The sequence below is a fragment of the Oncorhynchus tshawytscha genome, linkage group LG13 (assembly GCF_018296145.1).
Source record: "Oncorhynchus tshawytscha isolate Ot180627B linkage group LG13, Otsh_v2.0, whole genome shotgun sequence".
NCBI classification, from domain to species: domain Eukaryota; kingdom Metazoa; phylum Chordata; class Actinopteri; order Salmoniformes; family Salmonidae; genus Oncorhynchus; species Oncorhynchus tshawytscha.
In genome coordinates, this window is record NC_056441.1 from 16,908,454 (window position 1) to 16,980,031 (window position 71,578).

Consider the following 71,578-nt stretch of genomic DNA (forward strand, 5'->3'; position numbering starts at 1 on the left):
ACTCCTCTAGACACCTGCTGTTTCTCCCACCTAACCTCACCTAGTCCCAATCACTCCCTCTAGACACCTGCTGTTTCTCCCACCTAACCTCACCTAGTCCCAATCACTCCTCTAGACACCTGCTGTTTCTCCCACCTAACCTCACCTAGTCCCAATCACTCCTCTAGACACCTGCTGTTTCTCACACCTAACCTCACCTAGTCCCAATCACTCCTCTAGACACCTGCTGTTTCTCCCACCTAACCTCACCTAGTCCCAATCACTCCTCTAGACACCTGCTGTTTCTCCCACCTAACCTCACCTAGTCCCAATCACTCCTCTAGACACCTGCTGTTTCTCCCACCTAACCTCACCTAGTCCCAATCACTCCTCTAGACACCTGCTGTTTCTCCCACCTAACCTCACCTAGTCCCAATCACTCCTCTAGACACCTGCTGTTTCTCCCACCTAACCTCACCTAGTCCCAATCACTCCTCTAGACACCTGCTGTTTCTCCCACCTAACCTCACCTAGTCCCAATCACTCCTCTAGACACCTGCTGTTTCTCCCACCTAACCTCACCTAGTCCCAATCACTCCTCTAGACACCTGCTGTTTCTCCCACCTAACCTCACCTAGTCCCAATCACTCCTCTAGACACCTGCTGTTTCTCCCACCTAACCTCACCTAGTCCCAATCACTCCTCTAGACACCTGCTGTTTCTCCCACCTAACCTCACCTAGTCCCAATCACTCCTCCAGACACCTGCTGTTTCTCCCACCTAACCTCACCTAGTCCCAATCACTCCTCTAGACACCTGCTGTTTCTCCCACCTAACCTCACCTAGTCCCAATCACTCCTCTAGACACCTGCTGTTTCTCCCACCTAACCTCACCTAGTCCCAATCACTCTAGACACCTGCTGTTTCTCCCCACCTAACCTCACCTAGTCCCAATCACTCCTCTAGACACCTGCTGTTTCTCCCACCTAACCTCACCTAGTCCCAATCACTCCTCTAGACACCTGCTGTTTCTCCCCCCACCTAACCTCACCTAGTCCCAATCACTCCTCTAGACACCTGCTGTTTCTCCCACCTAACCTCACCTAGTCCCAATCACTCCTCTAGACACCTGCTGTTTCTCCCCACCTAACCTCACCTAGTCCCAATCACTCCTCTAGACACCTGCTGTTTCTCCCACCTAACCTCACCTAGTCCCAATCACTCCTCTAGACACCTGCTGTTTCTCCCACCTAACCTCACCTAGTCCCAATCACTCCTCTAGACACCTGCTGTTTCTCCCACCTAACCTCACCTAGTCCCAATCACTCCTCTAGACACCTGCTGTTTCTCCCACCTAACCTCACCTAGTCCCAATCACTCCTCTAGACACCTGCTGTTTCTCCCCACCTAACCTCACCTAGTCCCAATCACTCCTCTAGACACCTGCTGTTTCTCCCCACCTAACCTCACCTAGTCCCAATCACTCCTCTAGACACCTGCTGTTTCTCCCCACCTAACCTCACCTAGTCCCAATCACTCCTCTAGACACCTGCTGTTTCTCCCATCTAACCTCACCTAGTCCCAATCACTCCTCCAGACACCTGCTGTTTCTCCCACCTAACCTCACCTAGTCCCAATCACTCCTCTAGACACCTGCTGTTTCTCCCACCTAACCTCACCTAGTCCCAATCACTCCTCTAGACACCTGCTGTTTCTCCCCACCTAACCTCACCTAGTCCCAATCACTCCTCTAGACACCTGCTGTTTCTCCCACCTAACCTCACCTAGTCCCAATCACTCCTCTAGACACCTGCTGTTTCTCCCACCTAACCTCACCTAGTCCCAATCACTCCTCTAGACACCTGCTGTTTCTCCCACCTAACCTCACCTAGTCCCAATCACTCCTCTAGACACCTGCTGTTTCTCCCCACCTAACCTCACCTAGTCCCAATCACTCCTCTAGACACCTGCTGTTTCTCCCACCTAACCTCACCTAGTCCCAATCACTCCTCTAGACACCTGCTGTTTCTCCCACCTAACCTCACCTAGTCCCAATCACTCCTCTAGACACCTGCTGTTTCTCCCCACCTAACCTCACCTAGTCCCAATCACTCCTCTAGACACCTGCTGTTTCTCCCCACCTAACCTCACCTAGTCCCAATCACTCCTCTAGACACCTGCTGTTTCTCCCACCTAACCTCACCTAGTCCCAATCACTCCTCTAGACATCTGCTGTTTCTCCCACCTAACCTCACCTAGTCCCAATCACTCCTCTAGACACCTGCTGTTTCTCCCACCTAACCTCACCTAGTCCCAATCACTCCTCTAGACACCTGCTGTTTCTCCCACCTAACCTCACCTAGTCCCAATCACTCCTCCAGACACCTGCTGTTTCTCCCCACCTAACCTCACCTAGTCCCAATCACTCCTCCAGACACCTGCTGTTTCTCCCCACCTAACCTCACCTAGTCCCAATCACTCCTCCAGACACCTGCTGTTTCTCCCCACCTAACCTCACCTAGTCCCAATCACTCCTCCAGACACCTGCTGTTTCTCCCCACCTAACCTCACCTAGTCCCAATCACTCCTCCAGACACCTGCTGTTTCTCCCCACCTAACCTCACCTAGTCCAAATCACTCCTCTAGACACCTGCTGTTTCTCCCACCTAACCTCACCTAGTCCCAATCACTCCTCTAGACACCTGCTGTTTCTCCCACCTAACCTCACCTAGTCCCAATCACTCCTCCAGACACCTGCTGTTTCTCCCACCTAACCTCACCTAGTCCCAATCACTCCTCCAGACACCTGCTGTTTCTCCCCACCTAACCTCACCTAGTCCCAATCACTCCTCCAGACACCTGCTGTTTCTCCCACCTAACCTCACCTAGTCCCAATCACTCCTCTAGACACCTGCTGTTTCTCCCACCTAACCTCACCTAGTCCCAATCACTCCTCCAGACACATGCCTGAAAACAACGGTCAGTTTGAGCAGCTAACTTTTGATAATCATCTGTCAGAACTATGTACAGTTGAAGTTGGAAGTTTACATACAATTAGGTTGGCATCATTAAAACTCATTTTTCAACCACTCCACAAATGTATTTTTAAAAACTATAGTTTTGGCAAATCGGTTAGGACATCTACTTTGTGCATGACACAAGTAATTTTTCCAACAATTGTTTACAGATTATTTCACTTATAATTCACAGTATCAAAATTCCAGTGGGTCAGAAGTTTACACACACTAAGTTGACTATGCTTTTAAACAGCTTGGAAAATTCCAGAAAATGATGTCATGGCTTTAGAAGCTTCTGATAGACTAATTGACCTAAGTTGAGTCAATTGGAGGTGTACCTGTGGATGTATTTCAAGGCCTACCTTCAAACTCAGTGCCTCTTTGCTTGACATTATGGGAAAATCAAAAGAAATCAGCCAAGACCTCAGAAAAAAAGTTGTAGACCTCCAAAAGTCTGGTTCATCCTTGGGAGCAATTTTCAAACGCCTGAAGGTACCATGTTCATCTGTACAAACAATAGTACGCATGTATAAACACCATGGGACCGCGCAGCCGTCATACCGCTCAGGAAGGAGACGTGTTCTGTCTCCTAGAGATGAGCGAACTTTGGTGCGAAAAGTGCAAATCAATCACAGAACAACAGTAAAGGACCTTGTGAATGTGCTGGAGGATACAGGTACAAAAGTGTTTATATCCACAGTAAAACGAGTCCTATATCGACATAACCTGAAAGGCCGCTCAGCAAGGAAGAAGCCAAAACCGGCAAAAAAAGTCAGACTATGGTATGCAACTGCACATGGGGACAAAGATCGTACTTTTTGGAGAAATGTCATCTGGTCTGATGAAACGAAAATAGAACTGTTTGGCCATAATGACCATCGTTATGTTTGGAGGGAAAAGGGGGAGCCGAAGCCGAAGAAGCCGAAGAAAACCATCCCAACCATGAAGCACGGGGGTGGCAGCATCATGTTTTGGGGTGCTTTGCTGTAGGAGGAACTGGTGCACTTCACAAAATAGATGGCATCATGAGGTAGGAAAATTACATAGATATATTGAAGCAACATCTCAAGACATCAGTCAGGAAGTTAAAGCTTGGTTGCAAATGGGTCTTCCAAATGGACAATGACCCCAAGCATGCTTCCAAAGTTGTGGCAAAATGGATTAAGGACAGCAAAGTCAAGGTGTTGGAGTGGCCATCACAAAGCCCTGACCTCAATCCTATATAAAAGTTGTGGGCAGAACTGAATAAGCGTGTGAGAGCAAGGAGGCCTACAAACCTGACTCAGTTACACCAGCTCTGTCAGGAGGAATGGGCCAAAATTGCCCCAACTTATTGTAGGAAGCTTGTGGAAGGCTCCCCGAAACGTTTGACCCAAGATAAACAATTTAACGGCGATGCTTCCAAATACTAATTGAGCTTATTTAAACTTCTGACCCACTGGGAATGTGATGAAAGAAATTAAATCTGAAATAAATCATTCTCTCTACTATTATTCTGACATTTCACATTCTTAAAATAATCTGGTGATCCTACCTGACCTAAGACAGGAAATTTTACTAGGATTAAATGTCAGGAATTGTGAAAAACGCCCTACTTCTACTGTAAATACCGCAGCAAACTCAATTCCACACAGATTCCATACTGGGTCAGACAGTTACCATAGCACTGTCATAGGTCATAGCCTAGACCGTGTCAATGAAAGTTAAGGGATATGTCTTATATATAACACACACATGGTGTGGGTGGCAATAAGAAGGTCTCCTCATTGAGAAACCTTCATACATGTTCTCCCTGGAGCACAGGAGACCTGAACCCTCACACCATAGCACTCCACTATACACAATGAGTGGACAAAACATTAGTAACTTTTTCTATGACATAGACTGACCAGGTGAATACAGGTGAAAGCTATGATCCCTTATTGATGTTACTTGTTAAATCCAATTCAATCAGTGTAGATGAAGGGAAGGAGACAGGCTAAATACGTTTTTTAAGCCTTCAGACAATTGAGAAATTAATTGTATGTGTGCCATTCAGAGGGTGAATGGGCAAGACAAAAGATTTAAGTGCCTTTGAACAGGGTATGGTAGTAGGTGCCAGGCACAAATGTTTGAGTATGTCAAGAACTGCAACGCTGCTGGGTTTTTCACTCTCAACTGTTTTTTCCGTGTATCAAGAATGGTCCAACACCCAATGGACATCCAGCCAACTTGACACAACTGTGGGAACCATTGGAGTCAACATGGGCCAGCATCCCTGTGGAACGCTTTCAACACCTTGTTGAGTCCATGCCCCGACAAATTGAGGCTGTTCTGAGGGAAAGGGGGTCCAACTCAATATTAGGAATGTGTTCCTGATATTTTGTATATTCAGTGTACAATTCCCACTGGTCACAGGTGCAGCTCATCACCTGTGATCAGGGATAGAGGGAGGAGAGAGAGGGATGAGACAGAGGGAAGAGGTAGAGGGAGGAGAGAGGGAGGAGACAGAGGGAAGAGAGAGGGAGGAGAGAGGGAGGAGAGAGAGGGAGGATAGAGAGAGATATAGAAAGGAGAGAAAGGGAGGAGATAGAGGAAGGAGAGAGAGGGAGGAGATAGAGAGAGGGAACAAAGAGTGAACTAAATAATAACACAAAATAATGACATCACCTAACTCTCATTCATTCAACTACTTTTTATTTTGTATTTATTTAACCCTTATTTGACCAGGTAAGTTGACTGATTACACATTTTCATTTACAGCAGCGATGTGGTGAATAGTTACAGGGGAGAGGAGGAGGGGTTTTTAAGAAATATGAAATATGGATTATGATACTGATCAGTAGAATAAAGGATAAGCATAAACAATCATACATCCACTCTCTCATACTCAGCCCCCCATTCTAGATAGAGATGGCAGGCACCCCATGAAAGCCTCCCTTCACAAGCACTGCAAGGACTTTATGATGATGTTACAAGGTTGTTGTAGCACTGAGATGATATCACAATGTTTTCACTGACATTTTCAACCTCCCTGTCTGAGTCTGTAATACCAAAATGTTTCAAGCAGACTACCATAGTCGCTGTGCCCAAGAACACTAAGGTAACCTATCTAAATGACTACCGACCCGTAGCACTCAAGTCTGTAGCCATGAAATGCTTTGAAAGGCTGGTCATGGCTCACATCAACACCATTATCCCAGAAACCCTAGACCCACCCTAATTTGCATACCGCACCTGTTCACACTCATGACTGCACGGCAAGGCACGACTCCAACACCATCATTACACAACAGTGGTAGGCCTGAGACAGCCTATAGGGAGGAGGTCAGAGACCTGATCGTGTGGTGCCAGGACAACAACCTCTCCCTCAACGTGATCAAGACAAAGGAGATGATTGTGGACTACAGGAAAAGGAGGACAGAGCACACTAGAGGTCGACCGATTATGATTTTTCAACGCCGATACCAACACTGATTATTGGAGGACCAAAAAAAGTCAATTCCGATTAATCGGATGATTTTTATACATATATTTGTAATAATGACAATTACAACAATACTGAATGTACAATGAACTATTTAATTTTAACTTAATATAATACATCAATAAAATCTAGTTGGTCTCAAATAAATAATGAAACATGTTCAATTTGGTTTAAATAATGCAAAAACACAGTGTTGGAGAAGAAAGTAAAAGTGCAATATGTGCCATGTAAAAAAGCTAACGTTTAAGTTCCTTGCTCAGAACATGAGAACATATGAAAGCTGGTGGTTCCTTTTAACAGGAGTCTTCAATATTCCCAGTTAAGAAGTTTTAGGTTGTAGTTATTTTTGGAAATATAGGACTACTTCTCTCTATACCATTTGTATTTCATATACCTTTGATTATTGGATGTTCTTATAGGCACTTTAGTATTGCCAGCCTAATCTTGGGAGTTGATAGGCTTGAAGTTATAAACAGAGCTGTGCATGAAAGCATTGCTAAGAGCTGCTGGCAAACACAGTAAAGTGCTGTTTGAATGAATGAATGCTTAGAAGCCTGCTGCTGCCTACCACCGCTCAGTCAGACTGCTCTATCAAATATCAAATCATATACTTAATTCTAATATAATAAACACACAGAAATACAAGCCTTCGGTCATTAATATGGTAAAATCCGGAAACTATCATTTCGAAAACAAAATGTTTATTCTTTCAGTGAATTACGGAACCGTTTTATCGAACGGGTGGCAACCCAAAGTCTAAATATTGCTGTTACATTGCACAACCTTCAACGTTATGTCATAATTATGTAAAATTCTGGCAAATTAATTACGGTCTTTGTTAGGAAGAAATAGTCTTCACACAGTTCGCAACGAGCCAGGCGGCCCAAACTGCTGCATATACCCTGACTCTGCTTGCACAGAACGCAAGAGAAGTGACACAATTTCCCCAGTTAATATTGCCTGCTAACATTAATTTCTTTTAACTACATATGCAGGTTTTAAAAAATATACTTGTGCATTGATTGTGCAACGATTGTGCTTTTTTCGTGAATGTGCTTTTGTTAAATGATCACCCGTTTGGCAAAGTTGAAGTGGGCTGTGATTCGATGATAAATTAACAGCCACCGCATTGATTATATGCAATGCAGAACAAGCTAGTTAACCTATGTAATATCATCAACCATGTGTAGTTAACTAGAGATTATGTGAAGATTGATTGTTTTTTATACAATAAGTTTAATGCTAGCTAGCAACTTACCTTGGCTCCTTGCAGCCACAAGGTCCTTTTGATGCTGCACTCGTGTAACAGGTGGTCAGCCTGCCACGCAGTCTACTCATGGATTGCAATGTAATCGGCCATAATCGGCGTCCAAAAAGGCTGATTATCGATTGTTATGAAATCTTGAAATCGGGCCCTAATTAATCATCCATGCCGACCTCTAGATCATGCCCCCATTCCCATTGACGGGGCTGTAGTGGAGCAGGTTAAGAGCTTCAAGTTCCTTGGTGTCCACATCACCAACAAACTAACATGGTCCAAGCACACCAAGACAGTTGTGAAGAGGGCACAACAAAACATATTCCCCCTCAGGAGACTGAAAAGATTTGGCATGGTTCCTCAGATCCTCAAAAGGTTCTACAGCTGCACTATCGAGAGAATCCTGACTGGTTGCATCACTGCCTGGTATGGCAACTGCTCGGCCTCTGACCGCAAGGCACTACAGAGGGTAGTGCTTACCGCCCAGTACATCACCGGGGCCAAGCTTCCAGCCATCCAGGACCTCTATACCAGGCGGTGTCAGAGGAAAGCCGTAAAGACTCCAGCCACCCTAGTCACAGACTGTTCTCTCTGCTACCGCACGGCAAGCAATACCGGAGCTCCAAGTCTAGGTCCAAGAGGCTTCTAAACAGCTTCTTCCCCCAATGTCATGCCTTGACCTTAGAGAGCTTTTATTCTCTATATTGGTTAGGTCAGGGTGTGATTTAAGGGTGGGTTATCTAGGAGAATTATATTTCGATCTATGTTGGCCTAGAATGGTTCCCAATCAGAGGCAGCTGTTTATCGTTGTCTCTGATTGGGGATCATATTTAGGTAGCCATTTTCCCATTGTGCTTTGTGGGATCTTGTCTATGTATAGTTGCCTGTGAGCATTATATTAGCGGCATGTTTCGTTTGTTCGTTTTGTTGTTTTTGTTCTTTAAAGTTTTCTATTCAAAAATAAAGGATGGAAACATACCACGCTGCATCTTGGTCCACTCCTTATAATGATCGTGACACCCAAGCCATAAGACTCCTGAACAGCTAATCAAATGTTTACCCAGACTATTTGCATTGCCCCACCTGTTGTCTACACCTGTCTACACCTGTTGTATTCAGCACATGTGACAAATTAAATTTGATTTGATATGAATGATGTTATAAGTTTGGTGTAGCACTGCTATGATGTCACAATGGTGTTCTAAAGTTGGTGTAGCACTGATATGATGTCACAATGGTGTTATAAGGTTGGTGTAGCACTGATATGATGTCACAATGGTGTTGTAAAGTTGGTGTAGCACTGATATGATGTCACAATGGTGTTGTAAGGTTGGTGTAGCACTGATATGATGTCACAATGGTGTTGTAAAGTTGGTGTAGCACTGATATGATGTCACAATGGTGTTGTAAGGTTGGTGTAGCACTGATATGATGTCACAATGGTGCTGTAAAGTTGGTGTAGCACTGATATGATGTCACAATGGTGTTGTAAGGTTGGTGTAGCCATGGCATGCATATATAATGTAACAATGATGATGTTGTTTTGTCACAATGCTGCTAGAAAAAGGGTCTAGCCATGTATGATGTCACAATTATTTCAAAATGTTGATACTGTAGCTCTGAGATTAGGTTACAGAGCCTCTTTTTATAATCTTAGATTGTTAGTGTTGCTCTATTATGATGTCAGTAAAGCAATGCTTTTGTGATGCAGTGATGTCAGATTGAACATTGTTCTTCCGTATAAAGGCGCAACAGACAGCTCACTTCAACAGAGAAAGGTGTCTGTCTCAAATGGACTCCCTTAAACAAACCGTAATCCCAGATTTTCTGGGTTGTTTCTCTTTAAGTGTTTGCTTTGGGGCTGAATGCTCTCCCTGTGTTATGATTTAACTATCAGAAATTTTGTGCTTGGCTCTCCACATTTTCCACATTAAATGTTGTGTTACGTTTTTTGCCCTTGGGAGGGAGAACAGAGATTACAGCTAATGAATTTCATCTGGTGGGAGGGAGAGCTCCAAACTTGCCTGATCACTGGCTAGACTGTAGAGCAATGCTGTGCTCTGATTTTCCGAGATGGACCTGTCTGGTGTTATGACTTGTCTTCATTGGTGTTGTCTTCCACTAAACAGTGATGGGTGGATGGAGGGATGGATCGACTGAGTGATTGTTTCCACTCTCTGATGTCTGAAACACCATGTCAGAACTCGCTCACGTCAGTCAGTCAACCAGTCAGTCAGTCAGTCAACCAGTCAGTCAGTCAGTCACTCAGTCAGCCAGTCAGCCAGTCAATCAGTCATCAGTCAGTCAGTCATTTAGGCAGGGCCAATCAATCAGTTTGTTTACTCCTCTCCTCTGTTTTTATGATAATCAACATCTCCAGTCAACTGTCATTACAATAATCAGGAGTGGCATTGAGGAGAAGACTGATAGCAGTAAACACAGCTGCGTACCCAAACCCGGACCCATGTGACAGTGAATGTGGTCTCCCACTGTGACAGTGAATGTGGTCTCCCAATGTGACAGTGAATGTGGTCTCCCAATGTGACAGTGAATGTGGTCTCCCAATGTGACAGTGAATGTGGTCTCCCACTGTGACAGTGAATGTCGTCTCCCGCTGTGACAGTGAATGTGGTCTCCCGCTGTGACAGTGAATGTGGTCTCCCAATGTGACAGTGAATGTGGTCTCCCAATGTGACAGTGAATGTGGTCTCCTGCTGTGACAGTGAATGTGGTCTCCCGCTGTGACAGTGAATGTGGTCTCCCGCTGTGACAGTGAATGTTGTCTCCTGCTGTGACAGTGAATGTGGTCTCCCAATGTGACAGTGAATGTGGTCTCCCAATGTGACAGTGAATGTGGTCTCCCAATGTGACAGTGAATGTGGTCTCCTGCTGTGACAGTGAATGTGGTCTCCCGCTGTGACAGTGAATGTGGTCTCCCGCTGTGACAGTGAATGTTGTCTCCTGCTGTGACAGTGAATGTGGTCTCCCAATGTGACAGTGAATGTGGTCTCCCAATGTGACAGTGAATGTGGTCTCCCGCTGTGACAGTGAATGTGGTCTCCTGCTGTGACAGTGAATGTGGTCTCCCGCTGTGACAGTGAATGTGGTCTCCCACTGTGACAGTGAATGTGGCAACCATAACATTTACATGGCCTTTCCGGAAAATTACAGCAATGTCTCCTCTGCAATGAGATGATGTCTAATGGAATGGGTACCGTTGGTTGTGTTGTGAGTTTCTTGTGTAAATGGTGGTTAAGCAATGTCATGAAGATAAGGTATGATCTGTGAAGAGACAGAATCTTGTGAAAGTAGTTACAGCACGTGGAGTCCGTGTTGCCCAATGTGGTGAACATTCATATCCATGCACATTCGATGTCCACACAGCATTGTCTTCTCTCCCTTGCACCACAATGTACCCTAAGTGCAGCATTATCATTGAAAATCTGTGAGGCAGACATCCGACTTGTAGCCCAGAACATGCATCTCTGGTTGCTACACAGCTTTGTGAGCGCTGACTGAGGTCATGGTGAAACTGGCAGGGAAGTGTGTCCCTTACAACACCTTTATTCCTAACCCACCCTAGCATTGAACCACTCTCTTGTCAGTCCTTTCAATGTCTTTGACATTTACTCGGAACTGATTGATGCCAAGCTCCTCCTGCCTCGCCATAGGTGGGTCTGTTTAGGTTCCCTGCTGCCATGCAGAACAAGGAGTGCTTCTCTGTGTGTCAAGATACAATTGCTCCATTTGACTCATTCGGGGGAAAGTAAATGAGATCACGACTTGGTATTTCATTGAAAGTATTATTTCTGGAAGGTTTATTGAGCAGAACACGAGCAGTAAGGAATTACTATTTACGGCACTGGGAGCAGAGAGAGAACGGAACAACGGAACAGGGGAGCAGAGAGAGATGGAGAGTGAGAGGGAGAGAGAGAGAGATGGAGAGTGGGAGGGAGAGAGGGAGAGAGAGAGGGAGAGATAGAGAGAGGAATGGAGAGAAAGAAACAGAGCGATGAGAGAGGGAAAGGGGAGAGAAATGGGCGGGACATGGGGACAAAGAGAGGGAGAAATTAGACCTAACCAAATCCTGAGAAAACAAAAAGATAATTACTTGACAAATTAACAAAAAACAGAGCAAACTACAATGCTATTTGGCCCTAAACAGAGAGTACACAGTGGCATAGTACCTGCATAGTACTCAATTTTGATAAACTCCCATATCTACTGGGTGAAATACCACAGATGTGTGACCTTTTGCCACAATAAAAGGGCAACCAGTGAAGAAGAAACACCATTGTAAATACAACCCATATTTATGTTAGTTTATTTTCCCTTTTGTACTTTAAATATTTGCACATTATTACAACGCTGTATATAGATATAATATGACATTTGAAATGTCTTTATTCTTTTGGAACTTTGAGTGTAACATTTACTGTTAATGTATTGTTTATTTCACTTTTGTTTATTATCTACTTCACTTGCTTTGGCAATGTTACCATATGTTTCCCATGCCAATAAAGCCCTTACATTGAACATTGAGAGAGGGAGAGAGAGACAGAGAGAGAGAGAGAGAGAGAGACAGAGAGAGAGAGAGGGAGGGAGGGAGGGAGGGAGAGAGAGAGAGAGAGAGAGAGAGAGAGAGAGAGAGAGAGAGAGAGAGAGAGAGAGAGAGAGAGAGAGAGAGAGAGAGAGAGAGAGAGAGAGAGAGAGAGAGAGAGAGAGAGAGAGAGAGAGAGAGAGAGAGAGAGAGAGAGAGAGGGGGGGAGAGAATTTGCCAAAGATTTAAATGGTCAAATGTAAGTTTATGGTCCGCCCACATGGCCTGCTTGTGGTTCTTTATCCACTCATTCAGGTGGGATGGAATAAGTAACAAATATTCAACCAAAAACTTGATGAATATCAAATAAGTAAATAACTGAATTACATATTATCTATTGATAGATTTATACTGAGAAACATAACAATCAACTTCATCCCGCCCCTGTAAACTCATTACCTTTCAATATTCACATATCATTATTATTCCAACAGGCAATTACCAATGTCGACTTTTAAATAATCATTGTGGTGCTCTGAAATTATCTGTCAAAGTAGTATTATACTGTAATTGGACCATTGTATATTTTTCTGTCCTTGGTAAATATGTTCAATCAGTTATTTTTATTTTCCCTTCTTCCTGTATACAAACGCATGCATTCAGACACACACCCACAAATATACAGACATTGAAAGAGTATAGAGAGAGAAACATGGCTTTGGTGTCACCTAGTGGAAAAGTAAAGTTTTGCATTTTAGATGATAGGAAATGACGCGTCCCAGTTCCCACCAATCAGCACTCGCAGCGCAGAATTCGAAAGTCAACCAGTAGAGAACGGATTTGTGGCTAGTTATTTGACTATGTTATGAGAATTCCTTGTGAAATATACAGATTCTAATTACATTTCACTGTACTGTTTATAACTGAGGAGGTAAGTCAACATTTAAAACGTCGGTATATGTGATTTTACGCAGTTTATTCCACGTATTAGCAATGGAGACGCTGCTAGCGGAGTAGCTAGCGTAGCAGATCAACAACAACATTCAACCCTGAGGACGGGTGTACCGTAGACATGTCATACTCTCTTGTGTTCTGCCAGTTACGTACAGCCATGGTGAGGGAACGGGGCCAGAAGAAGTCTTTCCAGCAAAGCCTGGGTGACATCAAGGAAAAGATGATTGAGAAGAGGAACAAACGCCTGGCAAGCGCCTCTGCAGGCAACAGGGGACGGTCCAAAAGGATCAACAGAACCAGTGGTAAAATATTCACATAATATGCCAACCAGTATCATGTTGAAGATGGTAATGTAAACTTAAGCATCATGGTAGTTAACAACCTAAAATCTGGTCAATTGGACGTAGCTATACCTACTAGTTATCTAGCTAGCTACTATAGTAATTTCACAACTCATATGGTGGTTAACCTTTGAAGAGGAGTATATCTCAGCTAGCTCCCTCTTCTCTCTACAGCGGGCAACGTGAAGCCAATTATCCTGAAGAACGTGCAGATCAATAACAAAGCCCTGGCTCTGGCCCTGCAGGCAGAGAAGGAGAAGGTGAGGCAGGCCAACGGTATCATCCTACAGATGAAGAGGGAGCAGCAGGCCCTCTTCCTCCACCTCCTCATGCTCAAGAAGAGGCTCAAAGATCAGGAGGCGCAGGCCAGTAATGCACAGGTATGAAGCAGCCTGAATTAGAGGTTGACCGATTAATCGGATTGGCCGATTAATTGGGGCCGATTTCAAGTTTTCATAACAATCGGAAATCGGTATTTTTGGGCGCTGATTTTGTCGATTTGTCGATTTTTTTATATACCTTTATTTAACTAGGCAAGTCAGTTAAGAACACACTTATTTGAAATGACAGCCTAGGAACGGTGGGTTTAACTGCCTCGTTCAGGGGCAGAAAGACAGATTTTCACCATGTTAGCTCGGGGGATTCAATCTTGCAACCTTACAGTTAACTAGTCCAACGCTCTAACCACCTGCCTCTCATTGCACTCCACGAGGAGACTGCCTGTTACGTGAATGCAGTAGAAGCCAAGGTAAGTTGCTAGCTAGCATTAAACTTATCTTATAAAAAACAATCAATCATAATCACTAGTTATAACTACACATGGTTGATGATATTACTAGTTTATCTAGAGTGTCCTGCGTTACATATAATCGATGTAACACTGGGGGATGATTTAACAAAAGCGCATTTGCGAAAAAAGCACAATCGTTGGACGACTGTACCTAACCATAAACACCAATGCCTTTCTTAAAATCAATACGCAGAAGTATATATTTTTAAACCTGCATATTTAGCTAAAAGAAATCCGAGTTAGCAGGCAATATTAACCAGGTGAAATTGTGTCACTTCTCTTGCGTTCATTGCATGCAGAGTCAGGGTATATGCAACAGTTTGGCTAATTTGCCAGAATTTTACGTCATTATGACATAACATTGAAGGTTGTGCAATGTAACAGGAATATTTAGACTTATGGATGCCACCCGTTAGATAAAATACGGAATGGTTCTGTATTTCACTGAAAGAATAAACGTCTTGTTTTCGAGATGATAGTTTCCGGATTCGAACATATTAATGACCTAAGGCTCGTATTTCTGTGTGTTATTATGTTATAATTAAGTCTATGATTTGATAGAGCAGTCTGACTGAGCGATGGTAGGCACTACCATCGTTTTGCCAGCAGCTCTTCGCAATGCTGTTTATGACTTCAAGCCTATCAACTCCCGAGATTAGGCTGGTGTAACCGATTTGAAATGGCTAGCTAGTTAGCGGGGTACGCACTAATAGCGTTTCAAACATCACTCACTCTGCGACTTGGAGTGGTTGTTCCCCTTGCTCTGCAAGGGTAACGCTGCTTCGAGGGTGGCTGTTGACGATGTGTTCCTGGTTCGAGCCCAGGTAGGGGCGAGGAGAGGGACGGAAGCTATACTGTTACACTGGCAATACTAAAGTGCCTATAAGAACATCCAATAGTCAAAGGGATATGAAATACAAATGGTATAGAGAGAAACAGTCCTATAATTCCTATAATAACTACAACCTAAAACTTCTTAAGTGGGAATATTGAAGCCTCATGTTAAAAGGAACCACCAGCTTTCATATGTTCTGAGCAAGGAACTTAAACGTTAGCTTTCTTACATGGCACATATTGCACTTTTACTTTCTTCTCTAACACTTTGTTTTTGCATTATTTAAACCAAATCGAACATGTTTCATTATTTATTTGAGGATAAATTGATTTTATTGATATATTATATTAAGTTAAAATAAGTGTTAATTCAGTATTTTTGTAATTGTCATTAATTACAAATAAATGTAAAAATCGTCCGATTTAATCGGTATCGGCTTTTTGGTCCTCCAATAATCGGTATCGGTGTTGAAAAATCATAATTGGTCGACCTTTAGCCTGAATAACTGATAGGGTCAAACTGAGTAACTGCTATGGGTGCTTTTCATCAAAGTTGTTCACTTCCTTTCCTGTGTGTGTGTGTGTGTGTGTGTGTGTGTGTGTGTGTGTGTGTGTGTGTGTGTGTGTGTGTGTGTGTGTGTGCGCGCGCGCGTGCAGACTGGACCTGCACAGCCCCTTGCTGAACCACCAAATCCAGTGGACACCTCCAGGTGAGCTATTCAAATATCATATCAACTGAATGCATCATATTTCTCACAGTCAAAGAGCCACTGTTTAATGTCCAGTGTGCTTCATCCCATCTCCTGTCACCTTGTGAATGTCATCAATTCCTCCCTGAAATTTCTAACTTTTCCCTTTTTTGTTCCTTTTGTGCAGGAGAATTCAAAGCCAAGCTGCTCTGGATGATCCTGTGAAGGACAAAGCTCCACTCTCACCCGTCAGCTCAGGTATATGAAATGACATTTACCAGACAAAGCATTCTTACAGATTTGAACTGTTAGGGCTTTCATTCCAGAATTGTGACATTACTTTGGATAATTAGACAGAAAATCACAACAACAATGTGCATGTCTGTTAGGATGTCACTTTTAATGAACCATCCATGTTGTTGACAAAGACATTCATTCCCCTCTCTCAGAGCCTCAGTTTCCTAAAGGGGTGGGACAAAGCGAAAGTGACGGGCAAGTGGTGTTGCCAAAGACAGTGGCTGTGAGACGTTGCCGGGTGGAAGGCAGAGGGAGGCGATCTGATCATATGCGGAAAGGGCGCCGTTCCTCGTTCTATGAGCAGAACCACAGCGCCCCTCCAGAATCTCTCATACAGAAAAAGACTGAGGTCGTAGTAGAAAGCCTGGTTCTAAACGCCAGGAGAGGCCAGAACCACATACAGGAAGTGAAGATGGAGAGAGGCAATCCGATTGGCTCAGAGGAGTTCCAGCAGCACTTCACCCCAGAGCCCCCGGCTAAACCAGCATATCAACAGCAGCAACCCCGGAACAAACCAAAACAGGCCCATCCACCGTGGCCTAAGCCCGAACTGGCTGCACGCAAGCAAGAGAGGGGCCTCAAACCGGACCGCCCCCCTCTGAAGAAACCCTGGGAGACCTCTAAACCCAGAGCCCGGTCCAAGAGCCGGGACCGCTCAGCCACACGGTCCAGAACCGGGGTGGCCTCTGCTGCATCTCTCAACACCTCCCTCAACACATCTCAGGGATTCAATGACACTTTTGATTTCGACTGCGAGGACGGCGTACACCTCACCCCCTTCAAGGGTAGCGGACCCAAGGATAACCCCCGAGACACACCCATACAGGGGGTGGAGAGGGGACAGAAACAGAACCCGAAGAGGACTCTGTCGTCATCTGAGTCTAGTTCATCTTCGTCTTCTGAGTCAGAAGACAGCCCCTACGTTCCTCAGAAACGGAAGAGACGGAGCCCCCGGGACCGGGCCAAGCCTGCCCTCGCTCTTAGAGCCAGGGGTCGACCCTGCAAAGCAACTAAAGACAAGGAGAACGGCCCCCCATCCAAACCAGAGTTGTTACATGGTGAGCATTTAACTGTTAACGTAGACTATTAGGGTGACTGTCTTTGCAATTACTAATCAGGTACCTTGATGGTTGCTCTGAAGCATTGCTGTAAATCTTCACCTTGTGTCCAGGTAGCATAAAATTATAGTAGGCACAGATGTAGATATGAGGGCTTTTTCTATAGGTTTCCACATATTCTAATATAGAAGATGATAAGCTGTTGTATCTGTTTAAATAGTTGTTCATCTCCTGTGTCTAGCAACCAGAATGGAGGTCTGTTCCACCCCTGTGGTCCTTGACAAACAACTCAAGGAGGAACCAGAAAGGAGCCAGAGCTCGATTTGGATACAGCCGTTGTCTCTGGTTGCCATGAATGTTGCCTTAGAGGCCAGCTTGTCTGAGTCAGAGGGTAGTCCCTGCGTTCCTAAAAGCTGTGGCGTACGAAGGACACAGGGCCACCCAGAGCAGGCCAAGCCCACCCCCACTCGCAGGGGACGGCCCTATAAAGCAGCCAGAGTCAAGGAGAACGTCCCCCCTCCTAAACGACAGTTGTCACGTGGTGAGCAATGAACAACATACAGATTTATACGTGCAGTTATAGGAAAGGATAGGTCATGTGTTGTATCTGCTGCTTATCACCTGTGTTTATCCAGTCACCAGAGTAGAGGCCAGTCCCACAGCTGGGCCCGCTGAGGTCCCTGAGACAGAAGTCCAACACCCAGAAACACCTGGGAGTGTCTTTGTTGACAGTCCTGGTCCAATGGCAGAGGGTCTTGAGGGCCACCCAGGTAAGTGGACATGCTAGGAATGGTAGATAGTCTATTGCCATGACTGAGGCGTCATCAGAAATGGCACCTTATTCCCTATGTAATGCACTATATGCAGTTGAAGTCGGAAGTTTACATACACTTAGGTTGTAGTCATTAAATCTCATTTTTCAACCACTCCACAAATGTCTTGTTAACAAACTAGTTTTGGCAAATCGATTAGGACATCTACTTTGTGCTTGACACAGGATGTTTTTCCAACAATTGTTTACAGACAGATTATTTCACTTATAATTCACTGTATCACAGTTCCAGTGGGTCAGAAGTTTAAATACACTAAGTTGACTGTGCCTTTAAACAGCTTGGAAAGTTCCAGAAAATTATGTCATGGCTTTAGAAGCTTCTGATAGGCTAATTGACCTAATTTGAGTCAATTGGAGGTGTACCTGTGGATGTATTTCAAGGCCTACCTTCAAACTCAGTGATTCTTTGCTTGACATCATGGGAAAATCAAAAGAAATCAGCCAAGACCTCAGAAAAAAAATGATATACCTCCAAGTGTGGATCATCCTTGGGAGCAATTTCCAAATGCCTGAAGGTACCACGTTCATCTGTACAAACAACAGTACGCAAGTATAAACGCCATGGGACCACGCAGCCGTCATACCGCTCAGGAAGGAGATGCGTTCTGTCTCCTAGAGATTAACGTACTTTGGTGCGAAAAGTGCAAATCAATCCCAGAACAACAGTAAAATACCTTGTGAAGATGCTGGAGGAAACAGGTACAAAAGTATCTAAATCCACATTAAAACGAGTCCTAAATCGACATAACCTGGAAGGCTGCACAGCAAGGAAGAAGCCAAAACCGCCAAAAAAAAAAAAAGCCAGACTACAGTTTGCAACTGCACACGGGGACAAAGATCGTACTTTTTGGAGAAATGTCTTCTGGTCTAATGAAACAAAAATGCGACTGTTTGGCCATAATGAACATTATGTTTGGAGGAAAAAGGGGGAGGCTTGCAAGCCGAAGTACACCATCCCAACCGTGAAGCACGGGTGTGGCAACATCATGTTGTGGGGGTGCTTTGCTGCAGGAGGGACTGCTGCACTTCACAAAATAGATGGCATCATGAGGTAGGAAAATTACATGGATATATTGAAGCAACATCTCAAGACATCAGTCGGGAAGTTAAAGCTTGGTCGCAAATGGGTCTTCCAAATGACCAATGACCCCAAGCATGCTTCCAAAGTTGTGGCAAAATGGCTTAAGGACAACAAAGTCAATCTATTGGAGTGGCCATCACAAATCCCTGACCTCAATCCTATAGAATATTTGTGGGCAGAACAGAACTTAGAACAGAACTGAAAATTGCCCCAACTTATTGTGGAAGGCTATCTGAACCGTTTGACCCAAGTTAAACAATTTATAGGCAATGCTACCAAATACTAATTGAGTGTATGTTAACTTCTGACCCACTGGGAATGTGATAAAAAATAAAAGCTGAAATAAATAATTATCCCTACTATTATTCTGACATTTTCACATTCTTAAAATAAAGTGGTGATCCTAACTGACCTAAAACAGGGAATTTCTACTAGGATTAAATGTCAGGAATTGTGAACTGAGTTTACATGTATTAAGGTGTATGCAAACTTCTGACTTGAACTGTATATAGGGATTAGGGTGCCATTTGGGACACAAGTGAAAAGTTGTAAATGATGATGGTGGTTGTGTTCCAGAGCAACACAGACAAGATAAAGAGGAGGCTCTGCTTCCTGTCACTCCAGGAGTGGAGGAGGAGATGATGAGGATCGGCAATGTCCTGTCTGGTTTCAGGGACTCCCCCCGTGAGTCTCCTGGGATACCGACCAGCAGCACCCCCCAGAACCACATCTCACACATCCCCAAAACAAGCAAGAGGACAGGTACAGCCCGGTTAGCTGCTTAGGGAATGTTAATGAATGATGCTAAATCAGTGTCCTCTTATTCTTTCACACTACACTTACAGTACCAGTTAAAAGTTTGGACACGTCTACTCATTCAAGGGTTTTTCTTTATTTATACTGTTTTCAACATTTATTTAATTTTTTGTTTATTTTGATCTATTTTCTTTTTAGTTTATTGTTATAATATTTTATTTAATCTTTATTAAACTAGGCTCTAACCGCTAGGCTACTTGCCACACATTGTAGAATAATAGTGACGATATCAAAACTAAGACATGAACATGGAAGACTAAACATGGAATCGTGTAGTATCCAAAAAAAGTGTTAAACAAATCCAGATTTATTTTATATTCTTCAAAGTAGCCACCCTTTGCCTTGATAACAGCTTTGCACACTCTCAACCAGCTTCATGAGGAATGCTTTTCCAACAGTCTTAAATGAGTTCCCACATATGCTGAGCACTTGTTGGCTACTTTTCCTTCACTCTGTGCTCCAAACCATCTCAATTGGGTTGAGGTCGGGTGATTGTGGAGGCCAGGTAATCTGATGCAGCACTCCATCACTCCCCTTGGTAAAATAGCCCTGTCACAGAATGGAGGTGTGTATTGGGTCAATGTCCTGTTGAAAAACAAATGATAGTCCCACTAAGTGCAAACCAGATGGAATGGTGTATCGCTGCAGAATGCTGTGGTAGCAATGCTGGTTAAGTGTGCCTTGAATTCTAAATAAATCACTGACAGTGTCACCAGCAAAGCACCTCACACCACACACCTCCATGCATCATGGTGGGAACTACACAGGTGGAGATCATCTGTTCACCTACTCTGCATCTCACAAAGACACGGTGGTTGGAACCAAAAATCTCACATTTGGACTCATCCGACCAAAGGACAGATTTCCACCAGTCTAATGTCCATTGCTCGTTTTTCTTGTCCCAAGCAAGTCTCTTCTTATTGGTGTCCTTTAGTAGAGGTTTCTTTGCAGCAATTTGACCATGAAGGCCTGATTCATGCAGTCTCCTCTGAACAGTTGATGTTGGAATGTGTCTGTTACTTGAACTCTGAAGCATTTATTTGGGCTGCAATTTCTGAGGCTGGTAACTACTGAACTTATCCTCTGCAGCAGAGGTAACTCTGGGTCTTCCTTTCCTGTGACAGTCCTCATGACAGCCAGGTAACTCTAATGAACTTATCCTCTGTAGCAGAGGTAACTCCAATGAACTTATCCTCTGCAGTAGAGGTAACTCTGGGTCTTCCTTTCCTGTGGCGGTCCTCATGACAGCCAGTTTCTTCATAGCGCTTGATGTTTTTTGCGACTGCACTTGAAGAAACATAAGACCTTCATGTCTTAAAGTAATGACGGACTGTCATTTCTCTTTGCTTATTTGAGCTGTTCTTGCCATAATATGAGCTGTCTATTACCAAATAGGGCTATCTTCTGTATACCACCCCTACCTTGTCACAGCACAACTGGGCGGCAGCGTAGCCTAGTGGTTAGAGCGTTGGACTAGTAACCGAAAGGTTGCAAGGTCAAATCCCTGAGCTGACAAGGTACAAATCTGTTGTTCTGCCCCTGAACAGGCAGTTAACCCACTGTTCCTAGGCCGTCATTGAAAATAAGAATTTGTTCTTTACTGACTTGCCTATTTAAAATAAAGGTTTAAAAAAAATTACAAAAAAACTGTTGTGTCCACAAATGAACTTTTAACAAGTCACACCTGTTAATTGAAATGCATTCCAGGTGACTACCTCGTGAAGCTGGTTGAGAGAATACCAAAAGTGTGCAATGCTGTCATCAAGGCAAAGTGTGGCTACTTTGAAGAATCTCAAATATAAAATATATTTTGATTTGTTTAACACTTTGTTTTTGGTTACTACATGATTCCATATGTGTTTTTTCATAGTTTTGATGTCTTTACTATTATTCTACAATGTAGAAAATAGTTGTTGTTTTTTATTTTTAAAAACATGGAAAGAGTACGTGTGTCAACTTTTGACTGGTACTGTATTTGTTAAACATGAGCAGTGTTCTTCTCTGAACAATATTTGGCTGTATCTTAATCTCTTATCTCATTCCTCCACCTCTGTCTGAACCACTGTTCCACTACTGTCAATATCTACCTAAACTTGATACTTTCTTCCCAACCTTTCTGCACTGACAACTCACTTTGTCCTCTCACCACAGGTGGGCTTAGTGTCAGGACTGGGCGGGGCTTCAGTCTGAGTGATGTGACCAATCTTACCCCTGCAGCCTATCGGAAGTTCTCTTTAAAGAGCTCCCGCCCTTCAGACCGATGTTCCACCCCTGTCCCCGGCCGCAAGAGGCGGTCCACGATGACAGTGGACTACAAAGAGCCATCGCTGCACGCGTGAGTATTAAAGTGAAAGGGGAATTCCAAGGGGATTTTTGAAATGTGTGGGATTCTTTCTTGGTTTACTGCTCAAATGCTTTTTGAAAATGACAACACGTAACTCTTACAGAGCGTAACACTCTCCCATTAATTTAAATGAACGAGTGAAAGCAGCAGCAACTAACTTGCTCTGGCAAAAGCAACAGTACACAATGTGGAAACCGATAAATAACCTATTGTTTCTGTAATGCCCCAGTGTTGCTCATGCCAGTCATTTTTTAAGAGAATCTCTCTTTACCACCATCTCTTATCTCGCTCTTATTTGCTGTCCGCCAGGAAACTGAGACGTGGAGACAGGTTCACAGACACCAAGTTCCTCCTCTCTCCCATCTTCAAACAGAAACCCAGGAAGTCCGTGAAGACTCTGCTGTCGTTGGAGAAATACAACGAGTCATTTGTGGGATGTCGCTGACATGTCTTCACATTGAACACACGTTTTACCCATTCAAGTTAGTTTGAGAGGATTTTTTGTTGTGAATACTTACGTCTGTGTCCCATATGTTAATTGTTTTTGTCCAATGAAATGGAGGACAGCATTTTTGTGTCGATTCTTTGTTGTTCATATGCTGAATTTGGCCAAATCATCATGGGCATTGGTGACATTCAATCAAATCACCCAAAAATGTGTTCTCTATCTCGATGACTGTATGGATTGTTGTTAGCCACCCATAGAGGGCAACATTGGATCAATATTCTGGGAAGATGTCACCCACAACATGTACCTTCATCTGGTTGTATTCAGTTCGCTGTTGTAAATGCAGTATGTGTATTTAGCTTGCCCTTTCAAGATCTTTGAATATGTATTCTCTACATAACCCTGTTTTCATGTGTAACATGTTTTGATTTTATAATAAACTTTCAGTCCATAATTCCTATTCAGCTGAGTCGTTATTGTCATGTACACACTCGGGTTATACAACACATTTGACTCAATGGTCGTGATAAGACAGAGCATTTGTCTGCATTAAAATTCTGTCACAAGTCACAACCATAGTGACAAGTGTGTTCTCCAAGTGGAATGTGAACTGTTGTAAGGATGTGGATTTCTACTTTCCAGAGCTGTCGTCTCGTAGGAGAATGGTGGAAGGAGCTATAGGACAGGCTCGTTGTAATGGCTGTAACCGCTAACTAGCTATCCGCACCACATCAGTTACACTCACTCCCCTTTTGACCTCCTTTTCCGCAGCAACCAGTGATCCGGGTCAACAGCATCAATGTAACAGTATAGCTTCCGCCCCTCTCCTCGCCCCAACCTGGGACCCTCTGCACACATCAACCACAGTTACTCACGAAGCATCGTTACCCATCGCGCCACAAAAGCTGCAGCCCTTGCAGAGCAAGGGGAACCACTACTTCAAGGTCTCAAAGCGAGTGACGAGTGGCGTAACCGATTGAAACGCTATTAGCGCGCACCATAACTAGCTAGCCATTTCACATCGGTTACATTAGTGCCATGTAGAAACAGGGCTTTTGCTCTACATAGATTTGCAAAGATCTGAACTTCTCAGTCAGTGTAATTTGCAGCAGCAAAAATAACTCCAATTCATTATTTTCACTTCTATTTTAATCAGTCTATAAAATTGGTTATAACTACGGCATTAAAAGCAATAGTACAAAGGCCATGTAATAACTCTTCCAGACATATCACAAAATCCAGATTTATCCTATAGTTTAAAAAGTACAAACATCTTTATACAAAACAGAAAAACAAGATAGTACTGCACAATCTCTTTTCTTTTATCTTCAAAGTACAAAGGTAGCAATCTCCATTTGCTAGACAGAAATAATTAGGCAAAATAAATTAAGACCTTTTGTTAAGCATTATTCCTTTAAATTATAGTACATAAATAAGGATGAACTATACATAGTTAAATAAGCCATAGCGTGCATTTCCCTAAAAACACAAAACCGCTCGATGGAAAACAAAAATGTTGTTATTCACCATGTGGTGCCGAATAGTTGCTTGAAAAATAAATAAGGGCATTTCCATGGTCACCTTTTGCCTTATGGGACTTTTTACATGGACAAGCAAGACGGGTAACTTATATACAGTACATTGAAAATATACATTAAATAATTCAAGAGGTTTAACCTCTTGAATTACTTAATGTATACATATGGATTTGAAATATAATTTTCCTTTTTTTGGCAGGATGAACTCTAATAACATACATAGAAACTTTGACCTCATACATTCTGAGACACAGACCTCGCATGACGTCATGCGTACACTCACACACGCTTTAGGTAACACACACATACACATTAGAACTAATGACTGATTACTATGGCTCCTGAGGAGAGGTTTCCTCTAGGTACAGATCAAGGATCAGCTTCCCATCCCACAATCATAACGGTTATCATTAGTAGGGAAAATGCTAAACTGACTCTAGGGGCAACTTCACCCTGCACCATTACGACCCAGTAACACCAATCTGGAGACCGACAGACTGAATGGCTGAGTAACTGACTGGCTGATTATCCCTTCCTGTTTCTCCCAGACAGTCCAGTTGTTTACAGATGTGACGTCTACATGTAGTAGGACTGAACAGATGTAGGGTTAGGTTAGCTGTACAGGTGGAGTTTCTGCATGTAGTAGGACTCTGAACAGATGTAGGGTTAGGTTAGCTGTACAGGTGGAGTTTCTGCATGTAGTAGGACTTTGAACAGATGTAGGGTTAGGTTAGCTGTACAGGTGGAGTTTCTGCATGTAGTAGGACTCTGAACAGATGTAGGGTTAGGTTAGCTGTACAGGTGGAGTTTCTGCATGTAGTAGGACTCTGAACAGATGTAGGGTTAGGTTAGCTGTACAGGTGGAGTTTCTACATGACATCTGTTTTCCTGAGTCAACAAAGACAAGGCGGAGCAAGGAGAAGCAGAGACTGATAAAACACAGTAAAAGACAGAGGAGGCAGTATGACAAGGATGGAGAGAAGAGAGTGATAGAACAGCAGACATTGAGTATTCCAATGAACCTAAAACCCTCCTCCCTACACCATATAGCCGGTCCTACTGTTTTTCTGGTTGACAAGAGTAGAAAAATAAAGACTAAGACAATAAAAACCTTTTGAAAATCATTAGAACTAAACCACTCTCCCTTTAAGCCCCTCCCATCTCCCTTGAAGCCCCTCCCATCCCTTCACTTCTCAATGAGGCCCGCCTCCTTGATCTTAGTGTAGAAGACCTTCTCTAGCAGGTTGGCACACTTGTAGTACTGGCTCTCTGGAGGGTTGTACTCTCGACAGTTGGTGAAGATGCGCTGCATGTCGGCCATGAAGAGCTTCCGCGTGGTGTAGTACCTGCTCTTCAGACGCTCAGACATCGTCTTCAGGTCTGGAGATAATCACACAATACAACATTAACATGAATCTTGACTAACCTCTAGTCTAAATGATCAAATGAAACCAAACCAAACTCTGATGTGATTAACCAAAAACACACTATGACCACACTAACCATTACGTGTTGGTCTCTGACTAAGGTAACTATGCTCAATTCAATTACCCATATTTGTTTTCTTACAAATTAAGTACTGCTATATTCCTTCCCCTGAAGAGTTGACCCAGGCACAGATGTGTTCCATATGTAGTGCCATACATACCCATGGGGAAGCGGATGACTTGGTAGTAACCAGGAGCCTCAGTCTTCTTCACTGGTTCCATGAACGGCCAGGCATTCTGGTGACTCTATAACACATAACACATAGTGAGAAACCTGTGTGTGTGCGTGCGCACGTTGGTGCATGCGAGTTATGTGCATGTGTGCGTGCCCCTCACCTTAACGTGTTGTAAGATGGTCTTCAGTGTGCTGTACAGCTGATCTGGATCCTTCAGCTCCTTCCTGGGATCACAACAGGAAGTTATCACCTAATTTCCTGTCAGAGTTACCATAATGATAGCAGTGGTAGCTCACTAGTAAAGCCTTCGGACAAAACCCTCAAATCCTATTTTTTTCTGTTTACTAAAATGGTATGCACAATAGATGAGAATAAGCTATAAGGAACTGAAAGACCCACCCTTTTCCCACCGGTTTCCATCCAGTTTCTCCTGGTGACAAAGAGGAGCTGAGTTAAATTAGAGACACTGTCCACACACTTCCTTCCTACCCTACTACCTCTCTTTAGATTTGCCTTTGAACCTTTGCTGAAGGTAGACTAATTAGGCATATAATGACAGGGGGAGAAACTCAACGTATTCCAGGAATGCTCTCAATGGGAATCTGCCGAACTCCTTCCTTAAAACAGGAAAGTCCTGGGTAGACCTTTCTGATCTGAGCCTGCTTCCTCTCTATCAGTTTCTTTATGATCTGAGAGAGAGAGAGGGAGGAAGACAGAAAGAGAGAGAGAGAAAATAGAGGTAACTCAATTTATTATACAGATAGACACGTTTGTAGGCACACACGCACACACACACCACACACACCTCCTTCTGTTTCTTGATGATGACGGAGAACTCGGTGTAAGGGATGCTGGGGTTGAGCTCACAGCCCATCAGCGTCGCTCCCTCATAATCTTTGATGTAGCCCAGATACTTGGCCTTGGGAACCTTGATGTCTTTAGAGAAGCCCTGATACACAGACAGACAGAGAGACAGAGAGACAGAGAGACAGAGAGACAGAGAGACAGAGAGACAGACAGACAGACAGACAGACAGACAGACAGACAGACAGACAGACAGACAGACAGACAGACAGACAGACAGACAGACAGACAGACAGACAGACAGACAGACAGACAGAGGGAGGGAGAGAGACACAGACAGAGAGAAAGAGAGAGAGAGAGAAAGAGCGACAGACAGAGAGAGACAGAGACAGACAGAGACACAGACAGACAGACAGAGACACAGACAGACAGAGAAACAGAGACAGAGACACAGACACAAAGACACAGAGACAGACACAGAGAGACAGATACAGATAGACAGAGACAGACACATATACCGACACAGAGACAGACAGAGAGAGACACACAGACAGAGAGAGATAGAGAAACAGACAGAAACAGACAGAGATAGAGAAACAGACAGAGACAGACAGAGAGACAGAGACACAGAAAGAGACAGACAGAGACACAGAGAGAGACACATACAGACACAGAGAGACAGACAGACAGACAGACAGACAGACAGACAGACAGAGACACACAGAGCGAGACAGAGCTGTAAGAGAGGTCCATTTCACAAAGACACCCAGTTTATTGATGTTTCCCTATGCTGGATTCTGGGTACTGACTCCTAAACTTGGGATAGGGCTAATTATCAGGTATCCTATTGAAATATTGAGTGCTTAGGTTTAGAGGGTCTACACCAGAGGTTACCTGTAGGAGGAAGTTATATGGTGGGTGCAATTAAGCTTGGAATGTGCTGAGTGTAGGGAAAGCGATCACATTGATAAGAGGAGTGAGTACTTTGGGGTAGAGGTCAGGTCAGATGAAGTGAGGAAGAACAGATATCACTAAGGTTCTGTCTAGCAACAGAGATGCATTGGCTGTTCAGGTGTGTAGGTGGAAAGGTTAAATATCAGTGCTTGTGTTAAATGTTGTTGTCTAATGCAGCTGTATTGACCCTCTGGGAAGAATAAACTTGGTTAAGCTTTCATAGTGTCCATCGAGTTTTATACTCTGAGAATTAGAACCTACATCTAACATAACAAGATAACCAATAGTGCCATTTGCTGATCTTTTTAAGCAGCCAATCATGTACTGACCTGCTTTTTGAAGTAGCCAATGGCGTACTCGTCTGCGTAGGTGAGGAAGTTAAGGATGTCGTGCTTGATGTGATATTCTTTCAGGTGGTTCATCAGGTGAGTGCCATACCCCTGGAAACGATAGGTAGGGATCAGTAAAAACTTATCAATCAAGAAGAATGAGGTACATCCGTAAAGACCAACATAAATTTGACTAGAAGGGGAACCGTAGCCCGTAGTTGTTATTCAGCACTGTCAACACTTTGTTCAATACTTTGATAAGACATCAAATGTGCGTTCTTCCTACTTCCACTCACCTTACAACCAGCGCTGCCGCTGTATGAATGACTATAGCAAAGTGTTCCCATAAGCTTGTGTGGTAATTATTAGCTGCTTGTGTCTTTTTTAATATCGAGGAATATTTCCCTTTCTCTGGTCATAGGAGTATCAACATGAATTGGTGCATGAGGCAGAAATAATGCAGTGTGAATTTCGCCATCAGCTTGAAGACTGAGGGAGTGTCATCACTGTCATTATACACAGGTGAGACCATCAGATTAATTTAACAGTGGAGAGAAGCACTCATATCAATCACATCACATCTTTCAAAGAGAGAGCATCACAAGTTATGGGCTAAATAAGGAAGTGAGTTACAAAAATAATATGATCGCTGTGCAGGGTTGCCAGGTCTAGCTAGAATTTCCAGCCCAATGACCACTCAAAACCCACCCAAAAGGCCTGAAAAGTAGCCCATTTAATAAATAAAAAAATACAGCAAAAGAGAAGTTGCCATATTTATACAATAAACCCTTTTTCCATAACGTTATCAAGGCAATTAAGAAGGAATATCGTAGTAATTTGTAACAACGTTAGAAGCAAAATGAGATTTTCCAGAACTGGTCCCAGAACTGTTTGTTTGTGTATAGTGAAGTCCTATGGTCACTGTCATGTGGAACATTACCATAGGAGTTGGAAAGACGGTAGAAACAGATCTGGGACCGGGCTAAAAGAGCTGCAGTCTCGTACCTTGACCTGCTCATTGGAGGTAACGGCACAGAACACGATCTCTGTGAAACCCTGTGAGGGAAACATCCGAAAACAGATTCCTCCAATCACACGGCCATCTTTGATCAGCGACAGCGTCTTGTGCTTCCTGTTTGGAGAGGAAATAAATAGTTCCCTTTTTCTTATTCACTTCAATGATAATGTCATCGCAACAACTCATACTACGGCCAGGTTCAATGGTTGCCATAACATTGAGGGGTCAAACATACTTGTAATATAACATCGTATACAACGTCTATTTCTGTATCAATTATTATAAACCAAATAATTACATTTTGTTTACAACTGTAGAGCAACTTCATATAAAGCAGTGGTCACTAACCGGTTGATCTCTAAGCCATTCCTAGTTGATCACTACACATTTCTTAATAAACAACAACTATAAAGCCTTGCATTCCTATTTTTTCTATATTCGTTTTGCGCTGTTGTCGGAAGGTGCACTTGATTCATCAGCCCTAGCGCTCAGAAGGGAAAGTGTTCCCATTTTTAACCATTTCATGTCTCTGAAGGTAGAACTCTGCCTGCCCGGCAGAGTGCACTTATAGGCCTACCGCTAGACAATCAGATAGTTTAGATCACCGCGTAGACTGAGCCATAGACTGTAAAAAGAAGCCTCGACTGCACAGCAAAGTTGAAACTGAGATTTCAAAACTTTTAAAACCTGACTTGAGAGAGACTCAACGAACACAGCAAAGAGTAAGTTCATGTTTAAGTTGTTATTCAGCACTGTCAACACTTTGTTCAATACTTTGATAAGACATCAAATGTGCGTTCTTCCTACTTCCACTCACCTTACAACCAGCGCTGCCGCTGTATGAATGACTATAGCAAAGTGTTCCCATAAGCTTGTGTGGTAATTATTAGCTGCTTGTGTCTTTTTTAATATCGAGGAATATTTCCCTTTCTCTGGTCATAGGAGTATCAACATGAATTGGTGCATGAGGCAGAAATAATGCAGTGTGACTTTCGCCATCAGCTTGAAGACTGAGGGAGTGAGAGGGATTCAGGTGAGAGGCAGCCTCACCTCTGCTCCCTCTCTCCCCTCAGACTGACCATAAGATGCAGGCCATCAGGCTAGTAAAGAAAATGAAGCAAATGATTATGCTCACTCAGCTGTGCCTCAAGTAATACAACACATTATCTATTACCAGTGTGATCATACACCTACATGTTCTAAATATCATTTCAAAATGGTCTGAGAACAACCACATTGGCAGGGAAATTCAAGCATAGTCAATATGCAGTGATAATGTATTGGGCCTGTATCCTTCTGCACAAACTTCATTGCTACATAACTGATTTTGATTGGTTAATGTTGCATTGGCATCAGTCATGTTAAAAACATTCTGAGCAGTAGAGCTCAGCTTGCATTTTGAGTCAGAAAGTGATCTCCTCTCAGAAAAGGTTGATGACCCCTGATGTAAATGTTTTGTTTCTGTGCTACAAAGTTGGGACAATTTCTCTCTTTGGGGGCAAGCAGGGTCCATCTCTACCGTAACACTCACGGGTCGAAGACGAGGCGTGTGATGTACTCTTTGGGCATGCGAGGCAGCTGGTGGGAGAAGACGTTCTGGAGGCCCACCAACCACATCAGGATCCTTTTGTTGGGCTTCTGGTTGAGGGAGTTCCCGATGACGTGGAACTCTATCACCCCCCTCCTCTCCTCCAGGCGTGCCGCCTCATCACGGGCTGAGTGGGCCGACAGCAGGCTGGTCTGGGGGGTAGGGGATGACGTCAGCCTTACTCATCATCATCAAGTCCTATTAGAGTACTCATTTTGATTTAACAGTGTTCCATCAGCAGCAGCAGTAGCTTCAACATCATCATCAACCTCTATAATACTGTCTCTAAAACAATGACTTACAGGGGTGGGCAATCATAATCAGATATCCATGAACTAACTGATTTTTAACTGAGATGGAATAGACTGTAACAGGCTGACAACACCGCACGCTACACGAGCGTTGCAAAATCAATGTTGAAATCTATGTTATTCATTTATTGCACCCACACCGCTCGCGAGCGTCTGCATTGCCAAGGGCTGAAATAGAAGTCCTTTCTATTTCTGACGCAGATCGCGCTGCAAGTCAAATCAAATCAAATCAAATTTTATTTGTCACATACACATGGTTAGCAGATGTTAATGCGAGTGTAGCGAAATGCTTGTGCTTCTAGTTCCGACAATGCAGTAATAACGAGCAAGTAATCTAACTAACAATTCCAAAAAAAAAAAAAAAAAAAAAAAAAACTACTGTCATACACAGTGTAAGGGGATAAAGAATATGTACATAAGGATATATGAATGAGTGATGGTACAGAGTCCTGCCTCTCCCATCTCATCATTGGTTATACCCACGTGGGTGACTGAAAGACGAATGAGGTCAGTGGCGGTAATGCACCTAATTTATGACAGTTGCCAATCGCAATATAAAGTCAAGAGAAGAAAAAGCCTGGAAGGAAGAGAGATGACTAGAAACGATTCCGTTGACCGTTTTATGTGTGGTTTAATTGACGGAGTAGAGGACCTTGTGCATTTCAGGTAAAATAACAACTCAATGTTTATATTCCAGGACAAATTAGCTAGCAAGTGCAAGCTAACTAGCTAAATTGCCATACATGTTTAATGCTTTTTGACCTGTCCCCAAATTAATATAATTGGTTCAGAGTTTGTTTTGATATTTTAACCTGCGTGTCATGATCGCATTTGGTGTAGGGGGACAAAATAAATGTATGCACGATGGCGCACACGCGCAGCCGGTTTGGGTTCCGTGTTAAGCTCTGGAATTATTGATGACTATATGTTGGACTGACTGAGCGTTTGATGTTACCTCTGGTCCCAGCATGGAGGTCGGGTCAGTAATGGTTGCCATGACTTCGTTGATGAGTTCCATGGGGATGTCGCCGACGATCCTGAGCTTCTTAGTTTCGTCATGGTGGATGGGATCCGATGGCTTCCGCTTCTGACCACCTACACAAGTAGATCATATGTCAAGTTGCCCCTAGAAACTGATCTAAGGCCAGATTATTTATTTGAATTTTGTTTACCCTTATTTTACCAGGTAAGTTGACTGAGAACACATTCTCATTTACAGCAACAACCTGGGGAATCGTCTCAGGGGAGAGGAGGAGGAATGGATGAGCCTAATGGTTAAGATTATAATTTCCGGTGGGTAAATTGATCCTACATCTGTGTCTAGAGCCTGTTGTGTTTACCTGGGCTGGGTTCCAGAGCAGAGGCTGTCTTCCTGGCAGGACTGACAGTGCCACAGCTAGATGGGTCCACTGATACTGGGCTGGTGCTGTAGTACAGAGGCCTGGCCACCGGGGGCGCACTGATCACTGTCATTATACACAGGTGAGACCATCAGATTAATTTAACAGTGGAGAGAAGCACTCATATCAATCACATCACATATTTCAAAGAGAGAGCATCACAAGTTATGGGCTAAACAAGGAAGTGAGTTACAAAAATAATATGATCGCTGTGCAGAGTTGCCAGGTCTAGCTAGAATTTCCAGCCCAATGACCACTCAAAACCCACCCAAAAGGCCTGAAAACTAGCCCATTTAAAAAATAAAATACAGCAAAAGAGAAGTTGCCATATTTATACAATAAACCCTTTTTCCATAACGTTATCAAGGCAATTAAGAAGGAATATCGTAGTAATTTGTAACAACGTTAGAAGCAAAATGAGATTTTCCTCAAAATAATAATTATTGCGAACTATGACATGACGTACTGAAGGAATTTGAATATTTTGGAAGAGAAAATGTAATTCGCTCTTATTAAATTCGCCTTATCCTTTTTCTTCAATGATGTTGATTTAACTTGTTTAACTGCTATGATTAAGCAATAAGACACAAGGGGGGGGTATATGGCCAATATACAGTACCACGGCTAAGGGCTGTTCTTAAGCATGACGTAACACGGAGTGCCTGGATACGGTTATTAGCCGTGGTATATTAACCATATACAACAAACCCCGGGGTGCCTTTTTGCCATCATAAACTGGTTGCTGGTACAGTAAAAAATGGTATATAGTCTGATATACCACAGCTTTCAGCCAATCAGCATTCAGGGCTTGAACCAGGTTTATAATTGCATATATATCCCCTTTGCACATGTGCATAACTATGCAAGAGAGTTTGAGTGATAAAAGTTGGACATCTCAAAATCTCTGAGCAAGAAACTTTGACGAACATAAAAAACTAATGTCATGCTATTTTCTGGCAATTATGCTGTTATTATGTGCTAGATGTTAAAACTACAAACAGTTAAATGGCCCATTTTCAAGATTGACTTGTCATTTCAATAGGCATAGGCTAGTGACTAAAATCTGGGTTTAGAATTGTACTTAAATTTCACCATGGCTTGCTTAGATAGATGCAGGTAGCCTATAGCCCCTGATAGGCCAACATCTCATTTCAGGATAATCTACTGTAGCCTAGACAAAATGTAGGCAAGATGTAAACTGAACAATTTAGCAGCTTGCTTAGTTCAAATTAACAGACTCATTTATTCAACATGAATAGCTTGGTGATTTCAAGGTAAGAAATGCTTGTGTTTCCCAATAGCCTGCTGGAATAGGCTACTGAGGATGAGATCGTAATTTCATTCACTAAATTGATCACCCCTTTGGCCCTCCCCACCAGAAACAGCCTGCCTTACTGTCAGCAGCAGGTCAGTGAAAGAGAACTTTTTTAAGAGAAATGCCATGGTGGCCGCGGTGCTACTTCGAAATAGCCCTAAAACACGCAAACAATACATTTTCACCCACAACATAGTTTTTAAAGTAGCCTGATTTGTCAGTAAAACCACAAATATGGCAACACTGTTGCTGTGATAGAAATGTATGGATTTTCGCCATTTTTAAAAGTCCAATCCAATACAGCTGTAGCAGGCTTGCACCCTCTCCCGCCTCAATTTCAACCACACCCCTTTCAAGTCCCACTTTGAGGCAAACTGTTTCCACGCCAGGAGCCTGGGGACGCTGTTAATGGGTATTATGCCAAGTTACATGGTCTGTAACCTGATTTGATGTGAGAAATCAGAGTATGAGGGCCGCGTTGTATGTACATGTGCCCAGGAAACAGCAAACTTCCCGGGGTCCAGGGCCAACTCCTTCTTGACATCTTGGTCCAAGGAGATTAGTATTTGTTCAGTTGGTGACCCCCCAAAAAACTGACACATTTTGGGAAAACTAAAAACAGGCATGCCAAACTAAAGACTCAAAACCAAACAAAAGGCGTCATGGCCACCAAACAAACCAGCAGCCTCACAGCTCTGCCAGCTGGGACAGACTAATAAGAATAATAATCACCCTAAACGCCTGCACCTGATGTGCTTATGAAGGCTTCCTAGCAGAGCCCTGGCCTTGACTCGGTTGATGCTGCCACCTGGTGATGGGGTGTGGAAGTGTATCCTGGTAGTGCAGGGTTCTTCAACCTTTTGTTGCATAGGGACCCCCTCCCATGCAAACCGGCGACCCAGGGACACTCATCATATGTTAGCAAAAACAATTTATTCACATGTCTTGTCTTATCATCAGGTGAATGATAATGGCAAGAATAAGTAATAAACATTTTAAAATGAATAGATTTGGTATAGTTTTCTATTTTTTTGACCTCCCCACATTATAATTGGAAGAGGAAGTGTAAAATCTAGCATAACCTATTAGCTAGACATCCAAATACATTTTCGCTAAAGAGAAGCAGTTTAGATGGCTGAACAAAGGTTAGCCATGTATTGGCAAACATGTATTTCCAAGTCAAGAAAACTTACCAGCAGACAGCGGCACTTGTCGCAATGGAAGCCTAATGACCGGTAGTCTACTGACCGGTAGTCTACTGACCGGTAGCCTATTGACCGGTAGTCTACTGACCGGTAGCCTATTGACCGGTAGCCTACTGACCGGTAGTCTACTGACCGGTAGTCTACTGACCGGTAGCCTATTGACCGGTAGTCTACTGACCGGTAGTCTACTGACCGGTAGCCTACTGACTGGTAGCCTATTGACCGGTAGCCTATTGACCGGTAGCCTACTGACCGGTAGCCTATTGACCGGTAGTCTATTGACCGGTAGTCTACTGACCGGTTGCCTATTGACCAGTAGCCTATTGACCGGTAGCCTATTGACCTGTAGCCTACTGACCGGTAGCCTACTGACCGGTAGTCTATTGACCTGTAGCCTACTGACCGGTAGCCTACTGACCGGTAGCCTATTGACCTGTAGCCTACTGACAGTTAGCCTATTGACCTGTAGCCTACTGACCGGTAGCCTACTGACCGGTAGCCTATTGACCTGTAGCCTACTGACCGGTAGCCTATTGACCTGTAGCCTACTGACCGGTAGCCTACTGACCGGTAGTCTATTGACCTGTAGCCTACTGACCGGTAGCCTACTGACCGGTAGCCTATTGACCTGTAGCCTACTGACAGTTAGCCTATTGACCTGTAGCCTACTGACCGGTAGCCTACTGACCGGTAGCCTATTGACCTGTAGCCTACTGACCGGTAGCCTATTGACCTGTAGCCTACTGACCGGTAGTCTACTGACCGGTAGTCTATTGACCTGTAGCCTACTGACCGGTAGCCTATTGACCTGTAGCCTACTGACCGGTAGCCTACTGACCGGTAGCCTATTGACCTGTAGCCTACTGACCTGTAGCCTATTGACCTGTAGCCTACTGACCGGTAGTCTACTGACCGGTAGTCTATTGACCTGTAGCCTACTGACCGGTAGCCTACTGACCGGTAGCCTATTGACCGGTAGCCTATTGACCGGTAGCCTACTGACCGGTAGCCTATTGACCGGTAGTCTACTGACCGGTTGCCTATTGACCGGTAGCCTATTGACCTGTAGCCTACTGACCGGTAGCCTACTGACCGGTAGTCTATTGATCTGTAGCCTACTGTCCGGTAGCCTATTGACCTGTAGCCTACTGACCGGTAGCCTACTGACCGGTAGTCTATTGACATGTAGCCTACTGACCGGTAGCCTATTGACCTGTAGCCTACTGACCGGTAGCCTACTGACCGGTAGTCTATTGACCTGTAGCCTACTGACCGGTAGCCTACTGACCGGTAGCCTATTGACCTGTAGCCTACTGACCGGTAGCCTACTGGCTACTTTGAAGAATATGAAATATATTTTGATTTGTTTAACACTTTTTTGGTTACTTTATGATTCCATATGTGTTATGTCATAGTTTTAATTCATTCACTAGTATTCTACAATGTAGAAAATAGTCAAAATAAAGAAAAACCCTTGAATGACTGTGTCCAAACTTTAAACTGGTACTGTATACTTTCATGGACCCCCTGCAGAGCCCCCGGTTGTAAATACCCCTGTTCTAGTGTGTTGCCTAATTGTGTGTTAACACTAAACTACCCCCCATATCATATCACTGCTACAGTTCAAGGGTCAGGTGTGTTTACCTGTATGGATGGGGATCTGTTCTCCTGTGGATCCAACCAGGAAGTCTTCGCTCCAGATGGGAGAGCTGTGACTGTACACTTCCTCCTCCAACATGGACAGGAATCTACAGCACACAGATGTCTTCATCACATCTACTGTTGACAGAGACTAGGAATCCTCCTCTACCTCGTGTGTGTGTGTGTGTGTGTGCACGATGCGCATGTATGCCCCCAGTGTGTCTCTTACTTGGGGAAGTGTGTAAGGATGAGAGTGCGTTTCTCCGGGGGTAACGTATCCTTCTCCTGCCTGGCCTGCTCTAGCAGCTGTTTCCTCATCACAGTGAAGACTGAGCCCAGCAGAGTCCGACCGAAGATCTGGGTCATTTCGTACCGCGGTAGACTGTCACAGAACTGGGGGACATTGCAGTAGCACAGCCATCTGGGGGGAAAAACACACCACAAAAATATGGGCTTGATTATGGGTTATAATGTTGATACAATTTGAATGAAATGTGTGCATCATCTATTGGTATGAAGAGGTTTTCACCGACTCCAGGAGGACAATGTATCTGTTGGTACCAAGGTTCAAGTTACAGGTGTACTGGGCACTAAACACACCAGAGCTACAGTAATCGATGTTTAAGTGTTTGCGAAATGAAGGTGGGCACATCATCAAAGTGTGCCTGCCAGCAGTTGCAATTGAATCATCAAAAGGCGCCTGCTACCTGGTGTAGTTGACTTTGTACCCGGCAGCATCATCAGCAGGCGCCCGCTGTCGTCTCTGTGAGGGCGTCTCCAGCTGCCAGTAGTTGATCTGGTTGAGGAACATCTTGGCCAGCTCCACAATGGTCTGACGCTCCTTGGAGGGAAGATGGCTGAACTTGTACTGGACAAAGTTATTCACCCCCTGTTGAAGACACAGTTATCATGTAAACAACATATAATGTCTCCATCTTGTGGAAGTCTGATCTAAATGTGTCACTTTTCCTCAGAGTGTGTGTGCACTTGCCTGTTCGATGCTGGGTTTCTCAAAGGGAGGACTTTCCTGCGCCTCCACTACAGGTTTGCCCATCTGTAGGATGCATTTCCTCAACAGCTGAAGGAGAAAGAAGGACATTGTGAAACCGATGCACTGAAAGTAATGTGTTGTAGACATGTTGAGCTGTGGCTAACCTTGAAGAGGGAGAAGTAGACTTGTTTGGTGTCAGCATCCTCTTCTTTGTGAACACATGTGTACAGGTACTCCACATCTAGGACTATACCCAGAAGCCTGTTCATCTCCTCCTCTGAGACGTTCTCTAGGTGGGTTACATGGTCACCTGAGAGGGAGAGAAAGAGTCAGAGAGGGGGAGAGAGAGAGAGAGAGGGCAGACTTTATTTTGTTTCTCTGACTAATGTACCTCTGAAAACCTGCTTTATTACCTGGCTTTTCTAGAACATTACATCTGCCTGTACCATCTACCCCTAGTCTTACCCAGTGTGTGGGAACAACTGCGGCAGGGCTCCAGCAGGTTGACAGTGTTGGGCTGCTGGTCTGTACGGGGCGGAGTGGGAGGGGGATTCTGGCTCTTCCAGCCGTTACACTTACAGGCCCCCTCAGCCTACAGCAAAGGGTCACAAGGATTATAAAGCCATATAAGCACACAGACATGCTATTACATGTTTATAAACCTGTTTAACTTCTCTATGTCATAAGTTGACAAGTGATGGACAGCTTGGTAAACAAGTGGCATAATAGCGCTAACTTTGCTGCTGATATCTACTTGATTGAGGAAAATGTACTTACTATGACTGAGATATGTGGTTGTCTCACCTAGCTATCTTAAAGGGAAAATCTACTCAAAACTATAATTTTGTAGTTTTTTAGTAGTTTTTTTTCCCTTTAAGGTGAATGCACTACCTGTAAGTCGGTGTGGATAAGAGCCTCTGCTAAAGATAAATTACTAAAACGTATATGTAAAACGCATAGCTAAATCCGCGCCTGGTGGGACAGCCCTCTTACTACAAGTGCTACATATCTGTTATTATTTTCAGCTGGAGCTGCGCACAGGAACATGCGCCGATGAACAACAACAAACTCCGCCCCCCAACAGCTGTCACCCTGTCAAAACAAAGACGTCTCTCCTTGCAGATGTTATATAAACGCAATAAATACTTAATAGTTTACAACACCGCGCCACGCTGACAGACAGAAAAAACACTGTCACTTTTCCAGAGGGGTGAATTACACTCCGCACACTCCCCTAGCTTGGAGTCATTCAGGCTATGCACCACCACGCAAAACCTGGTATTTGTCAAAGCGCAAGAGAATGTTTAAATCTACTCTCCCGCCTAGAAAGAAACATTGTAATAGTAAATATGGGAGCGCCAGACTGAACATGTTGCCGTTTTTGGTCCTGATATTATTTTCCAAAAGGACCATTTTGCATAAATAGAGAATGAGGGATATTAAAAAATATATATATTGTGCGGCAATGGCTTCCTTTACTGCGCTTGCATTATAGCAGCACTGCAAACCAACAAGCATTTGAAGCACAATCCATTTGCAAAACATTGAAACATTTATAATAATTTCTAAATAATTTAATAATGGACGACATACTACCTTGCAAGAGGAATACACTCCGAGCTTCTCCAGTTTCTTAGGGCGCGGGGAGGAGCGGAGCTGCGCCTTCTTCGCCGCGATTCGTGCCGATCCTACCGTGGCGCCCGAACCCTCCGTTCCCCCGGCTCCCGGAGCCGCAGGAGCCGATCCCGCCGCACCGATGGCCGGGGAGCCCTGCTGAACACCTGCGCCCTCGGACATCCTCGATACCGAGACCGAACGCGATCCCCGACCCTGGAGCTAAAACGTTAAAATGTCCCGTTCTCTATTACACTACGCTTGAATCAGACATGGCGCTCATCCCTACTTTTTTTATTTGTCATTGTAGGTCCGTTTTTTCTCCACTAGGGGTGACAAAAATTGGTATTCCAGTAGGCTATGAATCAGGGGAGAGGTCACAAAAAATGTAACAATTTGTAGCAAGAATTTCAAGGTCAAATGTAACCGAGCAGTGACAAGTGGTGTCAGAAACCGTCATAGGCATAACAGTAGGCCCAGGCCTGCAGTAGTCTACCGAAATGGGAAGGGCAGACAAAAGCTGCTCCTGATGTCTGCCTTACAAATACCACAATAATGTAACAGGCCTTGTAGTTACACAAGTAGCTAAATGTTATGTTTCCTATTATAGGCCCATTATTACATTTTACAACATAGTTTTGTTATTCTGTCCTGATAATATTCAGTCATCATAACTTATTGTCTGTAAGCTGTCGGGGATGCTTTCTGAGAGCCAGGGTGAGGACAAGTTTGATATTTATTTAACTAGGCAAGTCAGGTAAGAAAAAATATATAATTTACAATGATGGCCTACCCTGGCCAAACACTAACGACGCTGGGCCAATTGTGTGCCTATGGGACTTCCAATCACGGCTAGTTGCAATACAGCCTGGTAACACCTAGTGCCTTAGACCACTGCGCCACTCTGGGGGGGTCAAATCATGACGTTGAAGCTCTATAAAGATGCCCGATTGTCTTTACATGGAATTCCTAGTTGGATGACAGTTCAGAAGATATTTCTCAATCAGCTCATCTTTTTCCCCCCCAGAGTTCCCAGTTGTCTTGAGCACACTGAAGTCTGAGATTTCCCAGTTCCCAGTTGTTTTAAATGCAGCAAATGGTCAGAGAAACATTACATGACTTCACTGGAACCTCAGGCAGAGTGGTAGGGGTTCTTTACCCTACACAGAGTGGTAGGGGTTCTTTACCCTACACAGAGTGGTAGGGGTTCTTTACCCTACACAGAGTAACTGGAACACCTGAAAACAACCGTAAAACAAAATATTATACCTCACACACAATACAACCTCATCCCATGTAAATTCTACATTTTATTTCTGTATTTATTTGGTCATTATTTAACAGTACTGTAAAATGCTTGCCTTTGTTATTTTTTTCCATCTGCAATTAACTGTCCACAGCAACATCAAACAATATACATCTAAGAGTTAATCCATTTATTCATCATCATGATCCACCAGCTAGTACCAACAGTAGAACGGAACAGTCTTTCTTTTTTATTCTACTACTACTACTGTTGTTACATTGTTCCTACAACGCTGTTACATTCTTACTGAGACGTTATAAGACAGGCGGACGGTTAGTTTTGTCAATCTGATCTGTTCCCACGACAGGGATTCTACACCCAGACAGTGTATGGTGTGTGAGTTCAGTTCCAATGGGACAATGAGTATTGGACAGGGATTCTTAGCTTTAGATGGCTAACAAAATTATTAATGAAATGCGAGAGAGAATATTAAAAAACAGAAAACCAAAAAAAATCCAGTTTTTCTTGAAAAAAAAACATAAGACAGACCACTAAAGAAACGCAAGTACATTTTTTTGTTAACAACACTACACACATTTATAAAGACCACCATCAATTAGAATAGATTTTTTTGTGTGTGAAAAAAAACATAACTCCAAACCCATACAAAGTGTATTTTTTACTAACTGTACAGTATTTTGTTATTTAATGATTATCTAGACAACTCCCTAGCAAGCATTAGTCCTGTCAATTACCCTATTTACAGCATATTATTTATAAATATATTTATATCACACTGGCTGTAATTATGACAAGATATATTCATGAGCGTCATTAGTGCAAGGCATGAGGAAGACAGACCTGGAGAAAGGGGTGGGGGGGTGTTTTTAACTGTGTGTGTAACAGGTCCAGAGTTTAAAAATAACACAAAAAAGTGTATGTTGTAGCTTGTGGTTAGGTGTGTGTGTGTTATATTACAGTAATTAGATCTAGCAGGGTTGAGAAAGAAATAAACCTGTGTGTATACACGGGTGTGTGTGTCATGTGTGTTTGTTGTCGTTAAGGATATTTGTATCACCAGACAGCCCAGTCCCCCTGTGTACACACACTGACAGACAGTGTCTAAAGCACTTCCTATAGAACAGGGGATGAAGTGACCGATCTCAGTGTCCGTGACAAAGAGAGTGACGTCCCAAATGGCACCAGAGTCCTGGTCAATAGTGCACTACATAGGGAATAGGGTGCCATTTGAACAGGGCCGGGCCCTAGTGTCAGACAGGGCCCTAGTGTCAGCGGATTCCTAATGACACCTACAGAGGTCACCTCACCATGCTCCCCTTTCTCTCCAGGTGGAAAACAGCTGCCTTCCAACCAGCACCTTGTTTATATCTGGACAGGCATTAGCCCTCAACCATTACCTAATCTCATCCATTACATGTTGAGACATAAAGGACAGCTGACATCATAGCCCATATAAATCAGGATCATCCCCTCCCTCAGACAGAAACCATCAGGACAGGATGGGGAGGGGACTGGAGGCTTGGAATTGGGTGGGTGGGGGGTTACTAGTGAACAAGCCTCAGAGGCCCCGATGCCATACTGTGGTGGTAACTATAGAAGTCACAGAGCAATTACTGTGAACCATTGCACGATGCCACTAGAACAGCTACGCCCAATCCCAAACCTAGCCCCTTCAATAATTGTGTAGATCTGAAAGGACTGAATAGGTCTATTAGGAGCATTACGGTGATAATGCTCCTAATACACCCTCTGATAGGCTAGGTGGAATATTCCCCACATTGTTTACAACCTCAAATCCTCTCAGACCTACAGGAAGTACATAAGGGTTTAGGGCAGGGGTGTTAAACATATGGCCCGTGGCCAGGAGGGGGTCCAATCCAGCACGCGGGTGGTTTGAGTGAAAATAAAAATAAAATATATATATTTTTGAAACTATATAGAAATGATAATGGACCTACATGCATACAGTTTCTTGACTGTCCAGCTGGATAATAATCACTAGACAATGAAAAAGCATCAAAATTCCAAATACGATGGCGGCAAGGAAATAAAACCAATTTTGAGTGCGGCCGTTTGGACCTTGTTGAAGACCAAATGCGGCCACTGGGGCAAAATTAGTTAGACACCCCTGGTTCAGGAGTTAGTTAAGGTTTGAGTTGGGACTGAACGCTAGAAGCAGGCAAGGCCCTGGGATGGGGCCAAGAGAGAAGGGAACAACATTACACTAGTGGTACTAAAAGGTTTAGTTGAGAAAGCATATGAATATGTTACACAAGAGAAAGAGGAGGCCAGACAAACAGAGGGACCATCAGAGAAAGAAACTAGCAGGGATCCAAGTCCCTGCTAAACAGTTTTTTCTTTAGTTTCCTTATGATTTAGCCCTAACAAACCTTTGGAGCCTCTCTTCCCCTCTCATCTCTCCCTCTGTTTTTTCTGTCAGCGTTTTTGGAGACACTCCTCTTTTCACTCTAAGATGTTTTGTGTGCCGCTGAATAAAGTTAAAATAGTTTTTTTTTCCATCATCATGTTAGGCTGTTAGTGATACATGCATCCATAATTCCGATGAATAACTGTGAAAAACAAAACAAAAATCGAACAAAAACAAAAAAAGGACATGAGAGATTGCGTATTAGAAACAGTCTATCTATCCCAGGAGAGGAGACCAAATCACAGGAGCCCCGCCCTTTAGTCCTGCTGCTAGCCAATAGTCTGGAGGAATGGGGTAGGGAAGGCAGCACTAATTTAAGGGGGAAAAAAAGAGGAAGGTGGGAGGAGTCTCAATTAGTAACAGCAGAACCAGTGGGGGAGGGGTGGGGCGTAGTTGAGAAATATAGACGAGGGTGTTGCTTTGCATTAGTTACTGCAGAGAGGAGGAGGAGGGTTCAGATATCAACTTTTTTCGTTGCTGCAGATCAGAGAGTTTTTTTGTGGGGGGGCGTCACATTAGTTTACTGCAGCGAAAGTCGGGCATATTAGTCACTGCAGTAGGTGGGCATCGCATTAGTTACTGCAGCAGGGGGCCTTGGTTGGCTGGGCGGCTTCAGTTAGGTCGACGCCCCTGTTCCGCCCACTGTTAGCTCCAGCGGCTGCAGGCTCGCTCTTGGGCAATCTTTTCGCTAGGAAAAACAAAACAAAAACTTCACAAAATGCCAGCTACTGATGAAGATCGCTAGATCAAAACATCCTGCTAGTTCACATTTTCTTGTTACTTGTCTAAGTATGTATTAGAGCATTTGCTTGTGCAGGGCCCTATTCAATTATAGATCAGTAAAGTGATGCGGATCAAGGAGTGAGAGGTACCTACCAATAGCCATGAATATCTCGTTCACATTCATAGATGTCTTGGCCGACGTCTCCATGAAGAGCAAGCTGTTGTCGTCTGCATAAGACCGGGCATCCTGGGAAAACAACCATGTCAGAGACAGTCACTGTCTGTCAAACTCAGACACGCACAGGTGTGTTCTAAAGTGGCATGAGACAGGTAAGGGTGTTTGGAGGGCTCACCTGGAAGTCGACAGCTCTCTTGCTGGCGAGGTCAGCCTTGTTGCCTGACAGAGCGATGACAATGTTGGGGCTGGCTTGTCTCTGCAGCTCCTTCACCCAGTTCTTGGCCCGGGCAAATGACTCCTGGAGACAAGAAACATGGTACTCACAACTTCCAAAGGTATTTGAATAATCCAGCGTGAAGGGATCACAAGGGACCACCTATGCAAACATGTGAGATCAATTATCATTTTGACGAAGGAAGGTGGCATTGGTTACGTAATCTATCGAGGTCCTGATCATGAGCGGGGAGTGTATTGATTACATCATGACACCACTTGCCTCATTTGTGATGTCGTAGACCACGATGGCGGCCTGCGCCCCTCTGTAGTACATGGGCGCCAGGCTGTGGTAGCGCTCCTGTCCCGCCGTATCCCAGATCTCAAACTTCACCGTCGTGTCGTCTAGACACACCGTCTGGGTCAGGAAGGCCGCTGGGGAGGATAGCAGAGAGATATGTCAAATACATAGTTGACCTGAACTGTAAAAAAACAGGCTTAAGTGCATCATTGAGTGCAGTCGTAAGTCACCTCCTATGGTGCTCTCCTGGAACTCGTGGAACTGGCCCTTGACAAAGCGGAGCACCAGGCTGGACTTGCCCACCGCCGACTCCCCCAGCAGCACTAACTTGAACTGGCAGATCTTGTTCCCAGCATTAGACCCGTTGGGTCTCGTAGCACCTCCCCTGTTGGCCATGGCCTGGTCAGATCCCCCGGTCAGTGTCTGTCCCACACGTCTGACTGCACTTTTAGGGCTTCAGCTGGAGGAGTCGATAGAGGAAAAACAATGAAACGCGTGTCTCTGATGATATTTTTAACTAGGGCTATGTCAGATGTGTTAGAGATAAAGATGTTTTCATAAAGTCGTTATGACGTGTAGTTTAACCCTGGCCTAGATCTACATCCTCTATGATTGAGTCAGGGGTGGACATGCTTCTCGAAAGAGAAAAGGAAGAAACCTTGATATCGGAGTCCAGACGTGCCTCACAACGAGATTAACTTAGTAATGAACTACATAATTGACTGGAAATTCTTCCCCTCCTTCCTCAAGGAAGTAAACAATGGATAGATTCTCCTGTCTCCACTGAAGACAAGAGAGAATAACATGTAGAAAAATAAACATGGTTGGGGCAGCAAGTAGCCTAGTGGTTAAGAGCATTGGGCCAGTAACGGTAAGGTCAGCAAGGTGGAAAGATCTGCTGTTCTCCCCTTGAGCAAAGCTGTTAACCCCCAATAACAACTGCTCCCTGTGAGCCGATGACGTGGACATTGATTAAAGCAGCACCTCTCTGATTCAGAGGGGTTGGGTTAAATGGGTAAAACACATTTCAGTTGATTACATTCAGTTGTGCAACTGACTAGGTATCCCCACCTTTCCTTGCCACACAGCCAGTCAAACCTAGCTAGCTGACCAGTCCGAGTGGTATATCAGAGATGGATCTGATCTGACAGAGCTTTTTTCCCTGTTCAAATGTAACTGACAGAGGTTGTGTGCCTTACATGTAAATCTTTCAAGTTGGCAGTAGTAAAAAGATAGAATGATATGGCTCTGAACTCCCCATATGTGTTTCCAGTCAAAACCATTCACGCCCTGTGGGTACACAAAGTAACATTCTCAGTCTAGGGGCTGAAATTTAGCCCCTCAAGTGACAAAACACACACATTATAAGGAAAACACTACTCAGCAAGGTGACATATTTACAATCGCATACAGGCTGAAGGGCAAGGCGTTGCAGTGATGTTTTAAGAATACCTTCCAATGTAAATAAGTTTGCCAATGCCTAACTAACTAATAGCGACAAGCTAAAAGGTAAACATGCACAATAGGCTGACAGCAACGGGCTGTACTGGCTGTTGCCTTCAAAGTGGGAACTCAACTAGCACTGTTATGAATCAATGCTAGTATGGATAGTTCAAATTTCCAAACTAGCTCGTTACTAGTATAGCTAACGTGAGCTATTATTCGCTTTATTTTTGTAGCTAGCGATAGCTAGAACATTGAGAGGACGACATTCCCAAATAGAAGCTAACGCTTACCCAACTAACGTTAGATATCTTGCTAATTTAGCTAGATAGATTATTAGCTTGGTTGTTTATATAGCTACATCTGCATCCGAAGTAATAACGTATGCTATAACGTTACATACTAGCTACCTGATTGTTGACCGTCTTGCTAAACAGCTAGCTAGCTAACGTTAACTGGCTGGCAAACTAGCAAAACATGTCAGTATGCGATGATGGAGTTGGCTGGCTAGCTTTTTCAAGAAGATAGTTCGCTAGCAAGCAGAAGGGTATGACGAGCCCATATCCGCCACGATCAACAACCAATATATATTATTATGAACACTGTTTAAGTCGGAACTTTGAACTGACAAACCCGTTGTTACCTAACGTTATAGAGTCCTTCCCAATTCGGGGCCGAGGCCTATTTTTGCGTTTCTCATCAGACATGTAATGTTAGCATAGCACGTTAGCTAGCCAGCTGACAACTAACGAGCTGAAATCCACAACTTGTAACACCATTTCGCGTACTATACCTGAAACCTAGGCGTTGTTTATGAACACAGACTACCCCCAAAAGAGTCTATACACTAATTAAAGGGCGCAGTGCGGATACGCATTGTTAAACCTACAATTAATTTCAACAACCCAGATCACGTCTCCACCTTTTTCTTTCTTCTTGCAACTTCCCATTTAGAACCAAAACACAAACATCCCTTCCGCCCCTTCTACACGTCACACAGCAAGTCTGCTCTTGCAGAGAATGTGACCAAAGATAGTTATAACTAACCCAAGATACTTTATCTGTGTCGTTTACAGTGGGAGCAAATGAAGCATAGTGGGCAGAACAAGCTCCACCTCGGGCAAAGCCAACCAAGAGCTAGCGAGATCCTATTGGCACGTTGTAGCACACATGTGCATATTTCCGCTATGGAACGCCTCCTCCGTGAAGTGCGCGTGTGCAGAAACTCAATTCGAACTTGCATTCCTTCTGAACAACATACACTCTAAAAATGAGGGGTTCAACAAGGGTTCTTCTAAGATCCTCAAAGTTCTTCGAAGAACCTTAGCACTGAAAATGGCCACCAAAAGGTTATTCCAAGATCCCCATAGGAGTTAGGGTTCATTGAGGAACCTCCTTAGTTGGTGGGGGTTCCTAAAGGAACCTAACTGCCCAATGAAACATTGGGATTTGAATTTGAAAGGACAGCAGGTGCATGTACTTAACTGAAAAATGTCAAGATCTCCTCAATTTAGGGTAAGGTTTGTCCCTTATATGATCTAAATTTATATTGTTTTGTGATGATACCATCTATCTTTTCATATTTGCGAAAATAGACACAATTCAATGCATATCAATCAACAAAAAGGTAATAATATATAGGCTATAACAATATGTTGAAGGCTAGCTGTATTGGGTGCAGATGACTGAACTGCTCACTTTTGTGTCTGTAGGTATACAGACAAGGAGGCATACGAAGTTTGCGGACGACACTACAGTGGTAGGTTTGATTACCAACAAGGACGAGACGTCCTACAGGGAGGAGGTGAGGGCCCTGGGAGTGTGGTGTCAGGAAAATAACCTCACACTCAACGTCAACAAAACAAAGGAGATGATCGTAGACTTCAGGAAACAGCAGAGGGAGCACCCCCCTATCCACATTGACGGGACAGTAGTGGAGAGGGTAGTAAGTTTTAAGTTCCTCTGCGTACACATCACGGACAAACTGAATTGGTCCACCCACACAGACAGCATGGTGAAGAAGGCGCAGCAGTGCCTCAGGAGGCTGAAGAAATGTGGCTTGTCACCAAAGCACTCACACACTTACAGATGCAATCGAGAGCATCCTGTCGGGCTGTATCACCGCCTGGTACGGCAACTGCTCCGCCCACAACCGTAAGACTCTCCAGAGGGTAGTGAGGTCTGCACATCGCATCACCGGGGGCAAACTGCCTGCCCTCCAGGACACCTACACCACCCGATGTCACAGGAAGGCCATAAAGATCATCAAGGACAACAACCACGCAAGCCACTGCCTGTTCACCCCGCTATCATCCAGAAGGCGAGGTCAGTACAGGTGCAGGTCAATACAGGTGCATCAAAGCAGGGACTGAGAGACTGAAAAACAGCTTCTATCTCAAGGCCATTAAACTATATACTGTACTCTATACCATCTACTGCATCTTGCCATCTTTATGTAATACATGTATACTAGCCACTTTAAATGTTTACATACCCTACATTACTCATCTCATACAGTGGGGAGAACAAGTATTTTATACACTGCAGATTTTGCAGGTTTTCCTACTTACAAAGCATGTAGAGGTCTGTAAATGTTATCTAAAACAGAATCTAAAACAAAAATCCAGAAAATCACATTGTATGATTTTTAAGTAATTCATTTGCATTTTATTGCATGACATAAGTAGTTGATCACCTACCAACTAGTAAGAATTCCGGCTCTCACAGTTTTTCTTTAAGAAGCCCTCCTGCTCTCCACTCATTACCTGTATTAACTGCATCTGTTTGAACTCGTTACCTGTATGAAAGACACCTGTCCACACACTCAATCAAACAGACTCCAACCTCTCCACAATGGCCAAGACCAGACAGCTGTGTAAGGACATCAGGGATAAAATTGTAGACCTGCACAAGGCTGGGATGGGCTACAGGACAATAGGCAAGCAGCTTGGTAAGAAGGCAACAACTGCTGGCGCAATTATTAGAAAATGGAAGAAGTTCAAGATGACGGTCAATCACCCTCGGTCTGGGGCTTCATGCAAGATCTTACCTCGTGGGGCATCAATGATCATGAGGAAGGTGAGGGATCAGCCCAGAACTACACGGCAGGACCTGGTCAATGACCTGAAGAGAGCTGGGACCACAGTCTCAAAGAAAACCATTAGTAACACACTACGCCGTCATGGATTAAAATCCTGCAGCGCACGCAAGGTCCCCCTGCTCAAGCCAGCGCATGTCCAGGCCCATCTGAAGTTTGCCAATGACCATCTGGATGATCCAGAGGAGGAATGGGAGAAGGTCATGTGGTCTAAACTCCACTCACCGTGTTTGGAGGAAGAAGAAGGATGAGTACAACCCCAAGAACACCATCCCAACCGTGAAGCATGGAGGTGGAAACATCATTCTTTGGGGATGCTTTTCTGCAAAGGGGACAGGACGACTGCACCGTATTGAGTGGAGGATGGATGGGGCCATGTATCGCGAGATCTTGGCCAACAACCTCCTTCCTTCCCTCAGTAAGAGCATTAAAGATGGGTCGTGGCTGGGTCTTCCAGCATGACAACGACCCAAAACACACAGCCAGGGCAACTAAGGAGTGGCTCCGTAAGAAGCATCTCAAGGTTCTGGAGTGGCCTAGCCAGTCTCCAGACCTGAACCCAATAGAAAATCTTTGGTGGGAGCTGAAAGTCTGTATTTCCCAGCGACAGCCCCGAAACCTGAAGGATCTGGAGAAGGTCTGTATGGAGTGGGCCAAAATCCTTGCTGCAGTGTGTGCAAACCTGGTCAAGAACTACAGGAAACGTATGATCTCTGTAATTGCAAACAAAGGTTTCTGTACCAAATATTAGGTTCTGCTTTTCTGACCTATCAAATACTTATGTCATGCAATAAAATGCAAATTAATTACTTAAAAATCATACAATGTGATTTTCTGGATTTTTGTTTTCGATTCCGTCTCTCACAGTTGAAGTGTACCTATGATAAACATTACAGACCTCTACATGCTTTGTATTTAGGAAAACCTGCAAAATCGGCAGTGTATCAAATACTTGTTCTCCCCACTGTACTGTACTCTATACCATCTACTGCATCTTGCCTATGTCATTCTGTACCATCACTCATTCATATATCTTTATGTACATATTCTTTATCCCTTTACACCTGTGTGTATAAGGTAGTAGGTGTGGAATTGTTAGGTTAGATTACTCGTTGGTTACTACTGCATTGTCGGAACTAGAAGCGCAAGCATTTCGCTACACTCGCATTAACATCTGCTAACCATGTGTATGTGACAAATACATTTGATTTGACATTTCAATTGGTATGTTATGCAGATCACATTTACCATCCTCCTTCCTAACCTCGTTAATGAATATCCCATAGGCCTCTACATTATGGACAAGGTATGTGTATGAAAACCATTATCAAAACAGTGAATACTGTTCTGTGCATATTTTGTTAATAATCTGAATAATGATGATTTTTTGGGGGGGATTCACAGACTTCACCCACCCTACACCTCTGATGAATATAACAGGAAACCTGTTCGTTCACTATGCACTGCAAAATCATTGTGGCTATGGATACAGAGAACATCAACACATAACATTAAAAATGTACCCGAACAGTTTCTTTGAGGTTCCATTAAAAGGGGTTCTTTGAAGAACCCTTTGAAAGGGTTCCGTCGAATAACTTATAGGGATTCCCCCACAGTTTCAATTTGAAGAACCCATAAAGGAGACTCCAAGAACCTTTTCTTTTTAGAGTGTACTTTTAAAAACTTTGGCAAAGCGTCAACTCCATAAAACTTTATGCACTGTGTTCTTAACAGATTTAGGGAACATAAATTAAGATCAGATGTTTAATTGATGAGAAAATTAGCAGAACGTCGACCCAGTTTCAATTAGTTCCATGCTCTCCCACTATCCACAACTGGACATCCTAAATGAGCAGCACGTCGGCCCAGTTTCACCTAGTTCCATTCTCTCCTGCTATCCGTCTGGAACCGGCTATGGTCCCTCGTGTCTGGGACTGGCCATGTAGTCCCTCGTTAGTCTGGGACTGGCTATGGTCCCTTGTGTGTTTGGGACTGGCCATGCAGTCCCTCGTTAGTCTGGGACTGGCTATGGTCCCTTGTGTGTTTGGGACTGGCCATGCAGTCCCTCGTTAGTCTGGGACTGGCTACGGTCTCTTGTGTGTCTGGGACTGGCTATAGTTTCTTATGTGTCTGGGACCGGCTATGGTCTCTCATGTGTCTGGGACTGGCTATAGTTTCTCTCTCTCTCTCTCGTGTCTGGGACTGGCTATGGTCCTTTGTGTGTCTGGGACTGGCTATTCTCTCTCTCTCTCTCGTCTGGGACTGGCTATGGTCTCTTATGTGTCTGGGACCAGCCATGCTCTCTCTCTCTCTCGTGTCTGGGACTGGCCATGCGGTGCCTTTTGTGTCTGGGACTGGCTATAGTCTCTCGGCAGGGTAGCCTAGTGGTTAGAGCATTGTACTAGTAACGAAAGGTTGCAAGTTCAAATCCCCGAGCTGACAAGGTACAAATCTGTCGTTCTGCCCCTGAACAGGCAGTTAACCCACTGTTCCTAGGCTGTCATTGAAAATAAGAATTTGTTTTAACTGACTTGCCTAGTTAAATAAAGGTAAAGATGTTTTATTTTTTTTTAAATGTGAATGGGACTGGCCATGCAATCGCTCATCTGTCTGGGACTGGCTATGGTCTCTCGGTTGTCTGGGATCAGCAAGCTTTTCCTCCTTTATTAAACCTAACAGTAGAACTGACTAAATTAGTAAGTAAAACATTTCAGGAACCAGTTAGAAAGAATGATCTCGGTCAAGGAGTAAGATGCTGCTGTTATTTGAAACAGAAGAGGGAGCTCAAGGCTTTTAAATGATGCCATCCATTGGTGGAGGTCTAGATTTGTGTGACGTGTGCTTACTATGGTGTCTGTCTCACAGCTGGTCATGATGTCTGGGCTGCCTTGTATGAGTTTTAACGGTTATAAAAGGATACCAGACATATACACAAAAGATAAATAAGATCTCAACAGCACTGTGAACAGCATAGTAATTTTCTTCTCATATAAGGTTACCTTTCCATTTCCATAATGTGTTATTCATCCAAAAAGGTGACAAAAATATTTTGTTTAGCAAGAGTGATTCTGTCAATATCCCCTGTTTCTTTTATCTCGACCTTCTGTAAATCGGTCAATCAATCTGCAAACCAATGGGTTGGCAAAGTAATCAGTCGACCAAAACCAATAAAATAATCCATTTTTATTGTTTTTTATAAAGAGGTAAACCAGTCACAGCCAAAGTCTTATAAAACCTGAGGATTGAATGACAGCAGTGAGTTGGCCCACAGACTCTCTTCAGGAAGCCTCTCCTTGCCTCTGCCATGGTATAGTAACATCGGCTACTCTATTTTGACAGTGGGGCTATTCTTAGTACAGTACACTTAGCCCAGTCCAGTATAGCACCGTTATGGGTCCTACTCGCTATTCAATGAAGCCAATAGGCAGTACGTCTGTCTGGTCGCTTAGAGCCCAAGTCAAGGAGGTTGTACTGGATGCCTGGACAAACAACAAGATGATGATGATTAATTTGCCCTCTCCCACTTTTACAGTACCAGTCAAAAGTTTGGACACAGCTACTCAAGGGTTTTTCTTTATTTTTACTATTTTCTACATTGTAGAATAATAGTGAAGACATCAAAACTATGAATTAACACACATGGAATCATGCATTTACCAAAAAAGTGTTAAACAAATAAAAAATATATATATATATTTGAGATTCTTCAAAGTAGGCACCCTTTGCCTTGATGACAGCTTTACACACTCTTGGCATTCTCTCAACTAGCTTCACCTGGAATGCTTTTCCAACAGTCTTGAAGGAGTTCCCACATATGCTGAGCACTTGTTGGCTGCTTTTACTTCACTCTGCAGTCCAACTCATCCCAAACCATCTCAATTGGAATGATGTTGGACCACTAGGCGGCAGGTAGCCTAGTGTTTAGAGCATTGGACTAGGAACCGAAAGGTTTCAAGATCGAATCCCCGAGCTTACAAGGTAAAAATCTGTCATTCTGCCCCTGAACAAGGCAGTTTTCTTAGGCCTCCATGAAAATAATATTTTTTCCTAACTGACTTGCCTAGTAAAATAAAAATTGGTTTGAGGTCAGGTGATGGTGGAGGCCAGGTCATCTGATGCAGCTCTCCTTCTTTGTCAAATAGCCCATACACAGCCTAGAGGTGTGTTGGGTCATTGTCCTGTTGAAAAACAAATGACCAGATGGGAAGGCATATCGCTGCAAAAAAATTGTCTCACTGCAAAATGCTGTGGTAGCCGTGCTAGTTAAGTGTGCCTCGAATTCTAAATAAATCACAGACAGTATCACTAGCAAAGCACACCTCCATGTTTCATGGTGGGAACCACACATGCGGAGATCATCCGTTCACCTACTCTGAGTCTCACAAATACACGGCGATTGGAACCAAAAATCTAGAATCTTGACTCATCAGAGCAAAGGACATATTTCCACTGGTCTAATGTCCATTGCACGTGTTTCTTGGCCCAAGCAAGTCTCTTCTTATTATTGGTGTCCTTTAGTAGTGTTTTTTTTGCAGCAGCATTTTGACCATGAAGGCCTGATTCACGCAGTCTCCACTGAACAGTTGATGTGGAGATGTGTCTCTTACTTTCTGAGGCTGGTAACTCTAATGAACTTATCCTCTGCAGCAGAGGTAAATCTGGGTCATCCTTTCCTGTGGCGGTCCTCATGAGAACAAATTTCATCATAGCGCTTGAAGAAACTTTATTTTGTATACCACCCCTACCTTGTCACAACACAACTGATTGGTTCGAACACATTAAGAAGGAAAGAAATGCCACGCTCACGTTTTAAAAAGCACACCTGTTAGTTAAAATGCATTCCAGGTGACTACCTAATGAAGCTAGTTGAGAGAATGCCAAGCGTGTGCAAAGCTGTCATTAAGGCAAAGGGTGGCTACTTTGAAGAATCTCAAATATAAAATATATTTTGATTTGTTTAACACTTTTCTGGTTAATATATGATTCTATATGTGTTCTCTCTCATAGTTTTGATGTCTTCACTATTATTTGACAATGTAGAACATAGTAAAAATAAAGAAAAACCCTTAAATGAGTAGGTTTTCCCAAACCTTTGACTGGTACTGTATAACTAATTGTGATTTATTCTGAAGGAATGGAGTGTCCTTTCATATAATGTGAGGTCAGTGCATATGCTGCGTGTTTGGATGGCCAGTCATCACTTTATGCTTAATATCACACGAGAAAGAAAATAATGGCAATATGGCTTTCACACACCCAATCTTCTCCTATCTCCAGAGACTAAGAAAAGGATTAAAGGAATGAGAAATATTAAAGCCACACTTACAGTATGTAACAATTCACATAGGGCTTGGGCCGTGATGGTCATGGAATTCTTGATTACAGTTATTTGTCAGCCAAATCACCACATCTATTGTTATAATTGTTCGTATGGCAAAAACTGCACATCTTATATTTTTAAATCTTCAGTCAGCTCTTAATTTTGTCTCCTCTCATCTCACTTAATATCGGCTGTTAGATGTGAACCAGGCTTAATATTACTGCTTTCGGGTAAATTTAGTCAAATCTTTCTAAAATGAATGTATTAAAACGGTTATTTTATTTCCATAATGATCTTCATCCATAATCGCTGGTTACACGATTATACAATTACTGTGCCAGCCCTACATAAGGCAGTATATTTATTCTATGGATTGAGAATGCCAATGTACTCCAAGAATTGGAGATTGTTTCAGGATGAAAATGGTTCTGATTCTTAGAAAGAGACCTTTCAGGCTGGCTAATCCCGATCAATATGATTATTAAGTTTAGCTGTTTGCGTGTGTGTGTGTGTGTCAGAGAGTTTGAGAGTGAGTGTGTACACATACGTGTGTGTACATGTGTTTGTGCGTTTTGTGTGGGTGTGTGTGTGTATATGGTTTGATTATTAAAGAGAATTGGCCTAGGAAGCATGTAAGACCTGGAGGTCACTGCCATAAACCAGATAATTTGATCTGTGTGTCAGTGGAACAGGCATCGAATCACATTACATCTTTCGGTAACCCATGAGTGGACCATGATACTGTGAAATCCAACATCGCTCTCACATGTTTAAATTACTAATCCAAAACGTGAAGGTAGTTGGCCTCACGCACGCACACACACACACACACACACACAAAAAGGCTTAACCTTACCATCTCTCCGGTCATTTGACTGCTACAGAGAGTGCATCCAAAGATGATTCTCTGAATAAGTCTGACAGCTATCATTGATCTGAATATGACCTCTGCTATGACCTCTGCAGAGTCATCAAATGAGCATAAGGACAATATAGGAATAAGGTGGAATCATATTACACAGGCTCTGACAGCTGCCGCATGTGGCAGGGGCTACAGTCCATTACGGATTACAAATGAAGACCCAACCGTGATCAGCCCAACGATGCCTCTCTACCAGACAAACTCATTGCATTTAATGCACGATTTGACATCAACATCGAGCTGGGTGTGAGGGCCGTCACCAACCCAGAGGACTGGGTGATCTTGCTCTCCGAGGCCAGCATGAGAAGGGTCTTTAATCAGGTCAACACCCGCAAGGCCACAGGCCCCAAAGGTATTTCAGGGTGCATTTTCAGAACATGTGCAGATCAGCCGGCAGGCATATTCACGGTCATGTTCAACCTCTACTTACCCCAGTCGCTAATCGCCACATGTTTTAAGATGACCACAATCATCCCTGTTCTTAAGAACTCTAACTCCAATTTGCATACCACCCCAACAGATCCATTGATGACGCAATCTCAATTGCTCTCCACACTGCCCTCATCCACCTAGATAAGAGGAATACCTACCGTATGTGAGAATGTTGTCCATTGACTACCTCCTTCTGCAACTGGATCCTAGACTTGAGTTTGAGTTTATTTATTTTATTTTTACAGGGACAGTGCACATTAATCAACGTTTCAGTAAAAGTGCCGGTTTTAGCCAGCCGGCTAATTTTCAACCGCAGTCCCTGGGTAGGTTTTTAAAAACAATTACAATAAAGACAATCAATGAGCAGTGAGCACACGCAGAGCAACATAGGACAAGCAAGACATAGCATGCAGACAGAGCAACATAGCACAAAAAGCAACAAGACAAAACCCATAAAAGCAACAAAGTGTTTCCACACCTCACAAGCTACAGACAACAGACAACATGGAAAGCAGCAATACACAGCTAGGGATTATGTTCACAAATCTGATTGACCTTTAGCCATGTCTTCATGCATTTTGTGAAAGTGTGATAGGTGGTGCAGTTATGTTTGTCTGATCGCAGTTGTTGGGGAATAATCAGAATTGGTTGGTAACATAGGTAAGATGTTTTATATTCATCATATGTTTGTAAGTTACTTCTCATCAGAATGTTATTTTTGTATAATACTGTGGCGGGGTTGCAGTATCTGTTCTATGTCAAGACTAAGTTGCTTGGGCCGGAGAGAGGGGAGAGGTCAAGCGTGTATCTCTTGGCTCCACAATGTCTGTGTGCCAGTCAGTGTGTCTCTGTGATCTTGTCAAGATAGGATGGATTTGATATATGCCTGTTGATATGGAGGATTGGTTTATGGTTCGGAGTTTGAGAAAAGAACATAATTTAGGAGACAAAGCTGAACGATGAATTATGTCTATGCTGTCTGGCTATGTGTGTTTTTTGCTATTAAAGGATCTCAGTTGCAATGTGGAAGGGACTCTCAGAGAATTCATTGATAGACACTGAATTGATCTGAGAGTCACAGGGTTGTGATAGAGCTCATATAATTAAAGATGGACTTTGATAACTAACTCTGACTTGTGTGTGGTTTGCTCTCATGATTTGGTAAATAGAGGACATTTCCACGACACAGTGTATTCCAGACATGGGAAGCTCTCTTCTTCTCTTAGATTGACGAAAGGTGCTTTTCCTTAAGGGAACTATACAGTCGCCTCTCAGACCTTGTGGATCTGCTGACATATGTTTGGGTTTTCTGTTTAAGAAAAGTACTGAGTGGAGGGGGAGCCAGGCCACTTAGGATCTTGAATACAAGACATGCGTCGGTGTATTGCACAAGATTTTCACAACTCAGGAGCTCATGCTTTCTGAGGATGTAATAGTGATGATGGCTATTGGGCTTCCTATCAAGCACTTTGAGCAACCATCCACATCGACTGGGCGGAAGTGGAGCAGGTAGACAGCTTCAAGTTCCTTGGTGTCCAAATCACTAAAGACTTAAAATGGTCCAAACACACTCCGAGTTATGAAGAAGGAGCGACAGCGCCTCATCCCCTCAGGAGGTTGAAAACATTTGGCATTGGCCCTCAAATCCTGAAAAGGTTCTCCAACTGACTATTTAAATATTTCCTGTACATAGTATGCTAACTTACTTACTTAATTGTCTATTTCATATTCCTATTTCTTGTGTTTTTGTTTTTGTTGAGTAATACATTATTATTGATTATTGCATTGTTAGGTTTTTTAGTTTGCAAGAAAGGTATTTCACTGTACTTGTGCATGTGACATTAAAACTTGAAATTTAAATTTAAAATAAAAAAAAATATGAATAAGACTGACAGCTTCATTGATCATCCTCTATCTGAATAAGACTGAGAGCTATCATTGATCATCCTCTATCTGAATAAGACTGAGAGCTATCATTGATCATCCTCTATCTGAATAAGACTGACAGCTATCATTGATTCTTTATCTGAATAAGACTGACAGCTATCATGGATCCTCTATCTGAATAAGACTGGCAGCTTTCTTAATCCTCTATCTGAACAAGACTGACAACTATCATTGATCATCCTCTATCTGAATAAGACTGACAGCTATCAATGATCCTCTATCTGAATAAGACTGACAGCTATCATTGATCCTTTATCTGAATAAGACTGACAGCTAGCTATCATTGACTCTCTATCTGATTAAGACTGACAGCTATCTTTGATCCTCTATCTCATATACAGTGGGGAGAACAAGTATTTGATACACTGACGATTTTGCAGGTTTTCCTACTTACAAAGCATGTAGAGGTCTGTAATTTTATCATAGGTACACTTCAACTGTGAGAGACGGAATCTAAAACAAGATTCCAGAAAATCACATTGTATGATTAAGTCATTAATTTGCATTTTATTGCATGACATAAGTATTTGATCACCTACCAACCAGTAAGAATTCCGGCTCTCACAGACCTGTTAGTTTTTCTTTAAGAAGCCCTCCTGTTCTCCACTCATTACTTGTATTAACTGCACCTGTTTGAACTCATTACCTGTATAAAAGACACCTGTCCACACACTCAATCAAACAGACTCCAACCTCTCCACAGTGGCCAAGACCAGACAGCTGTGTAAGTACATCAGGGATAAAAATTGTAGACCTGCACAAGGCTGGGATGGGCTACAGGACAATAGGCAAGCAGCTTGGTGAGGAGGCAACAACTATTAGCGCAATTATTAGAAAATGGAAGAAGTTCAAGATGCCAGTCAATCACCCTCGGTCTGGGGCTCCATGCAAGATCTCACCTCGTGGGGCATCAATGATCATGAGGAAGGTGACGGATCAGCCCAGAACTACACGGCAGGACCTGGTCAATGACCTGAAGAGAGCTGGGACCACAGTCTCAAAGAAAACCATTAGTAACACACTCCGCCATCATGGATTAAAATCATGCAGCGCACGCAAGGTCCCCCTGCTCAAGCCAGCGCATGTCCCGGCCCATCTTAAGTTTTCCAATGACCATCTGGATGATCCAGAGGACAAATGGGAGAAGGTCATGTGGTCTAAACTCCACTCACCGTGTTTGGAGGAAGAAGAAGGATGAGTACAACCCCAAGAACACCATCCCAACCGTGAAGTATGGAGGTGGAAACATCATTCTTTGGGGATGCTTTCCTGTAAAGGGGACAGGACGACTGCACCGTATTGAGGGGAGGATGGATGGGGCCATGTATCGCGAGATCTTGGCCAACAACCTCCTTCCCTCAGTAAGAGCATTGAAGATGGGTCGTGGCTGGGTCTTCCAGCATGACAACGACCCGAAACACACAGCCAGGGCAACTAAAGAGTGGCTCCGTAAGAAGCATCTCAAGGTCCTGGAGTGGCCTAGCCAGTCTCCAAACCTGAACCCAATAGAAAATCTTTGGAGAGAGCTGAAAGTCCATATTGCCCAGCGACAGCCACGAAACCTGAAGGATCTGGGGAAGGTCTGTATGGAGGAGTGGGCCAAAATCCCTGCTGCAGTGTGTGCAAACCTGGTCAAGAACTACAGGAAATTTATGATCTCTATAATTGCAAACAAAGGTTTCTGTACCAAATATTAAGTTCTGCTTTTCTGATGCATCAAATACTTATGTCATGCAATAAAATGCAAATTAATTACTTAAAAATCATACAATGTGATTTTCTGGATTTTTGTTTTCGATTCCATCTCTCACAGTTGAAGTGTACCTATGATAAACATTACAGACCTCTACATGCTTTGTAAGTAGGAAAACCTGCAAAATCAGCAGTGTATCAAATACTCATTGGTTATTACTGCATTGTTGGAACTAGAAGCACAAGCATTTCGCTACACTCGCATTAACATCTGCTAACCATGTGTATGTGACAAATCAAATTTGATTTGATTTGACAGCAGACAGATAGGGAGAGATCGAGTCAGTTTCTCCAGTAACAACCCTGCATGAGGAGGTTGCCTTTCAAAGCTGACACGGACATTTATCAATTGAAAAACTATGATGATGACTAGATGTTACGGTTTTCTTCTATCTCCTCCTCTGACGTGTAGCAAGGATCAGACCAAAATGCAGTGTGGTAATTTTGATACATGTTTAATAAAGAAAGAACACGAACAATACAAAACAAGAACCATAACGCGAAAACCTAAACAGACAAATGTGGTGCAAACTAACACAGAGACAGGAACAATCACCCACGAAACACTCAAAGAATATGGCTGCCTAAATATGGTTCCCAATCAGAGACAACGATAAACACCTGCCTCTGATTGAGAACCACTTCAGGCAACCATAGACTTTTCTAGAAAACCCCATTATACCACAATCCCAATACCTACAAAAAAAACAAGACTAAACACAGCACAATAATAAACCCATGTCACACCCTGGCCTGACCAAAATAGTAAAGAAAACACAAAATACTGAGACCAGGGCGACACTATATGATGACTGACAAGGTAAAAGCATTGGCATTACCACACCGATCGATCACCACATTCTTTTGGAGAGATTGGAAACCCAAATTGGTCTACACGGACAAGTTCTGGCCTGGTTTAGATCTTATCTGTCGGAAAGATATCAGTTTGTCTCTGTGAATGGTTTGTCCTCTGACAAATCAACTGTAAATTTCTGTGTTCCTCAAGGTTCCGTTTTAGGACCACTATTGTTCTCACTATATATTTTACCTCTTGGGGATGTTATTCGAAAACATAATGTAAACTTTCACTGCTATGCGGATGACACACAGCTGTACATTTCAATGAAACATGGTGAAGCCCCAAAATTGCCCTCGCTAGAAGCATGTGTTTCAGACATAAGGAAGTGGATGGCTGCAAACTTTCTACTATTAAACTCGGACAAAACAGAGATGCTTGTTCTAGGTCCCAAGAAACAAAGAGATATTCTGTTGAATCTGACAATTAATCTTAATGGTTGTACAGTCGTCTCAAATAAAACTGTGAAGGACCTCGGCGTTACTCTGGACCCTGATCTCTCTTTTGAAGAACATATCAAGACCATTTCAAGGACATCTTTTTTCCATCTACGTAACATTGCAAAAATCAGAAACTTTCTGTCCAAAAATGATGCAGAAAAATTAATCCATGCTTTTGTCACTTCTAGGTTAGACTACTGCAATGCTCTATTTTCCGGCTACCCGGATAAAGCACTAAATAAACTTCAGTTAGTGCTAAATACGGCTGCTAGAATCCTGACTAGAACCAAAAAATTTGATCATATTACTCCAGTGCTAGCCTCTCTACACTGGCTTCCTGTCAAAGCAAGGGCTGATTTCAAGGTTTTACTGCTAACCTACAAAGCATTACATGGGCTTGCTCCTACCTATCTCTCTGATTTGGTCCTGCCGTACATACCTACACGTATGCTACGGTCACAAGACGCAGGCCTCCTAATTGTCCCTAGAATTTCTAAGCAAACAGCTGGAGGCAGGGCTTTCTCCATTTTTATGGAACGGTCTGCCTACCCATGTCAGAGACGCAAACTCGGTCTCAACCTTTAAGTCTTTACTGAAGACTCATCTCTTCAGTGGGTCATATGATTGAGTGTAGTCTGGCCCAGGAGTGGGAAGGTGAACGGAAAGGCTCTGGAGCAACGAACCGCCCTTGCTGTCTCTGCCTGGCCGGTTCCCCTCTTTCCACTGGGATTCTCTGCCTCTAACCCTATTACAGGGGCTGGGTCACTGGCTTACTGGGGCTCTCTCATGCCGTCCCTGGAGGGGGTGCGTCACCTGAGTGGGTTGATTCACTGTTGTGGTCATCCTGTCTGGGTTGGCGCCCCCCTTGGGTTGTGCCGTGGCGGAGATCTTTGTGGGCTATACTCAGCCTTGTCTCAGGATGGTAAGTTGGTGGTTGAAGATATCCCTCTAGTGGTGTGGGGGCTGTGCTTTGGCAAAGTGGGTGGGGTTATATCCTTCCTGTTTGGCCCTGTCCGGGGGTGACCTCGGATGGGGCCACAGTGTCTCCTGACCCCTCCTGTCTCAGCCTCCAGTATTTATGCTGCAGTAGTTTATGTGTCGGGGGCTGGGGTCAGTTTGTTATATCTGGAGTACTTCTCCTGTCCTATTCGGTGTCCTGTGTGAATCTAAGTGTGCGTTCTCTAATTCTCTCCTTCTCTCTTTCTTTCTCTCTCTCGGAGGACCCGAGCCCTAGGACCTGAGCTCCAGGACTACCTGACATGATGACTCCTTGCTGTCCCCAGTCCACCTGGCCATGCTGCTGTTCCAGTTTCAACTGACCTGAGCCCTAGGACCATGCCCCAGGACTACCTGACATGATGACTCCTTGCTGTCCCCAGTCCACCTGGCCATGCTGCTGCTCCAGTTTCAACTTCCACCTGACTGTGCTGCTGCTCCAGTTTCAACTGTTCTGCCTTATTATTATTTGACCATGCTGGTCATTTATGAACATTTGAACATCTTGGCCATGTTCTGTTATAATCTCCACCCGGCACAGCCAGAAGAGGACTGGCCACCCCACATAGCCTGGTTCCTCTCTAGGTTTCTTCCTAGGTTTTGGCCTTTCTAGGGAGTTTTTCCTAGCCACCGTGCTTCTACACCTGCATTGCTTGCTGTTTGGGGTTTTAGGCTGGGTTTCTGTACAGCACTTTGAGATATCAGCTGATGTACGAAGGGCTATATAAATAAATTTGATTTGATTTGATTTGATTTACTCAATGACAGCAACTGTGATGGTACTGTAAGGCCTATGTGCACTAGACTACACAGATACTGAGTCTGCGACACACACAGCCAGGTCAACTGAACCTGGGTACATATGGGATACAGGTAAGTGGTAGGAGTGAATTAATGAATTACATTTTATTTTTGTGTCAAATCGCCAATTGGCAACCCATCATAAATGAGATTAACATAAACACACATTACAATAATTCACTATGGTAATTAAATGATAATTCTTCTTCTGGTGTTCTCTGCATTCCACATCGCATGAAGAGTGAAAAAAAGTAAGGTAAAAATCAATATATAATAGTATATAAGGTTATCCAAACAATAATTACAGAAAAATACACACATAAAAACAAAGATTGTACTTTTTGGAGAAATATCCTCTGGTCTGATGAAACAAAAATAGAACTGTTTGGCCATAATGACCATTGTTATGTTTGGAGTAAAAAGGGGGAGGGTTGCAAGCCGAAGAACACCATCCCAACCGTGAAGCATGGGGGTGGTAGCATTTTGTTGTGGGGGTGCTTTGCTGCCGGAGGGACTGGTGCACTTCACAAAATAGATGGCACCACGAGGAAAGGAAAATTATGTGGATATATTGAAGCAATATCTCAAGACATCAGTCAGGAAGTTAAAGCTTGGTAACAATTGGGTCTTCCAAATGGACAATGACCACAAGCATACTTCCAAAGCTGTGGCAAAATTGCTTAAGGACAACAAAGTCAAGGTATTGGAATGGCCGTCACAAAGCCTTGACCTCAATCTTATAGACAATTTGTAGGTAGAACTGAAAAAGCGTGTGCGAGCAAGGAGGCCTACAAACCTGACTCAGTTACATCTGCTCTGTCAAGAGGAATGGGCCAAAATTCACCCAACCGAAACGTTTGACCCAACTTAAACCATTTAAAGGCAACTTCTGACCCACTGAGAATGTGATGAAAGAAATAAAAGCTGAAAAAAAATGATCTCTAATATTATTCTGACATTTTACATTCTTAAAATAAAGTGGTGATTCTAACTGACCTAAGAAAGGGACGTTTTACTTTGATTAAATATCAGGAATTGTGAAAAACTGAGTTTAAATGTACTTGGCTAAAGTGTATGTAAACTTCCGACTTCAACTGTACATACATAACATATACAGATAAACTACCCTTCAAAAGTTTGGGGTCACTTAGAAATGTCCTTGTTTTTGAAAGAAAAGCACTTTTTTTTGTCCATTAAAACAAAATAATAGTCCTCTGGCGGCTTCATAAAAAAAAATATATATTCTACTGCAAAACACCGGTCTCAACGTCAACAGTGAAAAGGCGACTCAGGGATTATGGCCTTCTAGGCAGAGTTGAAAAGTAAAATCCATATCTCAGACTGGCCAATAAAAAGAAAAGATTAAGATGGGCAAAAGAACACAGACACTGGAAAGAGGAACTCTGTCTAGAAGGCCAGCATCCCGGAGTCGTCTCTTCACTCTTGTTGAGACTGGTGTTTTGTGGGTATTATTTGATGAAGCTGCCAGTTGAGGACTTGTGAGGCATCTGTTTCTCAAACTAGAGACACTAATGTACTTGTTCTCTTGCTCATTTGTGCACCGGGGCCTCCCACTCCTCTTTCTACTCTGGTTAGAGCCAGTTTGAGCTGTTCTGTGAAGGGAGTAGTACACAACATTTTACAAGATCTTCAGTTTCTTGTAAATTTCTTGCACGGAATAGTGTTCCTTTCTCAGAATAGGAATGGACTGACGAGTTTGGGAAGAAAGTCCTTTGTTTCTGGCCATTTTGAGGCTGTAATCAAACCCACAAATTCTGATGCTCCAGATACTCAACTCGTCTAAAGAAGGCCAGTTTTATTGCTTCTTTAATCTGACCAACAGTTTTCAGCTGTGCTAACATAATTGCAAAAAGGTTTTATAATGGTCAATTAGGCTTTTAAATTGCTAAACTTGGATTAGCTAACACAACGTGCCGTTGGAACACAGGAGTGATGGTTGCTGATAATGGGACTATGTAGATATTCCATTAAAAATCAGCCGGTTCCAGCTCCAATGGTCATTTACAGCATTAACAATGTCTTCACTGAATTTCTGATCAATATGATGTTATTTTAACGTGCAAAACATGTGTTTTTCTTTCAAAAACAAGGACTTTTAAATGGTAAATAAATACAGGAAAAAACAGAATTTACATATGGGAGACAGACCTATTTTATTTGATCTTGATTTAACTAGGCATGTCAGTTAAGAACAAATTCTTATTTACAATAACTGCCTACCCCGGCCAAACCTGGACCAGTTGTGCGCCACCCTATGGGACTCCCAATCACAGCCGGATGTGATACAGCCTGTATTCGAACCAGAGACTGTAGTGATGCCTCTTGCACTGAGATGCAACACCTTAGACCGCTGCACCACTCGGGATCCCTATACACAATCTATATACACACATGCCATTTACCACATAGAAGCTATGGAAACATTTAGCAACATGTTGTCTAATGCACTGTCCTGTATGGAATTACCTGGCTGTGTTTCTTTAATGCTTTGCTTGTTTGGAAAGATCATAGACAAATCTTCCCAATGGGAATACAATGCAATGCACTAATCATGCAGGTCTCTCATTACCTGTTCATGCAGACAGCTTCACCCTTAGTGCCTTGGTTGTTGCGGTTTACTGGTGAGCGATGATCGCTTCATGTATGTATAATCAAATCAAATCTAAGTTTATTTGTCACGTGCGCCGACTACAACATGCATAGTTGCTTACTTAAAGGCTCTAACCAATAGTGCAAAAAAGGTATTAGGTGAACAATAGGAAAGTAAAGAAATAAAACAGCAGTAAAAAGACAGGCTATATACAGTAGCGAAGCTATAAAACAACAGACACCGGTTAGTCAGGCTGATTGAGGTAGTATGTACATGTAGATATGGTTAAAGTGACTATGCATATATGATGAAGAGAGTAGCAGTAGTGTAAAAGAGGGGTTGGCGGGTGGTGGGTGGGACACAGTGCAGATAGCCCGGTTAGCCAATGTGCGGAAGCACTGATTGGTCAGCCCAATTGAGGTAGTATGTACATGAATGTATAGTTAAAGTGACTATTTATATATTATAAACAGAGAGTAGCAGCAGAGTAAAAAGAGGGGTTGGGGGGGGCACACAATGCAAATAGTCCGGGTAGCCATTTGATTACCTGTTCAGGAGTCTTATGGCTTGGGGGTAAAAACTGTTGAGAAGCCTTTTTGTCCTAGACTTGGCACTCTGGTACCGCTTGCAATGCGGTAGTAGAGAGAACAGTCTATGACTGGGGTGGCTGGCGTCTTTGACAATTTTTAGGACCTTCCTCTGACACTGCCTGGTATAGAGGTCCTGGATGGCAGGCAGCTTAGCCCCAGTGATGTACTGGGCCGTATGCATTACCCTCTGTAGTGCCTTGCGGTCAGAGGCCGAGCAATTGCCGTACCAGGAAGTGATGCAACCAGTCAGGATGCTCTCGATGTTCAAGCTGTAGATCCTTTTGAGAATCTCAGGACCAATGCCAAATCTTTTTAGTTTCCTTAGGGGGGGGGGGGACAGGCTTTGTCAACTGTCTTGGTGTGTTTGGACCATTCTAGTTTGTTGTTGATGTGGACACCAAGGAACTTGAAGCTCTCAACCTGCTCCACTACAGCACCGTTGATGAGAATATGGCGTGCTCGGTCCTCCTTTTCCTGTAGTCCACAATCATCTCTTTAGTCTTGTTTACATTGAGGGATATGTTGTTATTCTGGCACCACCTGGCCAGGTCTCTGACCTCCTCCCTATAGGCCGTCTCGTTGTTGTCTGTGATCAGGCCTACCACTGTTGTGTTGTCTGCAAACTTGATGATGGTGTTGGAGTCGTGCCTGGCCATGCAGTCATGGGTGAACAGGGTGTACAGGAGGGGACTGAGCACGCACCCCTGGGGAACTCCAGTGTTGAGGATTAGCGTGGCAGATGTGTTGCTACCTACCCTCACCACATGGGGGCGGCCCGTTAGGAAGTCCAGGATCCAGTTGCAGAGGGAGGTGTTTAGTCCCCGGATCCTTAGCTTAGTGATGAGCTTTGAGGGTACTATGATGGTGAACGCTGAGCTGTAGTCAATGAACAGCATTCTCACGTAAGTGTTTCTTTTGTCCAGGTGGGAAAGGGCAGTGTGTAGTGCAATAGAGATTTGGGTTTCTGGGATAACAGGAGACCTGTGTGTTTACACTGTATAATATGTCATCCTGAGAACATTCACAAGAAACCCTGTATTTAACTGGAACAGAGAAAATACTGTTTCAAGAAACTAGAAATGCTAGCAGGCAGACACAGGGGTCCTGCTAAGTGTGAAAGCTACTCTTTAGAACCCCCTGTGTCTGCCTGCTAGCATTTCTAGTTTCTTGAAACAGTATTTTCTCTGTTTTAGGTACAGGGTTTCCTGTGAAGGCTTTCATAAAAGTCTAATCATATTCATATTAGAACCTTGTAATGCAGATGTTCTTCAGCTGTTTCAGCTCGAGACCCAAATGAGAAATGTACTGTCCTTGAACGACCCAAATTAAGAAGAGATAGTGTGCCATTATAAAAGCTCACTCATTCCTCGCGACCCACCTGTCACATGCTCAGGGCACACTTTGGTTCCCAAACCATTGTTTAGGGAGAGTTGTGTGGTTTTATGCACTTATGAGTAGGCAGAGTTTTTTATTTATTTTATTTAAATTTTTACCCCAATTTCGTAGTATCCAATTGTTAGTAGCTACTATCTTGTCCCATCGCTACAACTCACGTATGGGCTCGGGAGAGACGAAGGTTGAAAGTCATGCGTCCTCCGATACACAAGGACGCAAGCCGCACTGCTTCTTAACACAGCGCGCATCCAACCCGGAAGCCAGCTGCACCAATGTGTCGGAGGAAACACCGTGCACCTGGCAACCTTGGTTAGCGCGCACTGCGCCCGGCCCGCAACACAAGTCGCTGGTGCGTGATGAGACAGGGAACCCAGAGTCTCTGGTGGCACAGCCAGCGCTGCAGTACAGCGCCCTTAACCACTTTGCCACCCGGGAGGCCCTGTATACAGAGTTTTTAAATCAGACCACTGCTGGCAAACATCATATGGGTGTCTTTGACATTGTTCAATTCACATTTAAGTGTATGTACTGTACATGGGTTCACAAAAAGATGTAGAAACCTCCTTTCTCCTCCCCTCTGTCTGTATGTACAGTATCATTATGTGACTTGTGCTCCTTCCATTCCTCTTTTCTCCTCCCTCTTTCACATTCTCTTCTGCCCTCTTCCCTTGTTCCTGCTCTCCGTGCTTTTGTTGAGCCTGATGTATATTGACGGGCCATCAGGCAGGGTTTCCGACCCCATCAGAGGCTGCTGATGCATGTCTGGTGCATGTAAACATGTCAGATACAGCTACAATTACGCCTCTCTCCATGCTCTCTCTCCGCTCGCTCGCTCTCCACACTCCCTCTTGCTATGTTGTGTCTCTCACCGCTATTTCTGTGTCTCTATGTTCTCTCTCTCCCTCTCTCTTTCTGTGTCTCTGCCTTCTCTTTATCCTCCTCTCTCTGTGTCTCTGTGTTCTCTCTCCCCCTCTCTTTCTGTCTCTGCCTTCTTTCTCTCCCCCTCTCTTTCTCTCTGCCTTCTCTCTCTCCCCCTCTCTCTGTTTCTCTGTGTTCTCTCTCCCCCTCTTTCTGTGTCTGTGTTCTCTCTCTCCCCCTGTCTTTCTGTCTCTGCATTCTCTCTCTCCCCCCTCTCTCTGTGTCTCTGTGTTCTCCCCCTCTCTTTCTGTGTCTCTACCGTCTCTCTCTCCCCCTCTTTCTGTGTCTCTGTGTTCTCTCTCCCCCTCTCTTTCTGTGTCTCTGTGTTCTCCCCCTCTCTTTCTGTGTCTCTACCGTCTCTCTCTCCCCCCTCTTTCTGTGTCTCTACCGTCTCTCTCTCCCCCTCTCTTTCTGTGTCTCTGTGTTCTTCCCCTCTCTTTCTGTGTCTCTACCGTCTCTCTCTCCCCCTCTTTCTGTGTCTCTGTGTTCTCTCTCTTCCCCCTCTCTTTCTGTGTCTCTGTGTTCTCCCCCCCTCTCTTTCTGTGTCTCTACTGTCTCTCTCTCCCCCCTCTTTCTGTGTCTCTGTGTTCTCTCTCTCCCCTCCTCTTTCTGTGTCTCTACATACTCTCTCTTACCCTCTCTTCCTGTGTCTGTGTTCTCTCTCACCACCTCTCTCTCTGTCTCTGCCTTCTCTCTCTCCTCCTCTATCTCTGTGTCTCTGCCTTCTCTCTTTCCTCCCCTCTCTCTGTGTCTCTGCCTTCTCTCTCCTCCTCTCTCTCTGTGTCTCTGTGTTCTCTCTCACCACCTCTCTTCCTGTGTCTCTGTGTTCTCTCTCACCACCTCTCTCTCTGTCTCTGCCTTCTCTCTCTCCTCCTCTCTCTCTGTCTCTGCCTTCTCTCTCCTCATCTCTCTCTGTGTCTCTGTGTTCTCCCCCCCTCTTTCTGTGTCTCTACATACTCTCTCTTCCCCTCTCTTTCTGTGTCTCTGTGTTCTCTCTCCCCCCTCTTTCTGTGTCTCTACATACTCTCTCTTCCCCTCTCTTCCTCTGTCTCTGTGTTCTCTCTCACCACCTCTCTCTCTGTGTCTCTGCCTTCTCTCTCTCCTCCTCTCTCTCTGTGTCTCTGTGTTCTCTCTCCTCCTCTCTCTCTGTGTCTCTGTGTTCTCTCTCACCACCTCTCTTTCTATGTCTCTGCCTTCTCTCTCCCCCCCTTTCTGTGTCTCTGTGTTATCTCTCTTTCTGTGTCTCTGCCTTCTCTCTCCCCCTCTCTTTCTGTCTCTGCCTTCTCTCTCTCCTCCTCTCTCTCTGTGTCTCTGTGTTCTCTCTCACCACCTCTCTTTCTGTGTCTCTGCCTTCTCTCTCCCCCTCTATTTCTGTGTCTCTGCCTTCTCTCTCTCCTCCTCTCTCTCTCTGTGTCTCTGTGTTCTCTCTCACCACCTCCCTTTCTGTGTCTCTGCCTTCTCTCTCTCCTCCTCTCTCTCTCTCTGTGTCTCTGCCTTCTCTCACCACCTTTCTTTCTGTGTCTCTGCCTTCTCTCTCTCCTCCTCTCTCTCTCTCTGTGTCTCTGCCTTCTCTCACCACCTTTCTTTCTGTGTCTCTGCCTTCTCTCTCTCCATACCATATACACCATTTTCTGTTTATCTTTCCAGGAACTTTGGTGACCTCTCTCTCTCTATCATATCACCCCTTTAATTTATGTCTGCCTTTCTAGTAGCTGGTGACATTGCTTTGTGTTGTCAAGGTCTTTGTCCTTTTCATGATGAAGCATAGGTCTAGTTTACCCAATCAAAACTGGAATTGATTGTTGGGCACCGTAGAGTATTTCATGACACTTGTATCTTCACAATGCTTAATGTAGTTGTGGTGCAATTAGGCGACACATCGTAGGGCCTCAGGAGTTGGACTTGCAGTTAGTGAAGGTAAAGGGCATTAAAATGTGACACAAAATGTTCACTCACTGCTGCAATTAATGTCAGGGACAAAACGCTCTCTAAATGTCTCATGCAAAATGCTTCAGTTGAAAGAAACAAGGCCTGTACAGTCAACATTTTACCAGAGAGGCCCCACCCTCCCACTAACCCATTTTCATTATTTTAGGTTTATGATGCGAGCAAATGGTAAAAACTTTGAGATAGCTTTGAGGTATATCTAAGGTTTTTCCCTACTTTGCTGACTGTGGTTGGGTCCAGTTGCCTCTGATATCGGTTTCCCTCAGGGGCTGCTGTTGTTGTGTCAGAACTTATTCAGGAGACTTTTTTACACAATGTTGAAGCTTCTCTTCTTAATTTCTTCTTCAGAGAAAGGTTTTGGTGGAAAGTTTTTAGCCCAGAAATCTTAACTGAACAGCATAAAAAGTTTCCTGTGCAGAATTTTCCATTTTCATATTCTTTAAACGCCCAATGCAGCTGTTTTCATCTCAATGTCAAATAATTTCTGGGTAGCAATTAAATACCTTGCTGTGATTCTTTTAAATTAAAATGGTCCAAAAGAAAAGCTTCTTAGCAAACAATTTTGCTAGGACTTTCTGTGAGTGGTCTGAGGGGGGAGGAGAAAGCTGAAAACAAACTGTTATTGGCAGAGAGGTTGTGATGTCACCAGGTAAGTCCAAACCCACCAAAACAGGCTGAAAATTCAGGCAGTTTAAAAAAAAACAGCTCTTACACTAAAAGGGCATTATCATAATTTTCACAATTTCACGGTGTTATTCTAACCTCTAACCTGCAGTGGGCCTTTAAAAATGTTTTTTGGCATTATTGTACAGTGGGATTTTTGCTTTTGGTCTGCAGCACATGAAAGGAAGAGAGAGCAGAGAGAGGTAGGCTTTGACAGAATACGCACGACCTTGTGTTCTGCACCACAGGCAGATTTCCCCCGTGCTGCTCCCGAGCCAATTTAGCTCACACGTTGCTACCACCGTGGTGTGATTGACTATCCAAGCAGCGGCGCATTTTAACAAGCCTGCAAGAAGTGCACAGAGCAATTTCAGAATTGGGAGATTTTACATATCTGCGCCTCACAGTGTGCTGTTATGTAATGCAGGAAACTGGCGAGGGACACAAGGGTGAAGGCTCTCACTTTTTCATACACCTGCATCCTGATGAAATCAATACTAACCTATTTCTAAGATGATACTTATGACATATTCCTAAAAGTGCTGCACACTTGGCACATATTGCAGACAGTGTTTAAATGTTAGGGTGGGAAATAGGAGTTTTGAATGATGAGAGAGAACAGGTAGCATGGTCTAGAGCATGGATGGGCAAACATTTTGACTCAAGGGCCACAATGAGTTTTTGAAACCAAGTGAAGGGCCCACATACTATATGCGTGACAAAACATGTGAAGCCTTTATTCATTCTCACATTGACACACAACTACTAGTGTACTGTAGGTTTACATATGCTTTATTCATTCTCACATTGACACACAACTACTAGTGTACTGTAGGTGTACATATGCTTTATTCATTCTCACATTGACACACAACTACTAGTGTACTGTAGGTGTACATATGCTTTATTCATTCTCACATTGACACACAACTACTAGTGTACTGTAGGTTTACATATGCTTTATTCATTCTCACATTGACACACAACTACTAGTGTACTGTAGGTTTACATATGCTTTATTCATTCTCACATTGACACACAACTACTAGTGTACTGTAGGTTTACATATGCTTTATTCATTCTCACATTGACACACAACTACTAGTGTACTGTAGGTGTACATATGCTTTATTCATTCTCACATTGACACACAACTACTAGTGTACTGTAGGTGTACATATGCTTTATTCATTCTCACATTGACACACAACTACTAGTGTACT

At 43.6% G+C, this 71,578-nt stretch overlaps 3 protein-coding genes across 9 annotated transcripts; 1 reads left to right on the forward strand and 2 right to left on the reverse strand.

The window, feature by feature from the left end:
• The first annotated feature begins 13,036 nt into the window (after positions 1-13,036).
• sgo1 (shugoshin 1) lies at positions 13,037-23,204 on the forward strand. 2 transcript variants are annotated; one of them, XM_042295257.1, is made up of 12 exons: positions 13,037-13,191; positions 13,360-13,516; positions 13,730-13,935; positions 14,271-14,303; positions 15,837-15,889; positions 16,056-16,126; positions 16,318-17,223; positions 17,465-17,764; positions 17,859-17,993; positions 19,713-19,898; positions 22,104-22,287; positions 22,606-23,204. In XM_042295257.1, exons 2-12 carry the CDS (start codon positions 13,372-13,374, stop codon positions 22,739-22,741), a joined length of 2,355 nt encoding a protein of 784 aa, XP_042151191.1. In that variant the 5' UTR covers positions 13,037-13,191; positions 13,360-13,371; the 3' UTR covers positions 22,742-23,204. The 2 variants fall into 2 exon arrangements, with proteins under 2 accessions (XP_042151191.1, XP_024296732.1); XM_024440964.2 differs by lacking the exon at positions 14,271-14,303.
• A 671-nt stretch (positions 23,205-23,875) lies between these two features.
• LOC112264391 (histone acetyltransferase KAT2B) lies at positions 23,876-39,430 on the reverse strand. 2 transcript variants are annotated; one of them, XM_024440968.2, is made up of 18 exons: positions 39,098-39,430; positions 37,967-38,093; positions 37,666-37,811; positions 37,502-37,588; positions 37,218-37,399; positions 36,740-36,931; positions 36,514-36,617; positions 32,290-32,415; positions 31,905-32,044; positions 30,582-30,790; positions 29,038-29,164; positions 28,033-28,143; positions 26,751-26,894; positions 26,520-26,634; positions 26,345-26,372; positions 26,106-26,169; positions 25,931-26,015; positions 23,876-25,662 (listed from the first exon to the last, which is right to left on the reverse strand). In XM_024440968.2, exons 1-18 carry the CDS (start codon positions 39,296-39,298, stop codon positions 25,469-25,471), a joined length of 2,382 nt encoding a protein of 793 aa, XP_024296736.1. In that variant the 5' UTR covers positions 39,299-39,430; the 3' UTR covers positions 23,876-25,468. The 2 variants fall into 2 exon arrangements, with proteins under 2 accessions (XP_024296736.1, XP_024296735.1); XM_024440967.2 differs by having other exon boundaries at positions 26,345-26,375.
• A 982-nt stretch (positions 39,431-40,412) lies between these two features.
• On the reverse strand, positions 40,413-46,734 carry LOC112264392 (ras-related protein Rab-5A). Of its 5 annotated transcripts, XM_024440970.2 has the most exons (7): positions 46,558-46,692; positions 45,425-45,515; positions 44,456-44,685; positions 44,208-44,359; positions 43,887-44,009; positions 43,687-43,780; positions 40,413-43,498 (listed from the first exon to the last, which is right to left on the reverse strand). In XM_024440970.2, the coding sequence occupies exons 3-7, from the start codon at positions 44,619-44,621 to the stop codon at positions 43,383-43,385; spliced, it is 651 nt and encodes a 216-aa protein (XP_024296738.1). In that variant the 5' UTR covers positions 44,622-44,685; positions 45,425-45,515; positions 46,558-46,692; the 3' UTR covers positions 40,413-43,382. The 5 variants fall into 5 exon arrangements, with proteins under 5 accessions (XP_024296738.1, XP_024296741.1, XP_024296737.1 ...); XM_024440973.2 differs by lacking the exons at positions 45,425-45,515; positions 46,558-46,692 and adding an exon at positions 46,716-46,734; XM_024440969.2 differs by lacking the exon at positions 45,425-45,515 and having other exon boundaries at positions 46,558-46,709.
• Positions 46,735-71,578: the final 24,844 nt, after the last annotated feature.

Bases quoted from the DNA above. Each gene is read 5' to 3' on its own strand.
- sgo1 (XM_042295257.1), top strand. From the start codon at position 13,372: ATGGTGAGGGAACGGGGCCAGAAGAAGTCTTTCCAGCAAAGCCTGGGT. The intron at 15,890-16,055 runs GTGAGCTATTCA...CCTTTTGTGCAG, and splicing joins AATCCAGTGGACACCTCCAG to GAGAATTCAAAGCCAAGCTG. The intron at 16,127-16,317 runs GTATATGAAATG...CCCCTCTCTCAG, and splicing joins ACTCTCACCCGTCAGCTCAG to AGCCTCAGTTTCCTAAAGGG.
- LOC112264391 (XM_024440967.2), bottom strand. From the start codon at position 39,298: ATGTCCGAGGGCGCAGGTGTTCAGCAGGGCTCCCCGGCCATCGGTGCG. The intron at 37,400-37,501 runs GCAAGTGCACAC...TGTCTTCAACAG, and splicing joins AGAAACCCAGCATCGAACAG to GGGGTGAATAACTTTGTCCA. The intron at 26,895-28,032 runs GTCAGTACATGA...TCTGTGTATCAG, and splicing joins TTGGCTACTTCAAAAAGCAG to GGCTTCTCTAAAGACATCAA.
- LOC112264392 (XM_024440973.2), bottom strand. From the start codon at position 44,621: ATGGCCAACAGGGGAGGTGCTACGAGACCCAACGGGTCTAATGCTGGG. The intron at 44,360-44,455 runs GTGACTTACGAC...TATCCTCCCCAG, and splicing joins CCAGGAGAGCACCATAGGAG to CGGCCTTCCTGACCCAGACG. The intron at 44,010-44,207 runs GCAAGTGGTGTC...TCTTGTCTCCAG, and splicing joins TCTACGACATCACAAATGAG to GAGTCATTTGCCCGGGCCAA.